This window comes from Schistocerca americana, chromosome 5 (assembly GCF_021461395.2).
Source record: "Schistocerca americana isolate TAMUIC-IGC-003095 chromosome 5, iqSchAmer2.1, whole genome shotgun sequence".
Classification (NCBI taxonomy): domain Eukaryota; kingdom Metazoa; phylum Arthropoda; class Insecta; order Orthoptera; family Acrididae; genus Schistocerca; species Schistocerca americana.
The window spans coordinates 644,868,204-644,940,292 of NC_060123.1; the positions used below are offsets into that span (position 1 = coordinate 644,868,204).

The 72,089-nt window shown below is 41.5% G+C and overlaps 1 protein-coding gene across 1 annotated transcript; it reads right to left on the reverse strand.

The window, feature by feature from the left end:
* Positions 1-8,528: 8,528 nt before the first annotated feature.
* Positions 8,529-40,353, reverse strand: LOC124616607 (piggyBac transposable element-derived protein 4-like). The gene is made up of 2 exons (XM_047144929.1): positions 39,041-40,353; positions 8,529-8,565 (listed from the first exon to the last, which is right to left on the reverse strand). Exons 1-2 carry the CDS (start codon positions 40,351-40,353, stop codon positions 8,529-8,531), a joined length of 1,350 nt encoding a protein of 449 aa, XP_047000885.1.
* Between the last annotated feature and the right edge of the window lie 31,736 nt (positions 40,354-72,089).

Sequence of the window (72,089 nt, forward strand, 5' to 3'; positions counted from 1 at the left end):
AATTTAAATATTGTTTTTTATCATTTTAAAAATAAAACTGTTCAAAGAAGATTTTGTTTCATTCTAAAATTTTGTTAGTTGCTAATGCTGATGGGTACTAGCAGATATGTAATTGCTCTCAGGGGGTGATGGTCCCAGAAACCAGTGCACTAAATAGACGCTCTGTTGCAAAAACAGTGCTGCAGAGCAGTATAAACGTTAGTAACCTCACTCATCCGGTGTCGTATTCAGAGTGTTGCTTACTGGCCGCTTAGTGCGCTGCTATCTGTGTGGGTCACGAAAACGAGACGGAGTCTGTTCCGGCAATGCGATTGTGGGCCTTTAGTATGAATATTTGGGTGTCTTGTTGGCCGTTCCTACTGAGTCTAAATTAATTACACGTTTTCTTGATAGTGCCCTGTACGTAGCCTACACTGAAGTTACGATTACGTTGTGTTCAAAGAGCGAGATTTAAATGTCAGTGAGTTGTTTAAAAGGCCCATTTACAGAAGTATATACCTAGCTCACCTGCATTGGTTTGGAGCATTTATCAGTGATTATTTCAATCACACCATGCAAGGGTAAATTACAGTCGATTAAGTAATATCATTAAATGTCATTTAATTTAATATCATCCGAAGGAGTTAATCGTGTTCGCCACCAAGTTTATTTCGACCACGACTGATTCACTACAACCGTTAAGTGGCCGACCGTTGTATCGTTTAGACGGACTGCCATTGTCTCTATAAAGACACAGTCGATAAGGTCAAGTTTGTTAATAGCTACAAGATTTGAAACACTCCCATTACGTATGGACTCTCGAACTAGACGCTCGACATATTTTCGGAAAACTTGTCCAAAAGTACTTTACAAGACTTCCTGTCTGTGAAACGACAACGAATTCGTAGGTTCTGCCTGGGTTGATGGTTGTTTCCCTAGAATCTCGTGGAATCCCTATGGAACGCCCTCATCAAGCTACTGCTACTGACAGGACGGATGTACCATCAGGTAGTACCTACACCCACTCATCACAGAGAGCCCAGTTGGTCAGTCCTCCCGAAAAGTCTCAGAATCATAGTAACAGGGCATTAGTGTGTCATCACACTTCGATTGTAATCCAGAAAGCTGGGGAACAGTTGCTATGTTCACAAGGCACTGGTAGATATTGCTGGGTCTCTAAAAAGCGTCAAAAAACATTGTAATGCAACACTTCGTGTTGAAACTACTAATTCAACCAAAATATCTCAGCTCCTGGGATGTAAGCCCTTAGGTGACTACCCAATGGAGCGTGAGTTGCATAATACTCTTAAGTTTAGTACGGGCATGGTTATCTGCTCCAATCTAATGGAGGTAAACAATGCAGAGTTACGTGACGAGTGGAAAAATATGGGCGTCACGGAAGTACACAACTATGGCAAATTAGAAAAATCGGCAACATTCAATCTAACGTTTAGTATTGCGGAACTAACCGTACAAATCCTTGCAGGCTATATCCGTCTTAGGGCTCGCCTGTTTGTTTCTAGCCCAATATAATGATGCAGATGTCATGGTTTGGAAATACCACTATGGGATGTAATTGGAGGGCTACGCGTGGCAATTGTGGAGGCTCAGCTCGGGAATCAGACAATTCTTCTACACTTTGAAAAGTGTAAACTGCTCTGGGGATCACCCACCGTGGTGCAGAAAGTTTGAGTTTGCAACGAAGAAAGGAAAATTGAAAGCTGTACAACCCCCGCTTTTTGCTACGTATTTTGCATCAGCCCTTACGTGTGGTGTCTCCACACAAACTCAGACAACAGATTCAAGTACGAACACATGCACTTTTCAGTGTACCTGTGGGGGGAAAGATCCACTTGAAACTGAAGTCGCTCGGAAGCCCTCAACAATGTGCATACCACCTAAGATACATTCCACTACCCAACCTCACAATCCAATAAAGCTGTCCCCCCAACCCAGGCAACCACCTCCTCCCATGAGTAAAGGAAAACATCTTTCAAAAAGTAGTTCCAAGTCCAAGAAACCGGTTGTTAAACCTTCTGATCGTCGAGCTATCTCCTTCTCTGATGGGACTATGCTCTTGAGGATATGGACGTCCAGTAAAAAGAACCAGAGAGCAGGGAACCGGTTAGCATTCTCCCTGAGCTCTGCGGTAAATAAGCGCCTCTGAGGGAGAAAGGAAAGAACAATCACAGCTAAACACTGGCTTCCCAGGGACGTCATCCATTCTGCATGTGGGAACTGGAATAAGGTTTGTCTGCAGCTAGAAACACTGCTCCAGGACCTGATGAGATTGCTGCAGGGGAATTATTGATGGAACAAATGAATCTCATTATCGCCTAGGTAGGGATAAGCCAAAAAATATGCTACTTCCCCAATTAATCAGTCAAGATGGCATGGTAGGCTGACAGCAGTTATCAACATGGAAGGCAGAGACTCCCGATGATTCAGTGATTTCTGATCGAATGTTGATCAAAAGGAAACCTCGCACTAGCAGGTTTTGCATCTGTTATTAAATTATGGTTAGCTTGACGGTGGATCTTTGAAGCGGTGAGTGATAGAAGTGGTCCGTACAAGTCGCTAGTCTCCTTCCTCTAGGTGGTCAACCAGTAACTTACATCTTCGTTCTACCATTCTCTATAGAAAGGTCACGTCTCTGTCTCTGTCTCTCACTCTCTCTCTCTCTCTCTCTCTCTCTCTCTCTCTCTCTCTCTCTCTCTCTGGGACCAATGAGGTACTCTTGGTTTTCACGGACCTGTGTCTCTAACTTGCAGTTTATTTACTTTAGCCATTACTGATGCATTTTATATTGCACAAAAATTTTCTGAGTGCTGAGACCGGCTGACCTCAGTGGCCGAGCGGTTCTAGGCGCTTCAGTGTGGAATCGCACGATCGCTCCGGTCGCAGGTTCGAATTCTGCCTCGGGCATGGATGTGTGCGATGTCCTTAGATTAGTTTGGTTTAAGTAGTTCTAAGTTCTAGGGGACTGATGATCTCAGAAGTTAAGTCCCTTAGTGTTCAGAGTCATTTGTACCAATTGCAGAGACAAAATGTTCAGTGCTGTCGCAAGTTCTCAGAGGCTCAGGACCGCGGATGGCTAACAATCTTGAGAAGCTTACCTGTAGCTTTGAGTATTTTCAGGAAAAGCTGCTAGTTTTCTAGATTTCCACCACACTGTTATCTTCCACATCACCCCCCCCCCCTTCCGGTTTTAAATGTTTGCCAATGCAGCTGTGCCCAAAACTTGTTAAAGCACCAGTGCATCAAAGACATTTTGGTTCTGTGTGACATTGGAATTATGTGCTCAGTTGAAACTGTTGACGATACGCACCCATCAATTTTGCTGGTGTACTAAATCCGTACTTTGCATCATTGTCCCAGATTAAACTCATTTATTTATCTTGAAAATTTCCTTTACAACTAATTCTTACTTATCTTACATGAAATCATATTCTCTATTCATACATACCGATCGTTTGTAGCATGCACTCATTCCATCATTTTAAAGAATAATTAATTTCCTTTTACTCTTCAGACAGTTTCATATTTACTCCATTCCCACTCTCACAAAACTTATAACATCCAATACCATGACAAACTTTAATACTTCACAATAGTATATAAGAAAAATATTCACATCACGAGATGAAACTGGGAGTACAAAGTGCATAAAACTGCAAAAATAAATCTTCATTAAACACATCACAGAATTAAGTGGGCGTAAAAGGTATTTGTAAACTGTATAATTTGTATCGAGTAGTAATGAACGAAAACTACTGTTCATTCACACTCAAGGTAATACCATCATTCTATATGACAAATTCGATTGACATTGGGTATGGGTTGGCGTAAAGGTCTAAAGATGTAATATACATATTTTTCGAATTTTGCTTGTTAGTGCATTCACAACTCAGTTCTCCAGGAAACAGAACTGTACAATTATATTACTGTACAATTAACAAAGCAGTACAAACATTACCATGCCTGAAAAATCATCATACCATAGAAAAATTTACGTCAATTTGAGGCACAATTAATGCGTCACATCAGAAGCAGAGTATCGCTGTCTGGGTAAAAGCGGGTAGCGTTAGGGTAGGTAATCATTTTTCAGTGGAAGTCTGTTCATTTTAAAGTAGCAAATCTGATCAGTTTGACATACTGCAACGTGTTTGCGATACATGATCATCCACAGCATTGTGTTTTTCCTTACTCTGTTGCACATACACACATACTAATCAAATTTCTTTTACTCAATACGTAGGTGACCTAGATATGGCTAGAGAAATTCAAGTCTTTGATCTGATTACAACTGAGTGCACTGAAAATTTTACTTGCAGATATTAAATGATTTGACTAGTGTCTTTTGACGATGAATTACGTAGTGTCTTTTAGATAGTGAAGGGTTGCTGTCCAGCAGGATTTGATATTATGGGACATAGACAGTGATTATGCAAGGGAAGTGGTCAGAATTCTTTTCTTACACAGTTACAGTCTGAGTTCCTTCGTGTGACATTAGTGGTCTATTTTCCTTGCAACACGAAATACAGTCTCCCATGGTGTGTGAAACGTACAGTAAATAGTCAGCTGCGTACTTTAAGTGTTTTCTGGCTATGTAGACATAAATATATTATTCATAAAATTTCCAAACGTGACTGTGTTATGTGAGCTGCTCCGTTTTTTGGGTTATGGGTCTCGGCGAAACCGAAATGCGCTTCAGTCTCAAAGGGTGCAGGCTGAACACAGGATGAATGTAGATCTAGGTACCATCGATATAACTGTTGTCAGTTACGTAGCTGCGGTCGGAACGTACGAAAGCTCCAAGCAATGTTAGAGAAAACTGATGCTCAAATGGCTGTAGGCGCTGACAGCTGGCTAAAACCGGAGGTAAGTTCATCCCAAATATTTGTGAAGAACCTAACGGTGTTCAGAAAGGATAGGCTAAACACAGCTAGCAGAGGCGTGGTTGTAGCTGTTGGAAGTAGTTTATCTTGTAGGGAAATTGAAGTAAATAGTTCCCGTGAGTTCGTAAGGGTAGAGGTCATCCTTGCCAACCTGAATAAAATACACTCCTGGAAATGGAAAAAAGAACACATTGACACCGGTGTGTCAGACCCACCATACTTGCTCCGGACACTGCGAGAGGGCTGTACAAGCAATGATCACACGCATGGCACAGCGGACACACCAGGAACCGCGGTGTTGGCCGTCGAATGGCGCTAGCTGCGCAGCAATTGTGCACCGCCGCCGTCAGTGTCAGCCAGTTTGCCGTGGCATACGGAGCTCCATCGCAGTCTTTAACACTGGTAGCATGCCGCGACAGCGTGGACGTGAACCGTATGTGCAGTTGACGGACTTTGAGCGAGGGCGTATAGTGGGCATGCGGGAGGCCGGGTGGACGTACCGCCGAATTGCTCAACACGTGGGGCGTGAGGTCTCCACAGTACATCGATGTTGTCGCCAGTGGTCGGCGGAAGGTGCACGTGCCCGTCGACCTGGGACCGGACCGCAGCGACGCACGGATGCACGCCAAGACCGTAGGATCCTACGCAGTGCCGTAGGGGACCGCACCGCCACTTCCCAGCAAATTAGGGACACTGTTGCTCCTGGGGTATCGGCGAGGACCATTCGCAACCGTCTCCATGAAGCTGGGCTACGGTCCCGCACACCGTTAGGCCGTCTTCCGCTCACGCCCCAACATCGTGCAGCCCGCCTCCAGTGGTGTCGCGACAGGCGTGAATGGAGGGACGAATGGAGACGTGTCGTCTTCAGCGATGAGAGTCGCTTCTGCCTTGGTGCCAATGATGGTCGTATGCGTGTTTGGCGCCGTGCAGGTGAGCGCCACAATCAGGACTGCATACGACCGAGGCACACAGGGCCAACACCCGGCATCATGGTGTGGGGAGCGATCTCCTACACTGGCCGTACACCACTGGTGATCGTCGAGGGGACACTGAATAGTGCACGGTACATCCAAACCGTCATCGAACCCATCGTTCTACCATTCCTAGACCGGCAAGGGAACTTGCTGTTCCAACAGGACAATGCACGTCCGCATGTATCCCGTGCCACCCAACGTGCTCTAGAAGGTGTAAGTCAACTACCCTGGCCAGCAAAATCTCCGGATCTGTCCCCCATTGAGCATGTTTGGGACTGGATGAAGCGTCGTCTCACGCGGTCTGCACGTCCAGCACGAACGCTGGTCCAACTGAGGCGCCAGGTGGAAATGGCATGGCAAGCCGTTCCACAGGACTACATCCAGCATCTCTACGATCGTCTCCATGGGAGAATAGCAGCCTGCATTGCTGCGAAAGGTGGATATACACTGTACTAGTGCCGACATTGTGCATGCTCTGTTGCCTGTGTCTATGTGCCTGTGGTTCTGTCAGTGTGATCATGTGATGTATCTGACCCCAGGAATGTGTCAATAAAGTTTCCCCTTCCTGGGACAATGAATTCACGGTGTTCCTATTTCAATTTCCAGGAGTGTAATTACTGGATCCTTATACAGACCTCCCAACTCAGATTATGGAATTTCAGTAAGGTTCAAAGAAATCTTGAGTGTAATTTCAAATACGTACTCGACTCTACAATCATAATTGATGATGACTTGAATTTACCCTCGATATGTTAGGAAAATAAACGTTTAAATCCAGAGATCCGCATAAAGGAATCTACAGAAATTGTGCTAAACTCATTCTCTGAAAGTTATTTCGAGAAATTAGTCCATAAGCCCACTCGAATAGTAAACGGTTGTGAAAACACATTTGACCTCTTAGTAACAAATCAGCTAATAATTAACATCCAGAAGGATACAGGTACTAGTGAGCGCGGGATTTACTTGGAGAGACTAAACATTGTAATTCCCAAATCCTCCAAAAATAAACGAAACATACATCTATTGAAAAAACCAGATAAAAGTTCGCTTGACGCCTTCCTCAGAGACATTCTCTGCTCCTTCCAGATTAACAATGTAAGTGTAGACCAGATATGGCTTGAATTCAAAGAAATAGCATCGATAGCAGTTGATACATTTATACTAAGTAAAGAAACGACGGAGCTGATCCCTCCCATGGTATACAAAACAGTTTGGGACACAGTTGCAGTAACAACGAAAAAGCATGCAAACTTTAAACGAGCGCAAATTCCCCAAGATAGGCGATCTTTTACAGAAACTCGAAATTTAGCGCGAACTTTAATGCGAGATGCTTATAGTTTCCACAACGAAACCTTGTGTTCAAACCTGGCAGCAAACCCAAAGATGTAAAGTACACTGGCGGCTAGACACAATCAATGCTTTCTCAGGGCAATAGCAATGGATATACTATCGATGGCAGTGCTCCTAAAGCAGAGATACTAAAGAAAACCTTTCGAAATTCCCTAGCCAAGGAAAACAATACGGCTGGCCCCTGTGGCCGAACAGTTCTAGGCGTTTAAGTCCGGAACCGGACTGCTGCTACGGCTGCAGGTTCGAATCCTGCCTTGGGCATGGATGTGTATGATGTCCATACTTTAGTCAGGCTTAAGTAGTTCTGAATCAGGTGACTGACGACCTCCGATGTTACGTCCCATAGGGCTTAGAGCCATTTTAACCATTTATTGGAAAACAATACGTACAAATAACTGTCAGCACATACTCTTCCACCTCTGGGCAGGAAGTCAATGAGCAGAATGCACTTCCCGTCTCAGAACACCCTGCACATCACTTTCGTGGCCTACACAGTCGGTCTGAATTTCGTTTTCATCGCAGGTCCCCCGTGATGCCAGCGCGTTGACTGCTGCCTGGTTTCCGGGATCAAGTGAGGAATCCGCGTCTTACCGCCCGTGATGATCCTCTGGAGGAACTCGTTGCCGTCTTCGTGATAACCCTGCAGAAATGTCAGTGCCGCTCTGGAGCAGCGAATTGTCTGCTCGGGAGTCAGGTTTTTTGGCAGCCACCTGACACACACTTTCTCGAACAGTTGGTACTTAGTGACAATTTGTTCTCCCGTATGCGCTGCTGCATCAGCTCAACCAGGTGATCATTGATGAGGGATGGTCGTCCACTTCACTCTTCATCTTGGACACTTTGACGACCTTCGTAGAAAAGCCTGTAGACCTGACAAAGCATGGTGATGGATTTAGACGAACGCTGTGCTTTGTGCATTGAGGAGCCTTATCACTGACCGAAACTCGCAGGCGGCGGTAGAATGAGCAGGAGACGCCATTCCGGCGCACTGCTGCTGCCGTACTGGAACCTGTCTGGCCGACATTTGATTGTCACGTCATAGATCTGTTGCGCATGCGAAATTTTCCCGTTCCAAAACGTCTACTTTAAAGGAAACATCGGGAAAATCACTTTCTGGATATGCCCTGTATTATGATTTAGCAGTGATCTACCAATCTTTTAAAGTTATCTCTCAAATACCCTCACTTGCCATACATTACTTCACCTCAAAACTATTGTGACGACGCATAGCTTTTAATTTTACCCCCACTTTTGTTCATTCTAGTCGTCATTTTTCATCTCGGTTCTAAAATTCGTCATTCAGCCTTCTACCATTTCAGTTCCTCCTTTACTCATTGTGGGTTTCCTTCAGATTGGAGATCAGCCTGCAACAAGATCACAAGCGTAATTTGGCTCTCAGCACATACAAAATTTATTCCACACCTGTTCATTTTAACTTTTACATCTTTACATTTCCTATTCGTTTTGCTTATAGCTCTTTATGTATTCATTTTACCTTTTGTACCCTATCGCACTGTTATTTGCCTGTCTCCATATTCAGTGGCAAACCCAACATCTGTGAACACACCTTCTTCTAAGAGGGCCGTCCTCGTTTATTTCCTCCACTGTTTGAACTCTATATTACATCGACATCCTCTTTGTTCATTTTTTTCTGAGATTAACAATTCCTGCAGATACAGTAAATCTGTATACATCATACTCTCATTAACTCATAAAAAACTCGTTTCAGCGTGCTGAACTCACATACATCCATACAAAATCATTCTCAAATGGCAGCGTCTCCCTATGTCTGCTAAAACTCACTTTACAGCGTCTATATGCATCTGATGAAACCTAACTAGGCAACTTCCCTTTGAGTCTGCAAAAACCTTACTCACTGAGCACCCTGGCTTCTTGCTCAGCACATTATTACATATTGTGTGCCTACAAAAATTAACCTTCAATATGCATTTCTCCATCAGGGCACCTATGGCCAACGATCTGTCTGATGTTACTCTTTTTGTCCTGTTCCTTCCAATACCTACGAGCACGTTCCCCAGAAGGTTTTCGAACATTACATTCATGTAGAGACCCTTGAAATTTCGATATTGCAGGGCCTGTGATATTCCGAATTGAGACGCAATGCTCCCGGTTGACGACATATTGGGGTTCGGGGCTGGCCGTGGCCCATACGCAGATGGTAAGGCGACCGCTCGCTATAAGCGGGAAATCCGGTTTCGAGTTTCGGTCCGAAAAAAACCTTCATTGTCGTCATTCCATTATTCAGTTGATGGTTGTCTGTAATTGCAACTGCGAATGTATTTAATGTGTCCCGTTGAAACTGGCTTTCCTTAATCTCGTTGACATCCTCCTGTGTTAGTCCTGTGGATACCAGTGACAGAGCGTCTGCTACCATGTTTTCCTTCATGGGAATGTGCTCTGTATAAAATCTAAACCCCTTGCAAACATGTCCTCCAGCACAAGAGTTGTCCATGTGTCTGTTATGCTGTCATCAAGAACTCTGAAGCTTGTGGTCCGTATAGACCACTGTAATTTTTCCTGTCAGAAAGTACCTAAATTTATGAAAACCCACACAATGGCGAGAACTTCCAGCTTAGTCACGAGCAGTTATGCTGTGAGTTAGCCAGGACATGATTTCCAAATGAGATGATTCCAACCGCAGATCCCATTCTGCTTCTTGAAACAGATGTATGGTGAGACCTACTCTAGATTCATCTGTTGACATACAAATCTCTCATTTTAGGATTGGACAATATCGGTGATTTCATTAGTGCTGCCTCTGAACGTACAAAATTCCTCTTTCAACTTCAGTCCACGTCCACCAATTACTCTTTCCTATCAATCATCAAAGTTGTGGTGTGATTAGTTCGTGTGCTTGTTTTACAGAAAACTTTGAGTCCTAGAAAAGCTTTTATTTATTTCGTCTCAGGTACCCAATACTTTTCTGTGGCCTCTATGTTCTTCAGATCAGACCGGATTCTGTCTGTGGGTATTACGTATCCCAGGTAGCCGCCAACTTACGTCCAAATTTTGACTTTTATAAGTTTTGGGGTAAGTCCATGAACGCCAAAAGCTTACAGTAATTTCTGTGAAATTTCATCATGTTCTTCCTACATTTTTCCTGGAATCAGTATATAAACATGCATAGTAATCTTGCCTTTCAGCGTCTCTGAGATTTCAGCTCATAGTTCTGTGATGTATGCTGACGATCAGACGTTCAGGTAAAATGAAGGTTCCTTAAACTGGAAACAACGTCCGCAGCACAAGAAAACTGTGTAGATGATAAAGTTGTGTTTGCCAACAGCTAATCCACAGATCAGTTGATGTCAAAACACATACTCCATGGAAGTGCAGCAAGACTTCTTTTATTGTCTCTGGTCTGTCCTTTGCTGGCTCTGTTACGATATTTAGTTACCGGTAATTAAGCAAAACCCTCATAGATCCGTCTTTTCTCTTCATACACCATAGAGGTTTGTGTACCAGCTAACAGTTTGTTTTATTACCCCTTCTTCGTACATTTTCTTCACTTTGTTGTGGATATTTTGCTTTTATTTTACTCGCAGTTGGCAAGGCTTGACAAAAAACTTGGGAAGTTTCTTCACCATCTGTTTATATAAGACGGTCCCTAATGGTCATGTCTAGTCCAGTTCATGTATCCTCGGATTCAATATCTCATACTCCACCCCTACCTCTTCATAAACAGCCTGAGTTTCGTCCTTGTGGGATTCCTCTAACCTGAGTGCCATGACTGCCTTCTATGATTTCGGATGGTTTATATGTCGCTTCATACCACATCTTTGGAAAATGGCACTGGATCTTGCCTTCTCGATTCTACATAGCTTTGCCTTCATGATTTCTAATTTCAGTTGTTCTTGTTTTCCCTTGCACCAGTGTTCTTCTAAGAATGTGGGGGTAAATTATTCCTATGTCCTACCTTGTCCTGCAATCTTGCGAATTTTCGTCGCCGCTTTCTCTGTGAAGCAATCACAGACAAATCTAATTTTCAAAACAGGTGGCCAAGATTTTGATAACATATCGCGGAATTGTTTGTTCCACAACTACGGGTGTTGACGGTTCACGATATCCGGAAACGGTGAAAATTTCTGAACTAACACAAACTGCTTCCTCAGCTCCTCTTCGTCCATGCCACAAGATACCGTATCGGCAGTCGCAGTGGAAATTATTCATGGCTCAGAGCGTCGTGGCTCTTCTCTGACTTGGCATAACCTTTCGGTTAGATATCTTCCCGGTTGCGTTATTCTTCGCTCTGAATCGCTACATTATCTTGTCGCTTGTCTTTTGTCAAAAACTTAATCTTCTCTATTTCTATCGGTAGTGCTCCAATGTCTCCTTGCTCTGGCGGTTTGTGGTTTCCTGCACATTCGCATCAAGTGCTCGCTGACCGTCTTTCTCGTTTGCGTTGCTGGCCTCTGCTGCCTGCCTGCTTGGTCGTTTGGTGCTCGCACACTAGTATGCACAGTTTTCTTAAATCGCCTACTATATGCTCTGGTTGAATGTGCGTGATAATATTTCGTGTGAGTAGGACCCTAATTTTAAAGTTATTGATAAAACACTAGTGGGCGCAACGGATAACAAGACACATACACACAACCAACGCACTCAGTAACGGAGCGATAACCGCTAGTATTTTTTAAGGCCCACGCCCGTATTCCTACTGGCTTATCAAAAGGGGAAAAGGGGATTGATAGTTGATTTGGCATTATGTACTAAGCTAACAAGGAAAACCTCCAAAAAGGGGAGGGGCGCAGACTCTGAAGAGACGCCCCGGACCGCACGGCTGCCCCGCGCGCATTTAACAAGAGGTTTCTGGCTCTTGAAAGTATCGAGTTGAGCTTTGGGGGACGAGGGGTAATTTTCTGAAATTTCTAACCCTTTTTCTTAAGGTGACAGAAATTTTATTACAAGTTTAGATGTTATGATTGAACGTAATCTCTAATCACTGGTCCATACTACTGTCAGTGCTGACAAGTATTGAAATAGCTAATTGGTGTCGTATTATCAGCCTATTATTGGTCACAGCATGGCAAGGCTGAGGGGAATTCATGGTCACACACCAGGGCACAAACCTTACATGCGTCGTGCCTTTCCATGCTTCGACACGCCGAAGTACACCGAGAAGCACTGCGCGAAAGGCGCTACTACGTAAATTAAAATCAGAAGGGCGACCACACAGAGCTGAGACGCTGACCACTGTGGTGGTGGTGGTGGTGGTGGTGATGGTGATGTGGGCTTGAAGTCAGCGTCAGTCTGTGCTGCCCCTTTCACGGCCAGCAATTCCCACGTTTTCTGCCTCGGGTGAAGTTTCGTGATCCACTGTTCCTCTAATTTCTCCCTCAGATATTTCATCGCTGTCTTGTCCCTGATCTTTATTTATCGTGTTGGTTTCATCCTGAGACACTACTTCGTACAGTTCATTGTTAACTATTCCCTGAAGTGCTAAACTTCTCAACCTCGCTCCCGCAAACCGTGGCGTACCCTAAGAAAGATATTAAATTCTAAACGTACCTGACTTTTAAAGCAAACCTGATCACTTTTACACTACATTTGTCAATCATCACGTACACTCAAAAATTTGTTACTCTACTAACATGCAGCATACATGTACGCAAAACCAGTAATAGCCACTCCTAAATTTCAACGACAATTCTCCCTCTCGACAACACAGACACTACAAACCGAACAATCTCATTGAAAAAGTACATAAATGGTTACGTACCAGTACCCAAAACTACTATACATTTTGTGAATTTAATTGTTCTTAAGATAGTGACACGTATCCTTTTGTTGTGCATCCTAACTGCTGCATCATAACGTCGCACATCAATGAATCCTAGGGAGGTGTGGGCACAATATACCTGGTGACGTTCTAAAATCTGCATGTTGACACTCCAGGTTAGTGAACTGGAATCCGCGGAGGCGTCGCAAAGAAGTGCAAGGGTACCCTCCAAAATGAAATGGCAAGGAAACTTACGGCTGTTAAATCAAGCGCTAATTACAGTTACACGATTTATTCCAATAAAATAATTGGTAGACAAATGACATCATGTTGCAAAGTTATTATTCCCACCCACTCATAAACAAAACAAATTGCAACCTGTGGCAACATTAATAACAATACCTTGGCATACCTGGTGACAAAATTGTTAGGGAGGAAATATCATAATAATGATGAATTGTAATCATGAAGTACCGAATGACTGTCAACATGTTAATTGCAAACAGATCCTACGACAGAACGGTGTGTCGCACCTGTGATCAGAGGTGAACGAAACTGTTCTTTGGCGTTAAAATACAAGTCTCGACACTGACGCTCGAAGCAACCAGATTACTACAAGATGACTCTAATGTCTTTGAAGAAAGACCTAAAACTGCCCACCAAACTCAGGTTTCGCACTAGTCGCCTAATATAAATACTTCAACTGCAGACACAATCACTAACAAACGTTTTAAGGAATCCATGAACATTCTGGTTTCTGCTAACAAAATATTGAATCTGAAAAAAGGTATTTATTGCGTGTTGCTGCTCGTGGACTTTCAATACGATCAGAATTTCTTTGGATTTTCTGATTTCGAGACAATCTCATTGCCGATGCAGTTTAATCATCTCGCACTAAAGTCTGCACTAAGTTTGGAGCTTAAGTAAAAATCGAAGATCTTTTATTAATTTATTCTGTGTAAGTCCCTCAGTTGCCTCAGATACTATTTCTTTGAATTTAAGCCGCATATCATCCAAGTTTACATTGTTGGTTGGTAAGGAATGGAGGCTTTCTCGCAGGAAGGCTTGAAGCCTGATTTTTTAACAGATAAATTTTTCGTTTACTTTTATTGTATTTGGATGTTATCCGTCTCGTTAGAACTACCTTGTGATCACAGATCCCAGTGTACCTCATGGTGCTCCCTATTTGCTGACGATTATTTGTTGCTAAGAGGTCAAGTATGTTTTGGCTCAGTCGGATAGAGCGTCTGCCATGTAAGCAGGACATCCCGGGCTCGAGTCCCCGTCGGGGCGCACATTCTCAACTGTCCCCGTTGACATTTATTAACCCCTGTACGGAGCTTATGGACTGGATTTCATTGCAATTTCATTTCCACTTCTAGTGCTCTCCTGAACCAACTGCGCAAAATAACTTTCTGATGATGTTTTATACCTACCACAGGCAGTTAATACGCATTTTCGCTAACAAATCGCAGCACATCCAAGTCACCATCAACATATGTCGTTTGGACGGGTTGCCTATTTGTGATGAGACTGAAGTTATCTTTGAACTTTTCAGTAAGTGTCTCATATTAGTCGAGAGTGATAAAAGGAACCAATTATTAATTTATTCCTGCTGTTACGTGTAACCTCTACCCATACTAACTCATAGGCATTACACACTTCAGCTTTTCTACGGGATAAACTACTGCTAAAAGCATAAAAAGCGTCGCCTATGACTGAATTTAATATACGATTTCTAAACAGAGTTAGGCCCAACTTTCGGCAGGCTACGTACTATTTGACCCTCATTACTTTCTGTTAGTTCGTGGAACTCTTGTTCTTCCCCAGCTCACCTTTGACAGTTCTTCCCCAACGTAGCTTTGACAGTTTACAATTGCTGTGTTGATTGTTGCTCTGTCAGATGGTTCAATTTGCTCTGAACACTATGGGACTTAACATCGGATGTCATCAGTACCATAGAACTTAGAATTACTGAAACCTAACTAACCTAAGGACATCACACACATCCATGCCCGTGGCAGGATTCGAACCTGCGACCCCAGTGGTCGCGCGGTTCCAGACTGTAGCCCCTGGAAACGCTCGGCCGTCCTGGCCAGCCATACGTCATTAATATGACTTGCTTGAATTGTTATCTAGCGATCCGAGAAAACAAGTTTCCTAAGCACCCAATATTCGACGAGTAGGCAGGATACAACATTGGTTTTTCAAATGTTTGTGAAATCTTATGGGACTGCTAAGGTCATCAGTCCCTAAGCTTACACACTACTTAAACTAAATTATCCTAAAGACAAACACACACACACCCATGCCCAAGGGAGGATTCGAACCTCCGCCGGTACCAGCTGCACAGTCCACAACGTTGGTGATGAGGTAGTCAACGGATTCCATAGCGACAACCCAGGGCCTAACTGCAAGAGAATTCCTTGTGTGTTTTGCTGGCGCCTTAATTCTCCTTTGTCTTTCTCGTTCGTGGGGGTGTGTTTACTTGCTTCGTCAGTACGCCTTATAGTGTTTTTGCTAATTAGTGTCTTCAGGTTGGCGTCGTGGACATTTTGTTTGCTTTTGTACTTTTGCCTTGTCTGTTTATTGCATTTCTCTCTCAACTAATCCACTCCCTGCACAAGCGCCTTAGCTGCTAGCGGTAGATGCAGCCCTGCGTATGCAGATGTTTCAGTTTCAGAACCAACAAGTATCAACCCTGCTAAACACGGTGCAGCACCTACTGGTGAGTGCTGCGTACCCAGTGGAACAGAAAACTACATCTACAGCAGCTCCAAGTGCTTTACCGCCTTTTCGCCAGTTTCGTGAACAAGAGGAGGTATGGCTCAAGTGGTTGCAACAGTTTGAAGTCCATGTAAATGCTCACATCGTAGCAGGTACTGTGAAAGTCCATTATTTTTTGTCCACAGTAGGAAGTGCAGTGGTCCGCCTCCTTCAGAAACTCTTCCCTAACGCCACTCCGAGTGCACTGTCGTATGTACAGGTTGCAAACTCGCTAACCAACTATTATGACCAACAAGTGAATGTGATAGTAACCAGGTACCAATTCTTTCATTGCAAGAAACGCTCGGAACAAACACATCGCGAGCGGGTAACAGATTTGCAAGGAATGATGAGGAAATGCAAATTCAAATGTGCTTGTGGTGCTTTATGCGTGATGCGATCTTGTACATTGCAACAGATTTCAGACTAACAGAACAAATTTTGAAACAGTCTGAGAGATCATTTCAGCACATAGTGCAGATACTAGATTAGTACAACTCAGGGGCCGTGATGACTGATGTTTGAGCAGCCAGTAATTTGTCAAGTTGAGTCGCCCCTTGCTCGCGACCGGCCCACTAGGCAGTGGCAGCTAGCGCTCGCCGTGCCGCATCAACAGTTCTGCACACAGCGTAAACACGTTTCTACACAGGCGAAAAGAATTAAGTCATGCCATTGGTGCCATTCACGGCACAAACGCCAAGACTGCCCATCCTGACAAGCACAGTGTTATGTTTGTGGCAAGGAAGGTCACGTACAATCCGTATGTTTGCAACAGAACAAACATAAGAATTCTGCCCACTCACGAAAATGAAGACAGAAGGTCAATGTAATGAATGCCGTGTATTCAGTCTGTTGCAAGCATTAGCAAAACCAGCAAGCGAACAGTTTCTTCAGTGGTACGACAGTCCAACAAGCTTTCTGCTCATTTTCATATTACTGGAAAACATGCGAATTTTCAGTTGGATCTTGTGCCTCTGTTACATTGGTGAATCATAACACGTTTGAACCGTTCGGCTCCCCACGCCTATCTGAAACTAGTATGCACCTAAAGACACTTTCGCTCTCAGAAAATGTACTTTGCCTGTCATATATCGCTCGGATATGCAAACTGTGACTTTCGCTGTGCTTCAATCACACGATTGTACCTTGATTCGTTTGATTTGTTCGGCTTTAAAATTCAGGACAACGTGCTATGAGTGTCTACATTCAGCGCAAAAGACAGTATAGCTAACTTGCTGAAAGAATTCCCTGAACTCTTTTCTGAAATTTTAGGCAAGGCTAACAATTTTGTTACACATATTACAATCAAAGGCAATGCTCAGCTGAAATTTTGCCAGGCGAAAACTGTTTCTATTGCATTATGGGACAAAGTCAATGCTGAATTTAAAGAATTGCAAGATAACGGGGCTACTGCGCCCATACTGATTTTGCTGCCTAAACCTTCAGTTCACATTCGCATCCACGTTGACTTTAGGTATACCGTCAACTCACATACTGTGAGTGATACTTATCTATTGTCACGCTGAGAGAATGTCATGGACAGATTAGACGCTGGTCGCTACTTTTGAAAAACTGATTCAGTTCTTACCGACAAATCACTGCTCCATTGCATCGCTTGCGTCGCAAGAATGTTCCCTTTGTTTGGCCAGATGAGTGCCAAGTAGGTTTTCAAAACCTTAAAGATGGATTGCTCGGTGATCGCTGCTTAGTTCACTTTGATCCAGACAGGCCAGTTGTATTGCAAGTTGTCGCTTTCTCTTACGGAGTCGGTGCAGAGCTTTCGCACAGAATTGGTGATAAAGACAGGCCTATTGCTTTCGCATCAAAATTGTAGTCCAATGCTCGGTGTAACTAGTCGCGAATGGAGAAAGCGGATTTGGCTATTTTGTATGGAGTCACCAAATTCCAACACTATTTGTATGGAACAAAATTCTACTTTGTAACGGATCACAAGACTTTGCAGTCCTTGTTTCAACCAATGAAGCGGGTTCCCGTACGAACCGACCAACTATTGCACAGATGGGTTTAGTTGTCAATACCGGTACGAGATTGTGTATCGTCCGACAGCTCAAGATGATGATGCGGACGGACTTTCACGTCTTCCGAATGGGCCTCGTCTAGACTTTCACGCTTCTGGTGCATCTTGTTGTCACATTGATGCTCAGGATTCTGAATTGCTTCAATTATTTCCTCTGAACTATAGGAAAATTGCACAGACCACGGAAGATGATTCAGATTTGAACATTTTGCTAAAATACTTTCTTACATCTTCGCCTCGCTCTTTACAAAACATAAAGAACCCTGTTGTCCGCCTATACTTTCCGGTCTGCGTAGCCTCGCTATGCAGAAAGGTGTGATTCTTGTTCAAACTGACAACGGACAGCCACGTGTGTTGATCCCTAGAGAGCAGACAACGCCCGCATCTCGTGGTCGTGAAGTAGCGTTCTCGCTTCCCACGCCCGGGTTCCCAGGTTCGATTCCCGGCGGGATCAGGGATTTTCTCTGCCTCGTGATGGTTGGGTGTTGTGTGCTGTCCTTAGGTTAGTTAGGTTTAAGTAGTTCTAAGTTCTTGGGGACCGATGACCATAGATGTTAAATCCCATAGTGCTGAGAACCATTTGAACCATTTTTTTTTTTTTTTTTTTGAACAGACAGCGTCACAGTGCCACACATGTGCGGAAAATCAGTCCGCTCAAATGGGTCAAATGGCTCTGAGCAGTTTGGGACTTAACTTCGGAGGTCATCAGTTCCCTAGAACTTAGAACTACTTAAACCTAACTATCCTAAGGACATCACACACAACCATGCCCGAGGCAGGATTCGAACCACTCGGCCATCCCTACTGGCTCAGTCCACTCAACCATAAAAATTGCCTGTTTGTCCTCAGTCACAATCACCATGGCAACGAGTACACACACACGTTGCGGGACCTTTTTGGGACATTCGTTGGTTGAGTGTGGTAGACTCTTATAGCAAGATTGATTTTGCCGTGCCAATGAAATCGACAACGTCACGTAGCACAGTTCAGGCGTTGTTCCCTACTTTTGGCCTCGAAGGTTTACCTGAGGTCATAGTGTAGGACAACAGCTCTCATTTCACGTCAAATGAATGTGAAACATTCTGTGAGCGCAATGGCATACAGCACCTAACTGGTGCAGTGTTCCACCCACAGTCAAACGGCGAAACAGAACGTTTTGTCCACACCTTCAAGCAGCAGATGGCCAAACGTCGCACCGCACACACCAGGGATCAAGCATTACAACTGTTTCTCGTCCCCTATCGTTCGCACCCACGACATGGACCTTCGCCGGAGAAATCCCTTCACAACTGCCGCCTTTGGACAATGCTCCAGCTGTTGTACCCTCCTCAGCATCCGGCGCCGAAAGAAGGCCGCAACTATCGTTTCGCGCCGCTTGATATTGTGTTGTAAAAGGTTTTTAGCGGCAACAGACGGTGTGCGCGAGGTGAGATCGTTCGTCGACTTGGAGCATGCATGTACCTTACTTCAGGTCCCGATGGATTGAAGCGCCGACATCACAATCGAATTCGCCACTGTCATGTGCACGGCGATCCTTCTGTGGCTCTTCCCCCTGATTCACGGATCCCGAGGACAGCGCGGCCACAGCGTCCGCCGGAGGTGGTCATCACGACACCTCGGGACGACCCCACGGAGATGGAGCATTCGCCACCTCCGCCTCCTCTCGTCCTACCGATAGAGCTAGACCGATAGAATAGGCATTTTTATAGCAGCGACTTAGGAATTGTATTACTTCTCATGTATTACAATTTGTGTATACTGAAGGGATTTCTTGTTTGTCTGTCGCTCTTTGTTCGCGACACGTCTGTATCTCACAAATTTAAGTATTGTAATCTTTTCCTTTTGTAATAAACTTCGTTAATACGATTTGCTTAAATTATTGTCTAGCGATCCGAGAAAGCAGGTTTCCTATTCGACGAGTGGGCAGGATACAACAGATAGATTCATTCCTGAAACGCCTCTGTGCGCATTATAATCAGTGTAATCTTGTCTTGTCACTTACTATGGTAATAATACACAGGGGGGTAGAGTTATATTCCCTAAATCCTCATTTTGAAAATCGTTTGTTAAAAACGCAGCTTTCAAGCTATTCGTATTTACAGTAGCAAAGCTGTTGCAAAAGATTTCTGTGGCACAAGTTATCGATTGCTGGACGTATTACAGTCTTTGCTTGGTAAAATTGCGCTACGTGTGCTAAGTGATGCTTTGGACGTAGGGATTCCGTTTTTATCAGGTTTCAGTTTCTGAGACGGTTATCATCAGCATACGTGTCGACAGAGTGTATGTGCTGAAGTCAGTCAGGATGGACAAATGAGCGGGAAGCGGGGTGTCCAATGGTGTTAGGAGCAAACCTTCGAAAGAAAAGACTGTTTCCAGTCGCCTGTGGAGTTTTCATTTCTCCAAAACACTACGCCAAAGCAGTGCAGTAAACTCAAACTCGATACTGTAACAGCAGGCTGCTGAAGTAAAACTGAGTGGTGTCGCGCCCCCAAAGGGAGGAACCAGTGGACACGTGCGGTCGCGAACCCAACTGGCCGACGAGAGCGCGTTCTCCGGAGCGACGCGCTTTCACCAACCCGTCCGCCATGCCCCAAGTGACCGCTCCCCAGTCGTCCCATTGGTGGACAGAGGGTGCTTCAGTGGGCGTCCCCAGTCAGATGTGTTCAGACGTATCGTCCCCAGTCAGCGATACTACCGTGGGACGATGTTCACGTGGACTGAGCGTGGGTGTTACGCGAAACATCCCGTACTAAGGTAGCCCAGGCCCAGCCACTGCGTTACGAAAGAGGCAGTCCGTGTGTCATACGAAGGATAGCTAAAATGAAAAATTTAAAAATAAATTGGAAACCCGTGTCTCCTCTGATCATAACTGCTCACAACGCACCAGCTTTCAAGATAATGCAAGTTTCAGGCTAGAGCATCTAACAGATGAGCGAAATGCAATGAATGATAGTTCCATTGTATGGTCACTTTTATATACAAATGTATACCACAAAGCCGGTACTAATTTGTAGTTTACAACACGAAGCCCTTAAGCCCACACAGTCTGTATTAATTCACTGGCACAGCGGAAGCAGTTTTTAGTAGCCATTTTAAGTATTTCACCCAGACCTCGTACTGAAACTACACACGAATTGAATGGTTCTAATGTTTGCTCTTATATTCTGCTAGTCAACACTTCAACCCCCAACGGAATCCTAATCCCAGCACTAAATTGTGTGAAACCCCTCTCTCCTGATAAGCCAAATCCCAAATTTTGACTTTGATCCATGCAACTCTGTGTTTTCCCACTATGGGCCAGTTCCGTTCGCAAATTAAAAAATAAAATGTGAGGCAATTTGATAAAAGCAAATTAACCATATTCTTCAATGTCTGAAATCCTAAAATACGCTTTAAGATTCCAAAGTACCATATACTTGCCTCTTTACAATTCGCAGTTCCTCCCCACTCACTCAAGCATACTCAGGTTTACACACTCCCATGCACTTCATTACTCAGAATTGCAAAGAGCGTTCAATAAGTATCACAAGATTTCTTTTCCGGGTAATTCCGGTTGATAAAAATGCGGAATTTGTTGTGCGACATAGCAGAATATTCGCGCTTCAGCTCCTACATTTTCACGAAGTTCCTTCAGGTGGTGGCGTTATATGAAGATTTCAAACTGTCGAGAGCCGCGTGGTCTTGGGCGCCTTGTCGCGGTTCTCGAGTCAACCCCCCGGAGGTTAGAGTCCTCCCTCGAGCATAGGTGTGTGTTTTGTCTTTAGCGTAAGTTATTTTAATTTTGATTAAGTAGTGTGTAAGCTTAAGAACCGAAGACCTCAGCAGTTTGGCCCCATAGAACTTACCACAAATTCCCAATGCAAAATGTCACCTGTGACGGACATACATTCGAAGCAGAGAACTGTCAGTCAGTTTTCTTTCGTAGAAAATCAGAGTTGCAGATACCCATAGGCGGTTGCAGAACACCTACAAAGAACTAGTAATGAACAAAAAGCACTGAGACTCGTTGGGCGAGGCGTCTGTCACCATCGCAACACGCTCGCGCATGCCTGACCGATCTCCGGCGTGCCGGCCTGCCGCACACAGCTCTGACACCTGGACTGTTGTAACGTGAGGACACTGTCACTCGGGCTGATCCAAGGACCACACACAAAACACCTCGCTGCGCAACTGTAAGTCTCTGTCGGTAGTGCTGACGCTGTCGTCAGAAGACGACCATCTGTGAGGAATTACTTGCGCATTACAAGGCACATTGTGATAACTTTTTGTCGAACCTCGTCACAATGGATGAAACAAGTCTTAATCATTTCGATTTCGGGCGGCACACCATCTCACCCCCGAAGAAAAAGTTCAAAGCCGCCCCCTCATCCAGTGAAGCCATGGCGATACTCTTCTGGGACTCTCAAGGGGGTATTCTGTTTGATGTTCTCCCTCATGGACAACGATCAGCTCTGAAGTGTAGTGTGCTACCACTTGAAAAATTAACAATGGAATGCAGCCTCTTCTCCGCCACAAAGTTGCAAACGAACTTCTTTTCCCTGACAACGCGAGGTCCTACATGTGTTCGAGAGGAGCTCACAAGTCTTCATTACACTGTTCCTCCTCACCCATCTTACAGACTGGATCTCGCACCTTCCGACTTGCATCTGTTTGGCCCAATGAAGGATGCACTCCGCGGGACGCAGCACGTGGATGATGGGGAGGTTATTGGAGCAGCGAGACGCTGGGCTGCCACGCCCACCAGTAGAGTGGCACCATGCGGGGCATACGGGTCCTTCCAGTAATGTGGTGTACGGCCGTCGCATAGAAAGGTGATTGTGCTGAAAAACAGGCTGAATAACAGGGTTCTGCAGCCAAGAGAGTGGAGAATATGATGTATTTGAATCTTTAATAAATCCAACCTCCTTTCATCAAAAAATGTGCTGCATTACTTACTGAATGCTCCTCGTACATTGATTCTTAAGTCACATTCGTCCCACACTCAGAACCAGATTAAATATAATTGACATTATTTAAAACAGGTATTAATTTGAGTAAACGATATTTATTATGTAAAATTAGCTGTTTTCCAAAATAATGTTTTTCTGTGATATTTAATGTTGAGATCTACGATCCATTGTCCTCTCTGACTTCTATTCAATAAATATTAACTTCTGAGAAGTTGCTTATTAATGTAAGTGGTAAATTCTGTGTTTTATGTAATTTAGTACAACTCAAAAAGCAATTAAAAGAGAATAAGAAATTCATATTGTCATTATCAATCAGCATTAAAATATTTCCATGAGGTTTTATCTCATTTCGTCTACGAAAAGAACCATATTTAGTTTGTAATACTGAATATACACTCATCAGCCAGAACAGTTTGACCACCTACCTGCTATCGATTTAAATCCGTCCAGACGAAATCAGCGTCACCTGGGTAGAGTCATTGCTCGTCAGAAACACGGGTGTATCAGTATGTTGAATGAGCAAAGCGGGTGATTTGAGTTTCGCCGACGGCGTATTGTGATGCTCCAGAACCTCGGAACAAGCATTTCGGAAACTGCGCGAATTGGTAAAAGCACGACAAGTCGCCTTGAGTCAGGCGGCAACCCCTGTCGAACGTCGTAGGCTGGGCAGACTGGTAAAACAGGACAGGCGGAGAACTGTGGCGAAAGTAACGTCAGACTGGAATGCTGGGCACAGCACAAGTGTGTCTGAACACGCAGTGCACCCAACACTCCTAACAATGGGCCTCCGCAGCCGACTACCCGTGCAGGCGCCAAAGTGGACACCACGACTGAAATGGTCACGTGACCAAAGGCACTGGACGTTGACGCAGTGGCAGAGCGTTGCGTGGTCTGATGCCGATGGTAGGCACGAATCGGTCGACTTTCATTGTAACAGCTCCTTTACACCCGGGCTGTTGGAGTAGAAAAGCTGCCGACGGCTCCATCATGCTCTGGGGAACATTCGCAGGCCCATACATGGGTCCAGTGGAGTTCATGCAGGGCACTGCGACATTCCGATGTATCGTACACTGGTTGAAGACATCTTATACCCCTTCATGACGATCATGTTTCCTACGGCAGTGGTATTTTTCAGCAAGATAATGCGCCTTGTCGTAAGGCCAGGATTGTGATGGAGTAGTTTGAAAAACACAGTGGTGAGTTTCAATCGACATGCGACCTCCCCCCCCCCCCCCCCCACCTTCCAACATGTCAGATCTGAACCCAATCAAACACACTGGTTTTCGACAGAACGTGAAGTAAGAGCTCATCGCCCTCCCCCGGAATTTACGGGAATTAGACTATTTGTGTGTGCGGATGTGGTGCCAACTCCCTCCAAGACCCTATCGCTTCAGTGGCATTACGCGTCACCGCTGTTATCCGTGCCAAAGGTGGACATGCCGGCTATTAGGTAGGTCCTCATAACATAGGTGTTAGTGTCTACGATGAACCTTAACTCGTATTCAGAATAAAATTTTGTTATTCGGGGAAACAGATCTTGTTCTATGCTCGCAGTACTCAGCTATATCACAAATATGTCCCAGTAAGGATTGGAAAAGTAATGAAAAAACCAGCACCTCGGCTAACAGCAGAAACAACACAGCTCATGGAACTCAGACGCTGCACATCGGACATAAGAGCGGCGCCCCACGCGCGAAAGTCGAGTTGCTTACAAACAGAAGCGGAACAGAGTCAGTCAGGCTGTGAGAAATGCAAATCTCGGCCATGCCCATACATTAAGCGTCAAAAGAAACAGACCAGCTGTCCTGTGTGGACATGGTACAGGCAAAGGTGAAGCTACAGTTGACCCCATTGTCCCATATGAAGAACTGAATCGGTTCCTCAAATTACCTACAACCACACCTGAATGACAAACGAAACGGAGACTCGTTGATTATTGCATGGTGCCGGGCGACCGCTACGGTCGCGGGTTCGAATCCTGCCTCGGGCATGGATGTATGTGATGTCCTTAGGTTAGTTAGATTTAGGTAGTTCTAAGTTCTAGGGGACTGATGACCTCAGAAGTTAAGTCCCATAGTGCTCAGTGCAATTTAAACCATTTCATGGTGGTAAACGACTTTAGTCACAAAAAATCTATCCAGAGGATGGTATTTGCAATACCCTAAAATTCATCATAAGGATCAGTCAGATGTGCATCTACTGAGCACGAAAATGCCAACTTGCCCAGGCTACGTGATGTCACACCACGAGAGCTGGGCACCCACTGCTCGCCACCCACAGGCGAAAATTCACACTTCCGGTACAAAAGCACGCACTCTGGATAACACAGTAGCAAATCACTTTCATATCTCGATTCACATAACCAGCTGTCCTCATTCTTTTGACCAATGCCACTTCAGAAATTAATTTGCTCGAAAATGTAAACTATTATGTTCTAAAAAGGCAAAAGAAATCACATTAACATCATCTTTCCTCCTTGTCATAATCAGCAGTCGTCGATACGAAGCTTTTCTTTTTGGTCATGGGGAGACCATACTCTCGTACCGTTAGTAGTAAGCTTATAATCAATGTGAACAAGGTAATTTCATGGTATTTCTTAAACAGACGCACTATAATAGCATCCCGCGTGAAAATGATTTGCTCAAAATAACTTCTTCCCATTTCATTACGTAAAACATAGACAGTAGCGTTGCACTTTCGGAATCCGAACGCGTTGCTACGGCTGTTCGATGGGTCGTAAAACTACGGGAGCATCTCCATATAACAGGGACGAAGAATTCCTACACGGCGGCTCACTATGTCACTTCAAGGACTGACTGGCTTAATAGTCGCAAAACTCGGCTGGAAGACGTAGCCAGTTACACCATACGCCCTTATACCACCATATACGGAGTCACCGGCTAAATTGAGACGTTTCTCGGAGTATCTTGGGGTTCTTGCACCCATGTGTCTGATGAGCACTCAACGACGAGGGCAACATACTGGATCCTACAAATTAAGAAGTCTTCGAGTCGCTCACATATCCGTCAACCTATTTCATATGCTTCTACCTTCTTTAACCGCCTGGTAAACGCTTACCGGAAATCTAGGAATATCAAATGTGCCAGCTGCCCTTCATCCACAGTCCGCAGTATATCATGTGAGAAAAGGGGAACCAAAATTTCGGACTAGTGATTCTTTCTAAAAACGTGCTGATTCGCGGACATAAGTTTCTCGGTCTCAAGAAAATTTGTTGCAGTTGAATTGAGAATATGTTGAAAGATACCGCAGCAAACCGATCTTCTGTCTCATTTTGCGGACCCGTTCTTTTGCGCTACTTACAAACAGGAGTCGCCTGTGCTTTCTTCCAGTTGCTTGGTGCTTTGGCTGGGGGAGACACTCGCGATAATTCCAAGCTAAGCAAGGGAATAATGCCGGAGAGTTTTCTTTGAAAAATCCAACTGCAATTTCATGCAGACCTGGTGCCTCACATGCTTTCAACCATTCCAGTCGTTTCTCTACGCCACGGTTGCTTATTACTACGTCGTCTATATGGGTGCCTGTTCAATGCTCAAACGGCGGTATGTTTGAACGATTCTCCGGCGTGAACGGTTTCTTGAACGTTAAATTTAAAACTTCGTCTCTCGTGTCGTATCTCCACCGGCCTCACCAGGCTGGTCGAGAAGTGACTGGATGGAAGATTTTCTCTGGTTCTCTACCAGACCTTTTGCTAAGGTGTAACGGTGGTAGTAGTTGTATGCTTTGCGTGTAGATCTTTTCACAGACGTACGAATCTCTAGCCATCTTTACTTGCCGTTAATTTTGCGTATACTTGTGAACCGAGAGTGAAACAGAAATTGCTTTCTCAGCAGTTTACGAATCTCGTTATTTAAACATTGTAAGTCACTTCTGTCCTTAATCAAGATCACGGCTTAGCAGTCTGTTTAAAATTTCCGATAATTCCACTGCGCCCATCACACTGGAATTGGATGATGACGATTCACTGTCTGAGTGAGATGATAACACCTGCTTATCTGCTCCTCCTAGCAAACCACTCTCCTAGCCGTCTTGACTGATTTATTGGCTTTTGAAACCATAGTCTCTGAAACGACACAAAAACCCCCGTCTGCATGCTGGCGGTAGTAATTATGTCCGGCCTGTTTGTAGCTACAAAGTCTGAGATATTTCCATTGCATGTGGGCTCCCGAACTAGTTGCGCAAGACAGTTTCCAGAAAACGCATTCAAAATTCTTCTGTTGATCTCGGCACCTAGCGGATAAAACCTTTGCGCAAAATCAGTGGAAGGGCAAACAACCATAAGAACACCGATCTTACTCCTAGACCACGTGCACAATGCCTGTATTTGATATTGTCTTGAAGGATTCGTTTCGTCGCGGGAACCGGATCCTTGGTAGTTCTCTGGAAGGCTTAACGTCAGTGGGAAGTATCGTGTGAAAGAGTTAAACTTTTTGCTGACTTCTTTTATATATCATACATACACGATGACATGGCAGAAACTGACATAACAATCGGTAAAAATATTATTTAATTCCGCCCAAATTGATTTTATTTTCAACTGGTGACTGGTTTCGACTGCAGTTGTTTATCTGAGGTAAACCTGAACTGTGTAAAATAATGTTCCACACGGACATCCTGATCTGAACATGGATATGTAATCGAAAGCGCTCCCCATAGACAAGTAGAAGCAACATGGAATCTTTTAAGATCGACTTTATACCTATCAGTCCCTTACGTTCTATTCTAGACGACAGAACCTGTCATAGCATTGGGGCAACCAGGCATGCAACTGGTGTCCAGGATCTGTGAGTCTACCATCTTCAAAATTATTGTGCAGTTCACAGTTAAGTACCTGACAGAGGTTTCATCGAACCACCTACAATCAATTTCCCTACCCCCTCTTTTGATGCATTGTGGATGTGGGACAGCGACTGGTCAATTATTTACCTAGGAAAAATACGCGTTTCGAGTAGTTATTTCATTTGACAACTAATTTCGACATCTCAATAAAGCCATCTTCAGGACCCATACGCACTTCATGTGTTGTCAGGTCTTCGAAGGAAACACTGGAATGACGAATTCAGTGTATCCAGATACCGATAGTACGCTAGTATTGATGAATCTGATTGTACATGAAGGACATATGGGCCCTCAAGGGGGTATTACTGAGACCGGAACCAGTTGTCTAAATAAAAAACTTCTCAACACGTACGGATGTGTGGCGACTTCTCTTCGTAAAAATTTCTGTGCTGTTTACTATCGAACAGCACACGGGAAAAGTGAACATCTAAATCTCCCTGTCCCAGCTCTGATTCCTCGTATTTTATTACCTTCAATGTGAAGGTCCAAGCAATACAGTAAACCTGAAGTGAAGCATAGGAATCAAAAACTGGTATCACAGGAAAGGCCCAAAACAAAGATAGTAACAAGAGTCAGTCCTCTTATACATAACTCGGCATTGTGCCTTTTGTATTTAATTCCGATGCGATTTCTGTGTTTCATCGTCAATGTGAAGGTCCTAGGGTCGCAGTAACCCTGAAGGGAAGCATCGGAATCTAAAACTCGTCTCACAGGAAAAGCTCAAAACATAGACACCAAGAAGAGTCAGTCTTCTTGAACTTATGTCGGCATTGTGCCTTTTGCATTTAGTTCCCATGCAATTTCTGTGTTTCATCGTCAATGTGAAGGTCCAAGGGACACAGTGAACCAGAAGTGAAGCATTGGAATCAAAAATTGGTCTCACAGGTAAGGCTCAAAACATAGACAGTAAGAAGAGTCAGTCTTCTTGTACTTAAGTCGGCCTGTGCCATTTGTATTTAATTTCGATGCAATTTCTGTGTTTCATCGTCAATGTGAGGGCCAAGTCATACAGTAAACCTGAAGTGATGCATCGAAATCAAAAATCTGGTCTCACAGGAATGGCTCGAAACTTAGACAGTAAGAAGAGTCCGTCTTCTTGTACTTAAGTCGGCATTGTGCCATTTATATTTAATACCGATGCAATTTCTGTGTTTCATCGTCAACGTGATGGTCCAAAGGATACAATAAACCCAAAGTGCAGCATCGGAATCAAAAATTGGTCTCACAGGAAAGGCTCAAAACATAGACAGTAAGAAGAGTCAGTCTTCTTGTCCTTAAGTCGGCATTGTGAATTTTGTATTTAATTCCGATGCAATTCTTGTGTTTCATCGCAAATGAGAAGGTCCGAGGGATACATTTAACCTGAAGTGAAGCATCGAAATCTAAAACTGGTCTCACAGGAAAGGATCAAAACAAAGACACTAAGAATACTCAGTCTCCTTGTACTTAAGTCTGCATTCTGCCCTTTGTATTTCATTCCGATACAATTTCTGTGTTTCATCGTGAATGTGAAGGTCCAAGGGATACAATAAACCAACAGTTGTGGATCGGAAACTAAAACTGGTCTCACAGGAAACAGTTAAAACATAGTCAGTAAGAAGAGTCAATGTTGTAGTACTTAAGTTTTCATTGTGTCTTTTGTATTTAATTCCGTTGGAATATCGGTGTTTCATCGTCAATGTGAAGGTCCAAGTGATACAGTAAACATTAAGTGAAGCATCGGTTTCTAAAACTGGTCTCACAGGAAACGCTCAAAACATAGACAGTAAGGAAAGTCGGTATTCTTGTAGTTAAGTCGGCATTGTGCCTTTTGTATTTAATTCTGATGCAATTTCTGTGTTTCATCGACAATGAGAAGGTACAAGGGATACACTAAACCCGAAGTGAAGCATCTGAATCTATAACTGGTCTCACAGGAAAGGCTCAAAACATAACCTGTAAGAAGAGTCAGTCTTCTTGTACTTAAGTCGGCCATTGCCATTTGTATTTAATTTCGATGCAATTTCTGTGTTTCATCGTCAATGTGAAGGCCAAGTCATACAGTAAACCTGAAGTGATGCATCGAAATCTAAATCTGGTCTCACTGGAATGGCTCAAAACTTAGACAGTAAGAGGAGTTCGTCTTCTTGTACGTAAGTCGGCATTGTGCCTTTTGTATTTAATTCCGATGCAAATTCTGTTTTTCATCGTCTATGTGAAGGTTCAAGGGATACAGTAAACCTGAAGTGCAGCATCGGAATGAAAAATTGGTCTCACAGGAAAGGCTCAAAACGTAGACAGTAAGATGAGTCAGTCTTCTTGTGCTTAAGTCGGCATCGTGAATTTTGTATTTAATTCCGTCGCAATTTCTGTGTTTCATCGTCAATGTGAAGGTCCAAGGGATACATTAAACCTGAAGTGAAGCATCGGAAAATAAAACTGGTCTCACAGAAAAGGCTCAAAACATAGACAGTAAGAAAAGTCAGTCTTCTTGTTCTTAAGTCGGCATTGTGCCTTCTGTATTTAATTCCGATGCAATTTCTGTGTTTCATCGTCAATGTGAAGGTCCAAGGGACACAGTAAATATGAAGTGAAGCATCGGAATCATAAATTGGTCGCACAGGAAAGGCTCAAATCACATACAGTAAGAAGAGTCAGTCTTCTTGTACCTAAGACGGCATTGTGCGTTTTGTATTTAATTCCGACGCAATTTCTGTGTTTCATCGTCAATGTGAAGGTCCAAGGGATACAGTAAACCTGAAGTGAAGCATCGGAATCTAAAACTGGTCTCACAAGAAGGGCTCTAAGCATAGACAATAAGAAAAGTCAGTCTTCTTGTACTTAAGTCGGCATTGTGCATTTTGTATATAATTCCGATGCAATTTCTGTGTTTTATCGGCAATGTGTAAGTCCGAGGGATACAGTAATCCTGAAGTAAGCATCGGAATCTAAAACTGGTCTCACAGGAAGGGCTCAAAGCATAGACAATAAGAAGAGTCAGTCTTCTTGTACTTAAGTCGGCATTGTGCATTTTGTATATAATTCCGATGCAATTTCTGTGTTTTATCGTCAATGTGAAGGTCCAAGGGATACAGTAAACCTGAAGTGAAGCATCGGAATCTAACACTGTTCTCAAAGGAATGGCTCAAAACATAGACGATAGGAAGTGTCAGTCTTCTTGTACTTAAGTCGGCATTGTGCTCTTTGTATTTAATTCCGATGTAATAACTTTGTTTCATCGTCAATGTGAAAGTCCAAGGGATACAGTATACCTGAAGTGAAACATCAGAATCTAAAACTGGTCTTACAGGAAAGGCTCGAACATAGACAGTAAGAAGAGTCAGTGTTCTTGTACTTACGTCGGCATTGTACGTTTTGTATTTAATTCCGATGCAATTTCTGTGTTTCATCGTCAATGTGAAGGTCCAAGGGATACAGTAAATCTGAAGTGAAACTTCGGAATCTGTAACTAGTCCCATAGGAAGGACTCAAACCACAGACAGAAAGAAAAGTCACGCTTCTAGTACTTAAGCAGGTATTGTACCTTTTGTATTTAATTCCGAAGCAATTTCTGTGTTTCCTCGTCTACGTGAAGGTCCAAGGGATACAGAATACCTGAAGTGAAGCATCGGAATCTAAAACTGGTCTCATAGGAAGGGCACAAACCATTGACAGTAAGAAGAGTCACTCTTCTAGTACGTAAACAGGTATTGTGCCCTTTGTATTTAATTCCGATGCAATTTCTGTGTTCCATCGTCAATGTAACGGGTCCAAGGGATATAGTGAACCTGAAGTGAAGCATCGGAATCTAAAACAGGTCTCACAGGAAGGACTCAAAACGTAGACAGTAAGAAGAGTCAGTGTTCTTGTACTTAAGTCGGCATTGTGCGTTTTGTATTTAATTCCGATGCAATTTCTGTGTCTCATCGTCAATGTGAAGGTCCAAGGGATACAGTAAGCCGGCAGTGAAGCAACAGAATCCAAAACTGGTCTCACAGGAAGTGCTCAAAGCATAGAAAATAAGAAGAATCAGACTTCTTGTACTTAAGTCGGCATTGTGCCTTTTGTATTTAATTCCAATGTAGTTTCTCTGTTTCATCGTCAATGGGATGGTCCAAGGCATACAGTAAACATGAAGTGAAGCATCGGAATCTAAAACTTGTCTCACAGGATAGGCTCAAAACATAGACAGTAGTATAAGTCAGTCTTCTTGTACTTGAATCGGCATGTGCACTTTGTATTTAATTCCGATGCAATTTCTGTGTTTCATCGTAAATGTGAAGATTCAAGGGAAACAGTAAACTTGAAGGGAAGCTTCGGAATCTTAAACTGGTCTCACTGGAAATTCTCAAAACGCAGACAGTAAGAAGAGTCAGTCTTCTTGTACTTAAGTCGGCATGTGCCTTTTGTATTTAATTCCGATTCAATTTCTGTGTTTCATCGTCAATGTGATTTCAAAATAATACAGTAAACCTGAAATGAAGCATCGGAATCCAAAACTGGTCTAGCAGGCAGGGCTCAAAACATAGACAGTAAGAAGAGGCAGTCTTCTTGTACTTAAGTCGGCAATGTGGCCTTTGTATTTAGTTCCGATGCAATTTCTATGTTTCATCGTTAATGTGAAGGTCCAACGGATACAGTAAACCTGAAATGAAGCATCGAAATCTAAAACAGGTCTCACAGGAGAGGCTCAAACATAGACAGTAAGAAGAGTCAGTCTCATTGTACTTAAGTCGGCATTTTGCCTTTTGTATTTAATTCCGATGCAATTTCTGTGTTTCATCGTCAATGCGAAGGTCCAAGGGATACAGTAAACCTGAGGTGAAGCATCGATATCTAAAACAGGTCTCACAGGAGGGGCTCAGACCATAGACAGTAAGAAAAGTTACTCTTCTTGTACTTAAGTCGGTATTGTGACTTTTGTATTTAAATCCGATGCAATTTCTGTGTGTCATCGTCAATGTGAAGGTCCATGGGATACAGTAAACCTGTAGTGAAGCATCGGAATCTAAAACTGGTCTCACAGGAAGGGCTCAAAACATAGTCAGTAAGAAGAGTCAGTGTTCTTGTGTTTGAGTCGGCATTGTATGTTTTGTGTTTAATTCCGATGCAATATCTGTATTTCTTCGTGAATGCGAAGGTCCAAGGGATAGAGTAAAACTGAAGTGAAGCATCGGATTCTAAAACTGGTCCCACAGAAAGGGCTCAAAGCATAGACAATAAGAAGAGTCAGTCTTCTTGTACTTATGTCGGCATAGTGCCTTTTGTATTTAATTCCGATGCTATATCTGTATTTCATCGTCAATATGGAGGTCCAAGGGATACAGTAAACCTGAAGTGAAGTATCGAAAAAAAACTGGTCTCACAGGAAGGGCTCAAAGCATAGACAATAAGAAGAGTCAGTCTTCTTGTACTTAAGTCGGCATTGTGCATTTTGTTTTTAATTCCGCTGCAATTTCTGTATTTCGTGGTCAATGCGAAGGTCCAAGGAATACAGTAAACCGAAGTAAAGCATCGGAATCTAAAGCTGGTCTCACGGGAACGGCTCAAAACATAGATAGTAAGTAGAGTCGGTGTTCTTGTACTTAAGTCGGCATTGTGCCTTTTGTATTTAATTCCGGTGCAATTTGTATGTTTTATCGTCAATGTGTAGGTCCGAGGGATACAGTAATCCTGAAGTAAGCATCGGAATCTAAAACTGGTCTCACAGGAAGGGCTCAAAGCATAGACAATAAGAAGAGTCAGTCTTCTTGTACTTAAGTCGGCATTGTGTCTTTTGTATATAATTCCAATGCAATTTCTGTGTTTCATCCTCAATGTGAAAGGCCAAGGGATACAGTAAATCTGAAGTGAAGCATCGGATTCTAAAACTGGTCCCACAGGAGAAGCTCCAAACATAGACAGTAGGGAGAGTCAGTCTTCTTGTACTTAAGTCGGCAATGTGCTCTTTGTATTTAATTCCGATGCAATTTCTGTGTTTCATCGTCCATGTGAAAGTCCAATGGATACAGCAAACCTGAAGTGAAGCATCGGTATCTAAAAGTGGCCTCACAGGAAAGGCTCAAAACATAGACTGTAGGAAGAGTCTTTCTTCTTGTACTTAAGTCGGGATTGTGCAATTTGTATTTCATTTCGATACTATTTCTGTGTTTCATAGTCAATGTGAAGGTCCAATGGATTCTGTAAACCTGAAGTGTAGCATCGTAATCTCTAAACTGGTCTCATACGAAGTCTCAAATCATAGACATTAACAAGGGTCAGTCTTCATGTACGTAAGTCAACATTGTGGCTTTTGTATTTATTTCCGATGTAATTTCTGTGTTTCATCGCCAATGTGAGGGTCCAATGGATTCTGTAATCCTGAAATGTAGCATCGGAATCTCTAAACTGGTCTCATACGAAAGGCTCAAATCATAGACATTAACAAGAGTCAGTCTTCACGTACGTAAGACATTATTGTCTCTTATGTATTTAATTTCGATGTATTTTCTGTGTTTCATCGTCAATGTGAAGGTCCAAGGGATACGGTATACCCGAAGTGAGGCATCGGAATCTAAAACTGGTCTCACAGGAAGGGCTCAAGGCATAGACAATAAGAAGAGTGAGTCTTCTTGTACTTAAGTTGGCATTGTGCATTTTGTTTTTAAGTCTGATGAAATTTCTGTGTTTCATCGTCCATGTGAGGGTCCAAGGGTTACAGTAAACATGAAGTGAAGCATCGGAAACCAAAATTGGGCACACGGGAAAGGATCAAATCATAGACAGTATGTAGAGTCAGTCTTCTTGTACTTAAGTCGGCATTTAGCCTTTTGTATTTAATTCCAATGCAATATATGTGTTTCATCATCAATGTGAAGGGCCAAGGGATACAGTTAAACTGAAGTGAAGCATCGGAATCTAATGCTGGTCTCACAGGAAAGGCTGAAAGCATTGACATTAGGAAGAGTGAGTCTTCTTGTACATAAGTTGGCATTGTGCCCTTTGAATATAATTCCGATGCAATTTGTATGTTTCATCGTCCATGTGAAGGTCCAAGGGATACAGTAATCCTGAAGTTAAGTATCGGAGTCTAAAAGTGGTTTCACAGGAAAAACTCAAAACATAGACAGTACAAGAGACACTCTTCTTGTACTTACGTCAGAATTGTGCCTTTTGTAATTAATTCCGATGCAATTTCTCTGTATCATCGTCAATCTGAAGGTCCGAGGGATACAGTAAGTCTGAAGTGAAGCATCGGACTCTAAAGCTGGTCGCACAGGAAGGGCTCAAAACATAGATTGTAAGAAGATTCAGTCTACTTGTACTTATGTCGGTATTGTGCCTTTGTAATTAATTCCGATGCAATTTCTTTGTATCTTCGTCAATGTGAAGGTGCAAGGGATACAGTAAACCTGAAGTGAAGCATCGGAATCTAAAACTGGTCTCACAGGAAAGGCTCCGAACACAGATTGTAAGAAGAGTTAGTTGTGTTGTACCTAAGTAGGCATTGTGCATTTTTGTATTTAATTCCGATGCATTTTCATTCATCGTCAAGGTGTAGGAACAAGGGATATAGTAAACCTGAAGTGAAGCATCGGAATATAAAACTGGTTTCACAGGAAAGGCCAAAAATATAGACAGTGAGAAGCGTCAGTCTTCATTTACTTGAGTCGGCATTGTGCGTTTTGTACTACATTCCGATGCATTTTCTGTGTTTCATCGTCAATGTGAACGTCCGAGGGATGCAGTAAACCGGACGTGAAGCATCAGAATTTAAAACTGGTCTCACAGGAAAGGCTCAAATCATAGACAGTAAGAAGAGTCAGTCTTCTTGTACTTAAGTCAGCATTGTGCCATTTGTATTTAATTCCGATGCAAGTTTTGCGTGTCGTAGTCAATGTGAAGGTCCAAGGGATGCAGTAAACCTGAAGGGAAGCATCGGAATCAAAAACTGGTCTCACAGGTAGGGCTCAAAACATAGACAATAAGAAGATTCTGTCTTCTTGTACTTATGAGGGCATTGGTAATTTGGTATTTAATTCCGATACAATATCTGTGTTTCATCGTCAATGTGAAGCACCAAGTTATACAGTAAACCCGAAGTGAAGCATCGGATTCTAAAACCGATCTCACATGAAATGCTCAAAACATAGATAGTAAGAAGAGTCAGTCTTCTTGTACTTATGTCGTCGTTGTGCGTATTGTATTTAATTTTGATTCAATTTCTGAGTTTCTTCCTCAATGCGAAAGTCCAAGGGGTATATTATACCTGAAGTGAAGCATCGGAATGTAAAATTGGTCACACAGGAAAGGCTCAAAACATAGACTGCAAGAAGAGTCAGTCTTCTTGTACTTAAGTAGGCATTCTGGCTTTTGTATTTAATTCCAATGCAATATATGTGTTTCATCGTCAATGGGAAGGTCCAAGGGATACAGTAAATCTGAAGTGATGAATCGGATTCCAATACTGATCTCGCAGGAAGGGCTCAAAGCATAGACAGTAAGAAGAGTCAGTCTTCAAGTACTTAAATGGGCATTGTGCCTTTTGTATTTAATTCCAATGCAATATATGTGTTTCATCGTCAATGTGAAGGTCCAAGGGATACAGTAAACCTGAAGTGAAGCATCTGAATGTAAAACTGGCCTCACAGGAAAGCCCCAGAACATAGACAAGAAGTAGAGGCAGTCTTCTTGTAGTTAAGTCGGCATTGACACATTTGTATTTAATTCCGATACATTTTCTGTGTTTCAACGTCAATGAGAAGGTCCAAGGGATACAGTAATCCTGAAGCGAAGCATCGGAATCTAAAACTGGTCTCACAGGAAAGGCCCAGAACATAGACAGTAAGTAGAGTCAGTCCTCTTGTACTTATGTCGGTATAGTGCCTTTTGTATATAATTCCGATGCAATTTCTGTGTTTCATCGTCAATGTGAAGGTCCAAGGGATACTGTAAACCTGAAGTGAAGCATCGGAATCTAAAACTGGTCTCACAGGAAGGTATCAAACATAGACAATAAGAAGAGTCAGTCTTCGTGTGCTTAAGTCGGCATTGTGCATTTTGTATTTAATTCCGTTGCAATTTCTGTGTTTCATCGTCAATGTGAAAGTCCAAGGGATACAGTAAATCTGAGGTGAAGCATCGGAATCCAAAAGAGGTCTCACGGGAAAGGCTCAAAACATAGACAGTAAGTAGAGTCAGTCCTCATTTACTTATGTCGGCATAGTGCATTTTGTATTTAATTCCGGTGCACTATCTGTATTTCATCGTCATTGTGAAGGTCCAAGGCATACAGTAAACCCGAAGTGAAGCATCGGAATCTAAACCTGGTCGCACACGAAAGGCTCAATCATAGAAAGTAAGTAGAGTCAGTTCTTATATACATAAGTCGGCATTCTGCCCATTGTATATAATTCTGATGCAATTTCTGTGCTTCCTCCTCAATGTGAAGGTCCAAGTGGTACAGTAAATCTGAACTGAAGCATCGGAATCAAAAATTGGTCACACTGCAAAGGCTCAAAGCATAGCCAGTAAGAAGAGTCAGCCTTCTTGTACTTCAGTCGGCATCATGCCTTTTGTAATTAATTCCGATGCAATTTCTGAGTTTCATCATCAAGGTGAAGCTCCAAGCGATACAGTAAACCTGAAGTGAAGCATCGGAATCTTAAACTGGTCTCACAGGAAAGGCCCAAATCATAGTATGTTGATTCAGTCTTCTTGTACTAAAGTCGGCATTATGCCTCTTGTATTTAATTCCAATGCAATATACGTGTTTTATCTTCAATTTGAAGGTCCAAGGGATACAGTAAACCTGAAGTAAAGCATCGGAATCTAAAACAGGTCTCACAGGAAAGGATCAGAACGTAGATAGTAAGAAGAGTCAGTCTTCCTGTACTTAAGTTTGCATTAAGCCCTTTAAATTTAATTTTGATGCAATTTCTGTGTTTCATCGTGCATGTGAAGGCAAAGGGATACAGTAAACCTGAAGTGATGCATCGAAATCGAAATCTGGTCTCACAGGAAAGGCCCAAAACAGAGACAGTAAGAAGAGTCAATCTTCTTGTACATAAGTCGGCATTGTGCCTTTTGTATTTAATTCCGAAGTCATATCTGTGTTTCATCGTAAATGTGAAGCTCCAAGGGATACAGTAAACCTGAAGTGAAACATCGGAATTAAAAAGTGGTCTCACAGGAGAGGCTCAAAATATAGACAGTAAAAAGATTCAGTGTTCTTGCACTTAAGTCGGAATTGTGCCTTTTTTACTTAATTCCGATGCAACTTCTGACTTTCGTTGTCAATGAGAAGGTCCAAGCATTACAGTAAATCTTACCTGAAGCATCGGATTCTATAACTTGTCTCACAGGAAGAGCTCAAACATAGACTGTATGAAGAGTCGGTCTACTTGTACTTAAGTCGACATTGTGCCTTTTGTATTTAATTCCGATGCAATTTCTGTGTTTCATCGTCAACGTGAAGATCCAAGGGAAACAGTAAACCTGAATTGAAGCATTGGAATCTAAAACTGGTGTCTCTGGAAAGACTCAAAACATAGCCAGTAAGAACAGTCAGGCCTCCTGTACTTAACCCTTAAATGCATGATTTTTTATTTCAAGCTGTAAAAATTACCATGTTTAGTTTATAGTGCCTACATTTCGGAAAAAATATTGAAAATTTTTTAAAATTAAATTAACAAGGCACTATTGTTTAAAATCGCTTTGTAGCTGATCAGCTACATTTTGAGTTAACACCTTACGAGCCACAATAGATGTCCTTATTTTGCTCCCTCAATTTTGACCAAATCTCTCGTCATTTAATTGTTGATTATGATTAAATACTTTGTATAGGAAGGGAAAAATCCTAAAATAATAAATAGGACATTAATGTTGTAAATATTGAGCATTTGTTGTATATTTTATACACTTTTATATATGAACAATAAGGTATCTAGTTCCAACAGGTTTGTACCCAAGCATGTGATAATCACTTTACATGAAAAGTTTGAAAACAGTTCTTTTGTTTGTGCAAACACAATGCAACTGCACATTTATTACACTGAACCCAGGAAAATCCCTTGCATCCTGGCATTTTGCACCTCTGTCTCACTTGCAAGTACGAGGGCAGGTGACCTACTTGATCCAGCCTTACATCTTGTGGAGGTACATGTGCTGTGGGCCCCTTTGTCTTCTTAGCTTGTATTTGGTTTTCGAGTTCATTACTTGGCCTTCCACGTTTTGCTGAAGTTTGACCTGAGCGACACAAACAGTGAGCAATTTCCATTCGAAATTCGGAGAGTTTCATAGTTCTCCTAATCCCTTTGGTTTCTGCTACTCTCCTATACAACAGCCAGGAATTGACTACTCCCATGTCCAGGAGATGGTAAAACAATCTTATATACCATTTTCGACTTTTCACAAGAATTTTATGTCGACCCATTATGCTGTCAAGAAGGTCAACACGTCCCATATGTTTATTGTAGAGCTTAATTATTTGTGGACAAGGTATTGTTATTCTTGACTTTGTTTTTTTGTCATACCTCCCTGCTTCATGAATAGGCTGCTGTCCAGCAAGTGTAGAAAGCAACATCACACTCTTGTTATCTTTCCACACTACATTTGATATGTCTACACCATCCACTGTTGCGACGCGCTCTACTGATGCACCTCGTGCCATTTTCTTCAGCTCAGCTTCTGAAGGGAGCTTGCAGTCTGGCACTCTGTTTCTTCTGACTGTCCCAAGTGAGTAAATTCCTTGTTTATGTAACCATACAAGCGGTGGCAGATTTGTGTAATAATTGTCACAGTACAGTTTGTGGTTCATATTTCTTGGTAGTATCCTACTAAGTCGAACTACAACATTTGCACTTGCTCCCAAGTCTTCCTCCCCAGTCACTCTTTTTTCTGGTTCATTTTCATCTCCAGTGAAAATCTCAAAATCGTAGGCATAACCAGATATGCCACTAATAACAAATAATTTGTATCCATATTTATGAGGCTTGTTTGGCATGTATTGTTTCAAATAACTTCTAGCCTTTGTTGAACATATCTGTTCATCAACAGAAACACACTCCTCAACATGTATTGTTTGAAACCGAGATCTCATCAATTCTATTATGGGTCTTATCTTGAAGAGTCTATCATGACCTTTTTCACCCCTGGGTATCATTGCACTGTTGTCATTGAAGTGAAGAAACTTACGTATTTGCTCATACTGATTCACTGTCATTGTTGTCTTGATCAGATGAGTACCAGTAACTTCTCCCCAGTAATCCCTCGTATTAGGTACATGAACTATTGACATTACGAGACAGATGCCTATAAATTTTTTTATGTCATCACAGGATAAATCTATTGGTCTATCAGGATTACACTGCACACTGTATCTATGAGACTCTTCGACAATTAGATCAAACAGTTTAGATGGAAATATATGTTTGAAGAATTGGTATGGAGTATTTAAGTTTATTACTTCTTCTGGTAACGAAGTATTGCCATGAAATTTTGACTGCAGTTCGGGAATAATCAACTGTTTATCTTTCCAAACCACACTCCTGCTGTTTTTGGTAACATTTTTGCTGCTGCATGGCAGTTTCAGAGCATTATCAGACAACTGTGACGTCGATTCCTTCATTATAACATCAGATTGTCTTGTTCCAGAAACATCTTCAGTCCTAATTACTGGTACTTGACTTTCTTCGTCACTACTGTCACTATCACAATCAACAGATTCTGGAGCAACATATGTCTCATCTTGAATGGAATCGTCAGAGAAACACTCAAGATCGTCATCACTGCTTAGTGGAATCTCTAACCATTCCATAAGCATTTCTTCTTGACTCTTTCGAGACATTTTTACGTCAGCGCCTGAAATGCAATAAATGAAAAATGTAGGTGATAAGCTACGTACACAAAAACAGGCCTCATTTCAAATCTATCGCAAAGACACTCGAATTAACTGTTTACACCATATCTACTTACGTTTTCAAAATGAAAAAGTAATTTTCAAACCCAGAAATCAGTGCACAAACACCAAAAACACAACTCAACTTTCCGCCAAAACACACACTTGGCAGTATGTCCACACAGCTCACTGTCGAACTGCTTCAGCTCGTCCTGCCATCTATGATCGCTATGAAGAACTACTAGAAACTGCAGCGGAGTGTATACACTCAGCTACATAACGAATTTGATCGAAAATGTTTCTCCATATGGAATAAATCGAAGAAATGAGGTCTGTAGCTTATCAGCTACAGTATGAATTAAAGGGTTAAGTCGGCATTGTTCCTTTTGTATGTAATTCCGATGCAATATCTGTGTTTCATCGTCAATGTGAAGGTCCAAGGGATACAGTAAACCTGAAGTGAAGTATCGGAATCTAAAACTGGTCTCACAGGAAGGCTCAAAACATCGGCAGTTATAAGAGTCAGTCTTCCTGTATAGAAGTCGGCATTGTGTCTTTTGTATTTAATTCCGATGTAATTTCTGTGTTTCATCGTTAATGTGAAGGTCAAAGGGATACAGTAATCCTGAAGTGAAGCATCGGAATCTGAGACTGGTCTCACAGGAAAAGGCTAAATCTTAGACAGAAAGTAGAGTCAGTCGTCTTCAACTTATGTCGGCATTGTGCCCATTGTATTTAATTCTGATGCAATTTCTGTGTTCCTTCCTCAATGTGAAGGTCCAAGTGGTCAGGTAAATCTGAAGTGAAGCATCGCAATCAAAAATAGGTCATACTGGAAAGGCTCAAAACATAGACAGTAAGAAGAGTCAGTCATCTTGTACTTAAATCGGCGTTACGCATAGTGTATTTAATTCCGATGCAATTTCTGTATTTCATCGTCAATATGTTGATCCAAAGGATACAGCAAACCTCAAGTGAAGCATCGGAATCTAAAAGTGGTCTCACAGGAACGGGTCCAAACGTAGACAGTATGTAGAGTCAGTCTTCATTTACTTAATTCGGCATTGTGCCTTTTGTATTTAATTCTAACGCAATGTAAGTGTTTCATCGTCAATGTGAAGGTCCAAGGAATACAGTAAACCTGAAGTGAAGTATCGGAATCTAAAACTGGTCTCACAGGAAAGGCTAGAAACATTGACAGTAGGAAGAGTGAGTCTTCTTGTACTTAAGTTGGCATCGTGCACGTTGAATGTAATTCCGATGCAATTTCTGTGTTTCATCGTCCATGTGAACGTCCAGGGGATACAGTAAAATTGTAGTTAAGCATCGGAATCCGAAAGTGGTCTCACAGGAAAGACTCAAACCATAGACAGTACAAAGAGTCAATCTTCTTGTACTTACGTCTGAATTGTGCCTTTTGTAATTAATTCCAATGCAATTTCAATGTTTCATCGTCAATGTGAAGGTCCGAGGGATACAGTAAATTTGAAGTGAAGCATCGGATTCTAAAGCTGGTCTCACAGGTAGGGCTGAAAACATAGATAGTAAGAGGATTCAGTCCACTTGTACTTATGTCGGCATTGTGCATTTGGTGTTTAATTCCGATTCTATTTCTTAGATTCATCGTCAATGTGTAGGTCCAAGGGATACGGTAAACCTGAATAGAAGCATCGGAATCTAATACTGGTCTCACAGGAAAGGCTCCATCTTAGACAGTAAGTACAGTCAGTCATCTTGTTCCGAAGTCGGCATTATGCCTTTTGTATTTAATTCAAATGCAATATATGTGTTTCATCGTCAATGTGAAGGTCCAAGGGATACAGTAAACCTGAAGTAAAGCATCGGAATCTAAAGCTGGTCTCACAGGAAAGGCTCAAAACATAGACAGTAGGAAGAGTCAGTCTTCTTGTGCTTAAATTGGCATTGTGAGCTTCGAATTTAATTCCAATGCAATTTCTGTGTTTCATCGTCAATGAGAAGGTCCATGGGATACAGTAAACCTGAAGTGAAGCAGCAGAATCTAAAACTGGTCTCACAGGAAAGGCTCAATACATAGAGAGTAGGAAGAGTCAGTCTTCATGTACTTAAGTCAGCTTTGTGCCATTTGTATTTAATTCCGATGCATTTTCTGTGTTTCATCGTCAACGTGAAGGACCAAGGGAAACAGTAATCCTGAAGAGAAACAACGGAATCTAAAACTGGTGTCACAGGAAAGAGTCAAAACATAGACAGTAAGAACAGTCAGTCTACCTGAGTTTAAGTCGGCATTGTGCCTTTTGTATTTAATTCCGATGTAATTTCTTAGTTTCACCGTCACTGTCAAGGTCCAATTGATACAGTAAACCTGAAGTTAAGCATCGGAATCTAAAACTGGTCTCACAGGAAAGGCTCAAAGCATAGACAGTAGGAAGAGTCAGTCTACTTGTACAGAAGTCGGCATTGTGTCTTTTGTATTTAACTCCGATGTAATTTCTGTGTTTCATCGTCAATGTGAAGGTCAAAGGGATACAGTAATCCTGAAGTGAAGCATCGGAATCTAAAACTGGTCTCACAGGAAACGCTCAGAACATATACAGTAGGAAGAGTTACTTTTCTTGTACTTATGGCGGCATTGTGCATTTTGTATTTATTTCCAATGAAATTTCTGTGTTTCATTGTCATGGAGAAGGACCAAGGTATGTAGCAAACCTGATGTGAAGCATCAGAAAATAAAACTGGATTCCCAGGAAAGGCACAAAATATAGACAGTAATAATAGTCAGTCTTCTAGTACTTAAGTCGGCATTGTGACATTTGTATTTAATTCCGATACATTTTCAGTGTTTCATCGTCCATGTGAAGGTCCAAGGGATACAGTAAACCTGAAGTGAAGCATCAGAATCTAAAACTGGTGTCACAGGTAGGGCTCCAAACATAGACTGTAAGGAGAGTCAGTCTTCTTGTACTTAAGTCATCATTGTGCCTTTTGTATTCAATTCCGATGCAATTTCTGTGTTTCATCGTCAATGTGAGGGTCCAAGGGATACAGTAAACCAGAAGTGAGGCATCGCAATCTAAAACTGGTCTCACAGGAATGGCTCAAACATAGACAGTAAGAAGAGTCGGGCTTCTTGTATATAAGTCGGCATTGTGCCTTTTGTATTGTACTCTAATGCAATTCCTTAGTTTCATCGTCAATGTGAAGGTCGAATGGGATACAGTAATTCTGAAGTGAAGCATCGGAATCTAAAACTGGTCTCACAGGAAAGGCCCAATCTTAGACAGTAAGTAGAGTCAGTCGTCATCTACTTAAGTCGGCATTGTGCCCATTGTATTTAATTCAGATGCAATTTCTGTGTTTCTTCCTCAATGTGAAGGTCCAAGTGGTACAGTAAATCTGTAGTGAAGCACCAAAATCTAAAATTGGTCACACTGGAAATGCTCAAAGCAGAGACAATAAGCAGAGTCAGTCTTCATGTACTTAAGCCGGCATTAAGGCTTTTGAATTTAATTCCGATGCAATTTCTGTGTTTCATCGTCAATGTGAAGCTCCAAGGGATACAGTAAACCTGAAGTGAAGCATCGGAATCTGAAACTGGTCTTACAGGAAAGGCTCGAGAAATAGACAATAGGAAGAGTCAGTCTTCTTGTGCTTAAGTTGGCATTGTGCCCATTGAATTTAATTCCAATGCAATTTCTGTGTTTCATCGTCCATGTGAGGGTCTTAGGGATACAATAAACCTGAAGTGAAACATCGGAATTTAAAAGTGGTCTCACAGGAGAGGCTCAAAACGTAGACAGTTAAAACAGTGTCTTCTTGTACTTAAGTCGGAATTGTGCCTTTTGTACTTAATTCCGATGCAATTTCTGTCTTTCGTCGTCAATGTGAAGGTCCAAGCATTACTGTAAATCTGAACTGAAGCATCGGAATCTAAAACTGGTCTCACAGGAAGGGCTCAAATCATAGATTGTAAGAAGAGTCGGTCTACTTGTACTTAAGTCGGCATTGTGCCTTTTGTATTTAATTCCGATGCAATTTCTGTGTTTCATCGTCAACGTGAAGGACCAAGGGAAACAGTAATCCTGAAGTGAAGCATCGGAATCTAAAACTGCTCTCACAGGAAAGACTCAAACATAAACAGTAAGAACAGTCAGTCTACCTGTACTTAAGTCGGCATTATGCCTTTTGTATTTAATTCCGATGCAATTTCTTAGTTTTACCGTCACTGTGAAGGTCCAATTGATACAGTTAACCTGAAGTTAAGCATCGGAATCTAAAACTGGTCTCACAGGAAAGGCTCAAAACATAGACAGTAAGAAGAGCCAGTCTTCTTGTACAGAAGTCGGCATTGTGTCTTTTGTATTTAAGTCCGATGTAGTTTCTGTGTTCCATCGTCAATGTGAAGGTCAAAGGGATACAGTAATCCTGAAGTGAAGCATTAGGATGAAAAACTGGTCTCACAGGAATGGCTCAGATCATAGACAGTAAGAGGAGTCAGTCTTCTTGTACATAAGTCAGCATTGTGCCACTTGTATTTAATTCCGACGCAATTTCAGTGTTTCATCGTCAATGTGAAGCTCCAAGGGATACAGTAAACCTGAAGTGAAGCATCGGAATCTAAAACTGGTCCCACAGGAAAGACTCAAAGCATAGACAATATGTAGATTCGGTCTTCTTGTACTTAAGTCGCCATTGTGCCTTTTGTATTTAATTCCAAAGCAATATATGTGTTTCATCGTCAATGTGAATGTCCAAGGGATACAGTAAACCTGAAGAGAAGTATCGGAATCTAAAACTAGTCTCACAGGAAAGGCTGAGAGCATAGACAGTATGTAGAGTCAGTCTTCTAGTACTTTAGTTTACATTGTGCCTTTTGTATTTAATTCCGATGCATTTTCTGTGTTTCATCGTCAATGTGAACGTCCATGGGATACAGTAAACCTGAAATGAAGCATCGGAATCCAAAACTGGTCTCACAGGAAAAGCTCAATCTTAGACAGTAAGTAGAGTAAGTCGTCCTCTACTTAAGTCGGCATTGTGCCCATTGTATTTAATTCTACTGCAATTTCTGTGTTTCTTCCTCAATGTGAAGGTCCAAGTGGTAAGGTAAATCTGAAGTTAAGAATCGGAAGCAAAAATTGGTCACACTGGAAAGGCTCAAATCATAGTCAGTATGTAGAGTCAGTCTTGTTGTACTTAAGTCGGCATTGAGCCTTTTGTATTTTATTTCAATGCAATTTATGTGTTTCATGGTCAATGTGAAGGGCCAAGGGATACAGTAAACCTGAAGTGAAGCATCGGAATCTAATACTGGTCTCACAGGAAAAGCTGAAAACATTGACATTAGGAAGGGTGAGTCTTCTTGTACATGAGTTGGCTTCGTGCCCTTTGAATTTAATTCCGTTGCAATTTCTATGTTTCATCGTCCATGTGAAGGTCCATGGAATACAGTAAACCTGAAGTCAAGCATCGGAATCTAAATGTGGTCTCACAGTAAAGACTCAAAACATAGACCGTACAAGAATTAATCTTCTTGTACGTACGTTGGTATTGTGCCTTTTGTAATTAATTCAGATGCAATTTCTGCGTATCATCGTCAATGTGAAGGTCCGAGGGATACAGTGAGTCTGTAGTGAAGCATCGAATTCTAAAGCTGGTCTCACAGGAAGGGCTCAAAGCATAGATTGGAAGAAGATTCAGTCTACTTGTACATAAGTCGTCATTGTGCCTTTTGTAGTTAATTCCGATGCAATTTCTTTGTTTCATCGTCAATGTGAAGGTCCAAGGGATACAGTAAACCTGAAGTGAAGCATCGGAATCTAAAACTGGTCTCACAGGAAAGGCTCAGAACACAGACAGTAAGTAGAGTTAGTTTTCTTGTACTTCAATTGGCGTTGTGCATTTTTGTATTTAATTCCGATGCATTTTCATTCATCGTCAATTGATGGACGAAGGGATATAGTAAACCTGAAGTGAAGGATCGGAAAATAAAACTGGTTTCACAGGAAAGGCCCAAAATATAGTCAGTAAGAAGCGCCAGTCTTCATTTACTTGAGTCGGCATTGTGCCTTTGTATTTAATTCCGATGCATTTTCTGTGTTTCATCGTCAATGTGAACGTCCGAGGGATGCAGTAAACCGGAAGTGAAGCATCGGAATCTAAAACAGGTCCCACAGGAAAGGCTCAAAGCATAGACAGTAAGAAGAGTCATTCTACTTGTACTTAAAATAGCATTGTGCCTTTTGTATTTAATTCCGATGCCATTTCTGCGTTTCATCGTCAATGTGAAGGTCCAAGGAATACAGTAAACCTGAAGTGAAGAATCAGAATCTATAACTGGTCTCAAAGGAAAGGCTCAAAACATAGACAGTAAGAAGAGTCAGTCCTTCTGTACTCAAGTCGGACATGAGCATTTTGTATTTACTTCCGATGCAATTTCTTAGTTTCATCTTCAATGTGAATGTACAAGGGATAGAGTAAACCTGAAGTGAAGAATCTGAATCTAAAACTGGTCTCACGGGTAAGGCACATAACATAGACAGTAATTTGAGTTAGTTTTCTTGTACTTAAGTTGGCATTCTGCCTTTTGTATTTTACTCCGATGCAATTCCTTTCATTGTGAAAGTGAAGGACCTGGGGATATAGTAAACCTGAAGTGAATCATCGGAAAATAAAACTGGTTTCACAGGCAAGGCCTTACATATAGATAGTAAGAAGCGTCAGTCTTCTTGTACTTAGGTCGGCATAGTGCCTTTTGTATCTAATTCCGACGCAATACCTGTGTTTCATCGTCAAGGTCAAGGTCCAAGCGTTACAGTAAACCTGAAGTGAAGAATCGGATAATAAAATTGGATCCACAGGAAAGGGCCAAAGTATAGACAGTAAGAATAGTCAGTTTTCGTGTACTTAAGACGGCATTGTGCCTTTTATATTTAATTCCGAAGCATTTTCTGTGTTTCATCGTGAATGTGAAGGTCCTAAGGATACAGTAAACATGAAGTGAAGCATCGGAATCTAAAACTGGTCTCACAGGAAAACCTTAAAGTATAGCCTGTAAGAAGAGTCAGTCTTGTTGTACGTAAGTCAGCTTTGTGCCCTTTGTATTTATTTTCGATGCAATTTCTGTGTCCCATCGTAAATGTGAAGGTCTAAGGGATTCAGTAAAATTGAAGTGATGCATTGGAATCTAAATCAGGTCTCACACGAAAGGCTCAAAACGTAGACAGTAAGAAGAGTCAGTCATCTTGCACTTCAGTGGTCATTGTGCGTATTGTAATTTATTCCGATACAATTTCATTGTCTCATCATCAATGTGAAGCTCCAAGGGATACAGTAATCCTGAAGTGACGCATCGGAATCTAAAACTGGTCTCACAGGAAGGGCTCCAAGCATAGACAGTATGTAGAGTCAGTCTTTTTGTACTTAAGTCGGCATTGTGCCTTTTGTATTTAGTTCCAATGCAATATATGTGTTTCATCGTCAATGTGAAGGTCCAAGGGATACAGTAAACATGAAGTTAAGCATCGGAATCTAAAAGTGGTCTCACAGGAAAGACTCAAAACGTAGCCAGTACAAAAAGTCAATCTTCTTGTACTTACGTCAGAAATGTGCCTTTTGTATTTAATTCCGATGCAATTTCTGTGTTTCACGTCAATGTGAAGCTCCAAGGGAAACGGTAAATCTGAAGTGTAGCATCGGATTCTAAAACTGGTCTCACAGGAAGGGCTCAAAACATAGACAGTAAGAAGTGTCATTGTACTTGTACTTAATCTGGCATTGTGCCTTTTGTATTTAATTCTGATGCAAGTTCTGTGTTTCATCGTCAATGTAAGGGTCCAAGGGATTCAGTAAACCTGAAGTGAAGCATCGCAAACTAAAAATGGTCTCACAGGAATGACTCAAAACATAGACAGTAGGAAGAGACATTTTTCTTGTACATAAGTCGGCACTGTGTCTTTTGTATTTAATTCCGATGCAATTTCAGTGTTCCTTTGTCAATGTGAAAGTCCAAGGGATACAGTAAACCTGAAGTGAAGCATTGGAATTTAAAACTGGTCTCACACGAGAGGCTCAAAACATAGACAGTAAGAAGAGTCACTCTTCTTGTACTTAACACGGCATTGTGCGTTTTGTGTTTAATGGCGTGGCAATTGCTGTGTTTCATCGTCAATGTGAAGGTCCAAGGGATACAGTAAACCTAAAGTGAAGCATCGGTTCTAAAACTGGTCTCACAGAAAAGGCTCAGATCATAGACAGTAAGAGGAGTCAGTCTTCTTCTACATAAGTCAGCATTGTGCATTTTGTATTTAATTCCGCCGCAATTTCAGAGTTTCATCGTCAATGTGAAGGTCCAAGGGCTACAGTAAAAATGAAAATTAGCGTTGGAATCTAAAACTGTTCGCACAGGAATGGCTGAAATCATAGACAATATGAAGTGTCAGTCTTCTTGTACTTAAGACAGCATTGTGCATATTGTATTTAATTGCGTTGCAATTTCTGTGCTTCATCGTCAATGTGATGGTCCAAGGGATACATTAAACCTGAAGTGAAGCATCGGATTCTAAAACTGGTCTCACAGGAAAGGCTCAAAACAGACAGTAAGAAGAGTCAGGCTTGATGTACTTAAGTCGGCATTGTGCCTTTTGTATTTAATTCCGAAGCAATATCTTGGTTTCATCGTCAATGTGAAGGTCCAACGGATACAGTAAACCTGAAGTGAGGCGAGGGAACCTAAAACTTTTCTCACACGAATGGCTCAGATCGTAGACAGTAAGAAAGGTCACTCTTCTTGTACTTAAGTCGGCATTGTGCGTTTTGCATTTCATTCCGACGCATTTTCCGTGTTTCATCGTCAATGTGAACGGCCAAGGGATACAGTAAACCTGAAGTGATGCGTCGGAATCTAAAACTGGTCTCTCAGGAAAGGCTCAATCTTAGACAGTAAGTAGAGTCAGTCGTCTTCTACTTAAGTCGGCATTATGCCTTTTGTATTCAATTCCGATGCAATTTCTGTGTTTCATCGTCAATGTGAAGCTAAAAGGGATACAGTAAACCTGAAGTGAAGCGTCGGAATCTAAAACTGGTCTCTCAGGAAAGGCTCAAACATAGACAGTATGTAGAGTCAGTCTTCTTGTACTTAAGTCGGCATTGTGCCTTTTGTATTTAATTCCAATGCCATGTATGTGTTTCATCATCAATGTGAAGCCCAAGGGATACAGTAAACCTGAAGTGAAGCATCGAAATCTAAAACTGGTCTCACAGGAAAGGCTCAAAACATAGACAGCAAGAAGAGTGACTCTTCTTGTACTAAAGTTGTCATTGTGCCCTTTGAATTAAATTCCAATGCAATTTCTGTGTTTACTCGTCCTTGTGAAGCTCTAAGTGATACAGTAAACATGAAATTAAACATCGGAATCAAAAATTGGTCTCACAGGAAAGACTCATAACGTAGACAGTACAAAGAGTCAATCTTCTTGTACTTACATCGGAATTCTGCCTTTTGTATTTAATTCCGATGCAATTTCCGTGTTTCATCGTCAATGTGATGGTCCAAGGGATACAGTAAATCTGAAGTGAAGCATCGGATTCTAAAACTGGTCTCACAGGAAGGGCTCAAAACATAGACAGTAGGAAGAGTCATTCTACTTGTACTTAAACTAGCATTGTGCCTTTTGTATTTAATTCCGATGCCATTTCTGCGTTTCATCGACAATGTGAAGGTCCAAGGGATACAGTAAACCTGAAATGAAGCAATAGAATCTATAACTGGTCTCACAGGAAACGCTCAAAACATAGACAGTAAGAAGAGTCAGTCTTTGTGTACTTAAGTCGGCCATGTGCATTTTGTATTTAATTCCGATCCAATTTCTTGGTTTCATCGTCATTGTGAATGTCCAAGGGATACAGTACTCCTGAAGTGATCCATCGGAATCTAAAACTGGTCTCACAGGAAAGACTCTAAGCATAGCCAGTATGTAGAGACCGTCCTCTTGTACTTAAGTTGGCATTCTGCCTATTGTATCTAATTCCGATGCAATTTCTGTGTTTAACGTCAATGTGATGGTCCAAGGGATACAGTAAACATGAAGTGAAACATCGGAATCCAAAACTGTGGTCACAGGTAAGGCCTGTAACACAGACAGTAAAAAGAGTCAGTCTTCTTGTACTTAAGTCGGCATTGTGCCTTTTGTATTTAATTCCGAGGAAATTTCTGTGTTCCATCGTCAAATCCAAGGTCCTAGAAATACAGTGAACATGAAGTGAAGCATCAGAATCGAAGACTGGGCTCACAGGAAAACCTTAAAGTATAGACTGTAAGAAGAGTCAGTCTTCTTGTACGTAAGTCAGCTTTGTGCCTTTTGTTTTTAATTTCGATGCAATTTCTGTGTCCCATCGTAAATGTGAAGGTCTAACGGATTCAGTAAACCTGAAGTGATGCATCGGAATCTAAATCAGGTCTCACACGAAAGGCTCAATACGTAGAAACTAAGAAGAGTCAGTCTTCTTGTACTTCAGTGGTTATTGTGCGTTTTATGACTCAAAACATAGACAGTAGGAAGAGACAGTCTTCTTGTACATAAGTCGGCATTGTGCATTTTGTATATAATTCCGATACAATTTCTGTGTTTCATCGTCAATGTGAAGGTCCAAGGGATACAGTAAACCTGAAGTGAAGCATCGGAATCTAAAACTGGGGTCACAGCAAAGGCCCAAAACGTAGACAGTAAGAAGAGTCAGTCTTCTTGTACTGAAGTCGGCATTCTGCCGTTTGTATTTAATTCCAATTCATTTTCTGTGTTTCGTCTTCAATGTGAAGGTCAAAGGGATACAGTAAACCTTAAGTGAAGCATCGGAATCTAAAACTGGGCTCACAGGAAAGGCCCAAAATATAGACAGTAGAAAGAGTCCGTTTTCTTGTACTTAAGTAGGCATTGAGACGTTTGTATTTAATTCCGATGCAATTTCAGTGTTTCATCGTCAATGTGAAGGTCCAACGGATACAGTAAACCGGAAGTGAAGAATCAGAATCAAAAACTGGTCTCACAGGAAAGGCTCAAATCATAGACAGTAAGAAGAATCAGTCTTAATGTACATAAGTCAGCATTGCTCCTTTTGTAATTAATTCTGACGCAATTTCTGTGTTTCATCGTCAATGTGAAGGTACAAGGGCTACAGTAAAAATGAAAAGAAGCGTTGGAATCTAAATCTATTCTTACAGGAATGGCTGTAATCACAGACAATATGAAGAGTCAGTCTTCTTGTACTTAAGACGGAATTGTGCGTTTGGTATTTAATTGCGTTGCAATTTCTGTGCTGCATGGTCAATGTGAAGTTCCAAGGGAAACATTAAAACTGAAGTGATGTATCGGATTCTAAAACTTTTCTCACAGGAAAGGCTCAAAACAGACAGTAAGAGGAGTCAGGCGTCCTCTACTTAAGTCGTCATTGTGCCTTTTTTATTTAATTCCGATGCAATATCTTTGTATCATCGTCAATGTGAAGGTCCAAGGGATACAGCAAATCTGAAGTGAAGCAAGGAAACCTAAAAGTGGGCTCACACGAAAGGCTCAGAACATAGACAGTAAGATGAGTCACTCTTCTTGTACTTAAGTCGGCATTGTGCGTTTAGCATTTAATTCCGATGCAATTTCACTGTTTCATCGTCAATGTGAAGCTCCAAGGGATACAGTAATCCTGAAGTGACGCATCGGAATCTAAAACTGGTCTCACAGGAAATTCTCAAAGCATAGACAGTATGTAGAGTCAGTCTTCTTGTACTTAAGTCGGCATTGTGCCTTTTGTATCTAGTTCCAATGCAATATATGTGTTTCATCGTCAATGTGAAGGTCCAAGGGATACAGTAACCCCGAAGTGAAGCATCGGAATTCTCTAACTGGTCTCACAGGAAAGGCTCAAGTCATAGACAGCAGGTAGAGTCAGTCTTTTTGTACTTAAGTTGGCATTGTGACCTTTGAATTGAATTCCGATGCAATTTCTGTGTTTCATCGTCCATGTGAAGGTCCAAGGGATACAGTAAACATGCAGTTAAGCATCGGAATCTAAACGTGGTCTCACAGGAAAGACTCAATACGTAGACAGTACAAAGAGTCAATCTTCTTGTACTTACGTCGGAATTGTGCCTTTTGTACTTATTTCCGATGCAATTTCTGTGTTTCATCGTCAATGTGAAGGTCCAAGGGATACGGTAAATCTGAAGTGAAGCATCGGATTCTAAAACTGGTCACACAGGAAGGGCTCAAAACATAGACAGTAAAAAGTGTCATTGTACTTGTACTTAATCTGGCATTGTGCCTTTTGTATTTAATTCAGATGCAATTTCTGTGTTTCATCGTCAATGTAAGGGTCCAAGGGATTCAGTAAACCTGAAGTGAAGCATCGGAATTTAAAACTGGTCTCACACGAAAGGCTCAAATCATACACAGTAAGAAGAGTCAGGCTTCCTGTACATAAGCCGGCACTGTGCCTTTTGTATTTTATTCCGATGCAATTTCTGTGTTTCATCGTCAATGTGAAGGTCCAAGGGATGCAGTAAACCTGAAGTGAATCATCGGAATCTAAAACTGTGCTCACAGGTAAGGCCCGAAACATCGACAGTAAGAAGAGTCAAACTTGTTGTATTTAAGTCGGCATTGTGCCTTTTGTATTTAATTCCGAAGCAATTTCTATGTTCCATCGTCAATGTGAAGGTCCTAGCGATACAGTAAACCGGAAGTGAAGCATCGGATTCTGAAACTGGCCTCACAGGAAAGCCTTAAAGTATACACAGTAAGAAGAGTCAGTCTTTTTGTACGTAAGTAAGCATTGTGCCTTTTGCATTTAATTTCGATGCATTTTCTGTGTTCCATCGTAAATGTGACGGTCCAAAGGATTCAGTAAACCTGAAGTGATGCATCGGAATTTAAAACTGGTCTCACAGGAAAGGCTCAAAACGTAGACAGTAAGAAGAGTCTGTCTTCTTGTAAATAAGTCGGCATTGTGCCTCTTTTATTTAATTCCGACGCAATTTCTGTGCTTCATCATCAATGTGAAGGTCCGAGGGATACAGAAGACCTGAAGTGAAGCAGTGGAATCTAAAACTGGCCTCACAGGAATAGCTGAAATCATAGCCAGTATGAAGGGTCAGTCTTCTTGCGCATAAGTCGGAATTGTGCCTTTTGTTTTTAATTCTGATACAATTACCGTGTTTCATCGTCAATGTGAAGGTTTAAGTGATACAGTAAACCTGAAGTAAAGCATCGAAATCTAAAACTGGTCTCATAGGAAAGGCTCAAAACATAGGCAGTAAGAAGAGTCAGTCATCATGTACGTAAGTCGGCATTAAGCTTTATTATTTATTTCCGATTATATTTCTGTGTTTAATCGTCAATGTGAAGGTCCATGGGATACAGTGAACCCAAAGTGAAGCATCGGAGTCTAAAACTGGTCTCACAGGAATGGCTAAAAACATATGCAGTAAGAAGAGCCACTCTTCTTGTACGTAGGTCGGCATTGTGCATATGTACCTAATGCCGATGCGATTTCTGTGTTTCATCGACAATGTGAAGGTCTAAGGGATACAGGAAACCTGAAGTGAAGCATCGGAATCTAAAACTGGTCTCACAGGAAAGGCTAAAAACGTAGACAGTAAGAAGAGTCACTCCTCTTGTATTTATGTCGGTGTTGTGCCTTTTGTGTTGTTTCCGATGCAATTTTGGTGTTTCATCGTCAATGTGAAAGTCCAAGAGATACAGTAAACCTGAAGTGAAGCATCGGAAACTAATACTGGTCTTACAGGAATGCCTTAAAAGATAGACAGTAAGAAGAGTCAGTCATCTTGTACGTAAGTCAGCATTGTGCTCTTTGTATTTAATTTCGATGCAATCTCTGTGTTCCATCGTCAATGTTAAGGTCCAAGGGATACAGTAAACCTGTAGGGAAACACCGAAATTTAAAACTGGTCTCATACGAAAGGCTCAAAGCATAGACAGTAAGAAGAGTCAGTCATCTTGTACTTAAGTTGGCATTGAGCCCTTTGTATTTATTTCCGATGCCATTTCTGTGTTTCATCGTCAATGTGAAAGTCCAAGGGCCACAGTAAACCTGAAGTGAAGCATCGCAATCTAAAACTGGTCTCACAGGATTGGCTCAAGGCATAGACAGTAAGAAGAGTCAGTCTTCTTGTACATAAGTGGGCATTGTGCCTATTGTATTTAATTCCGATGTAATTTCTGTGTTTGATTGTCAATGTGAAGGGCCAAATGATACAGTAGACCTGAAGTGAAGCATCGGAATATAAAACTGGTCTCACAGGAAAAGCTGAATCATAGACAGAAAGTAGAGTCAGTCCACATGTACATAAGTTGGCATTGACCCATCGAGTTTATTTTCTGACGCAATTTCTGCGTTTCTTCCACAATGTAAAGGTCCAAGGGGTACAGTAAATATTATGTGAAGCATCCGAATCAAATATTGGTCACACAGGAAAGGCTCAAAGCATAGACAGTAAGATGAGTGAGTCTTCTTGTAGTTAAGTCGGCATTGTGCTTTTAGTATTTAATTCCGATGCAATTTCTGTGTTTCATCGTCAATGTGAAGCTCCAAGGGCTACAGTAAACCTGAAGTGAAGCATCGGAATCAAAAACTGTTCTCACAGGAAAGACTCGAAGCGTAGACAGTATGTAGAGTCAGTCTTTTTGTACTTATGTCGCCATTGTGCCTTTTGTATTTAATTCCGAAGCAATTTCTGTTTTCCATCGTCAATGTGAAGGTCCTAGGGATACAGTATACCAGAAGTGAAGCATCGGAATCTAAACTGGTCTCACAGAAAAACCCTTAAAGTATAGACAGTAAGAAGAGTCAGTCTTCTTGTACGTAAGTCAGCATTGTGCCTTTTGTATTTAATTTCGATGCAATTTCTGTGTTCCATCGTCAATGTGAAGGTCCAAGGGATACAGTAAACTTGAAGTGAAGCATTGGAATTTAATACTGGTCTCACACGAAAGGTTCAAATGAGTCAATCTTGTAGTACTCAAATCGGCATTGTGCCTTTTTTACTTAATTCCGTTGCAATTTCTTTGTTTCATCGTCAACATGAAGGTCCAATGGATACAGTAAACCTGAAGTAAAGCATCGGATTCTAAAAGTGGTTTCTCAGGAAAGACCGAAACCATAGACTGAAAGAAGAGTCAGTCTCCTTGTACTTAAGTTGACACTGTGCATTTTGTATTTAATTCCGAATAAATTTCTGTGTTTCATCGTCCATCTGAAGGTCCATGGGATACGATAAACCTGAAGTGAAGCGTCGGAATCAAAAACAGGTCTCACAGGAAAGGCTCAAAACATAGACAGTAAGAAGAGTCAGTCTTCTAGTACTTAAGTTAGCACTGATCCTTTTGTATTTAATTCCGATGCAATGTCTGTGTTACATCGTCGATGTCAAGCTCCAAGGGATACAGAAAACCTGAAGTGAAGCATCGGAATCTAAAACTGGACTCACTGGAGAGGCTCAAAACATAGAGAGTATAGAAGAGACAGTCTTCTTTTACTTAAGTCGGCATTATGCCTTTTGTATGTAATTCCGATACAATTTCTGTGTTTTATCGTCAATGGGATGGTATATGGGATACAGTAAATCTGAAGTAAAGCATCGGAATCTAAAGCTGGTGTCATAGGAAAGGCTCAGATCATAGACAGTATGAAGAGTCAGTCGTCTTGTACTTATGTCGGCGATATGCCTTTTGTATTTAAATCCGATGCAATCTCTGTTTTTCATTGTCAATGTGAAGTTCCAAGGGACACAGTAAACCTGAAGTGAAGCATTGGAGTCTAAAACTGGTCTCACAGGAATGGCTGAAATCATACACAGTATGAGGAGTAAGTCTTCTTGTACTTATGTCGGCATTGTGCTTTTTGTATCTATTTCCGATGCAATTTGTGTGTTTCATCGTCAATGTGAAGGTCCAATGTATACAGTAAACCTTAAGTGAAGCATCGGAATCTAAAACTCGTCTCACAGGAAGGGCTCAAAACATAGACAGGAAGGAGAGTCACTCTTCTTGAACTTAAGTCGGTTTTGTGAGTTTTGTATTTAATTCCGTAGCAATTTCTGTGTATCATCGTCAATGTGAAAGTCCAAGGGATACAGTAAACCTGAAGTGAAACATCGGAATCTAAATCTGGTCTTACAGGAAAGGCTCAAATCGTAGAGAGTAAGAGGAGTCAGCCTACTTGTACTTATGTCGGTATTGTGCTTTTGTGTTTATTTCCGACGCAATTTCTCTGTTTCATCGTCTATGTGAAGGGCCAAGGGATACAGTAAACCTGAAGTGAAGCATCGGAATCTATAACTGGTCTCACAGGGAAGGCCCAAAACATAGACCGTAAAAAGGGTCAGTCTTCTTGTTCTTAAGTCGGCAATGTCCATTTTGTATTTAATTCCGACGAAATTTCTCCGGTCATCGTCAATGTGAAGGTGCAACTGATACAATAAACCTGAAGTGAAGCATCGGAATGTAAAACTGGTCTCACACGAAAACCTTCAATCACAGACAGTAAGAAGAGTCAGTCTTGTTTCACGTAAGTCAGAATTGTGCCTTTTGTTCTTAATTCCGATGCTATTTCTTTGTTTCATCGTCAACGTAAAAGTCCAAGGGATACGGTAAACTTGAAGCGAAGCATCGGAATCTAAATGTGGTTTCACACGAAAGGCTCGAAACATAGAGAGTATGATGAGTCAGTCTTCTTGTACGTAAGTTAGCATTGAGTCTTTTGTATTTCATTCCGATGCAATTTCTGTGTTTAAACGTCAATGTGAAGGTCCAAGGTATACAGTAAACCTGAAGTGAAGCATCAGAATCTAAAAATGGTCTCATTGGAAAGGCTCAAAACATAGACAGTAAGAAGAGTCATTCTTCTTGTTCATAAGTCGGCATTGTGACTTTTGTATTCTTTTCCGACGCAATTACTGTGTTACATCGTCAATGTGAAGGGCCAAGGGATACAGTAAACGTGAAGTGAACCCTTGGAATCTAAAACTGGTCTCACAGGAACGGCTGAAATCATGGGCAGTATGAAGAGTCATCTTCTTATACTTAAGTCGGCATTGTGCCTTTTGTATTAAATTCCGATGCAATTTCTGTGTTACATCGTCAATGTCAACCTCCAAGCGATACAGTAAACTTGAAGTGAAGCATCGGAATGTAAAACTGGACTCACAGGTAAGGCTGAAAACATAGACTTTTGAGGAGTCTGTCTTCTTGTACTTATGTCGGCATTGTGCCTATTGTATTTAATTCCGATACAATTTCTGTGTTTTATCGTCAATGTGGAAGTAAAAGGGATACAGTAAATCTGAAGTGAAGCATCGGAATCTAAAATTGGTCTCACAGGAAAGGCTCAGAACATAGACTGTAAGAAGAGTCAGTCGTCTTGTACTCAAGTCGGCGATGTGCCTTTTGTATTTTATTCCGATGCAATCTCTGTGTTTGATTGTCAATGTGAAGGTCCAAGGGATACAGTAAACCTGAAGTGATGCATCGGAATCTAAATCTGGTCTCACAGGAAAGGCTCAAAACATAGGCAGTAAGATCAGTCACTCTTCTAGTACTTATGTCTGCATTGTGCCTTTTGTATTTAATTGCGATGCAATTTATGTGTTTCGTTGTCAATGTGAAGGTTCAAGGGATACAGTAAATCTGCAGTTGTGCATCGGAATCTAAAATTTGTCTCACAGGAAAGGCTCATATCATAGACATTAAGAGGGGTCAGTCTTCTTGTACTTAAGTCGGCATTGTGCCTTTTGTATTTAATTCCGATGCAATTCCTGTTTTTCATCGTCAATGTGAAAGTCCAAGGGATACATTGACCTGAAGTGAAGCATCGGAATCTATATCTGGTCTCACAGGAAAGGCTCAAATCACAAACAGTAAGAAGAGCCACTCTTCTAGTACGTAGGTCGGCATTGTGCCTTTTGTATTTAATTCCGATGCAATTTCTGCGTTTGATCGTCAATGTGAAGGTCCAAGGGATACAGTAACGCTGAAGTGATGCATCGGAATCTAAAACTGGTCTCACTGGAAACGCTCAAATCATTGACAGTAAGAAGAGTGACTCTCCTTGTAACGAATTCAGCATTGTGCCTCTTGTGTTTAATTCCGATACAATTTCTGTGTATCAACGTCAATGTGAAGGTCCAAATCATACAGTAAACCTGAAGTGAAGCATTGGATTCTGAAACAGGTCTCACAGGAGAGGCTCAAACATATGGAGTAAGAAGAGTCTGACTTCTTGTACTTAAGTTGGTATTGTGCACTTTGTATTTAATTCCGATACAATTTCTATGTTTCATCGTCAATGTGAAGGTCCAAATGTTACAGTAAACCCGAAGTGAAGCACCGGATTCTAAAATATGTCTCACAGGAAAGGCTCAAACATATAGAGTAATAAGAAGAGTCCGACTGCATGTAATTAAGTCACGATTGTGCCTTTTGTATATTATTCCGATGCAATTTCTGTGTTTCATCGTCAATGTGAAGGTCCAAGTGATACAGTAAACCAGAAGTGAAGCATCGGAATATAAAAGTGGTCTCACTGGAAAGGCTCAAAACATAGACAGCAAGAAGAGTAATTCTTCTTCTACTTAAGTCGGCATTGTGCCATTTGTATTTAATTCCAGTGCAATTCCTGTGATTCATCTTCAATTAGATGGTCCAAGGGATACAGTAAAGCTGAACCGAAGCATCGGAATCGAAAACTTGTCTCACAGGAATGGCTCAAATCATAGACAGTAAGAAGATTCAGTCTTCTTGTACTTCAGTCGGCATTGTGCCTTTTGTATTTTATTCCGAAGTAATTTCTGTATTTCATCGTCAACATGAGGGTCCAAGTGATACAGTCAACCTGATGTGAAGCATCGGACTCTAAAACTGGTCTCATAGGAAAGGCTCAAAACATAGACAGTATGAAGTGTCAGTTGTCTTGAACTTAAGTCGACATTGTGCTCCTTGTATTAAATTCCGATGCAATATCTGTGTTTAATCGTCAGTATGAAGTTCCAATGGATACAGTAAACCTGAAGTGAAGCATCGGAATCTAAAAGAGGCCTCACAGGAAAAGCTGAAAGCATAGACAGTAAGATGAATCACTCTTCTTGTACTTAAGTCGGCAGTGTGCCATTTGAATTTAACTCCGATTCAATATCTCTGTTTTATCGTCAATGTGAAGACCCAAGGGATACAGTAAACCTGAAGTAAGGCATCATAATCTAAAACTGGCCTAACAGGAAAGGCTCAAAGCATAGACTGTAGGAAGAGTCAGTCTTCTTGTACTTAAGTCGGCATTGTGCTTTTTGAATTTAATTCCGATGCAATTTCTGTGTTTCATCGTCAATGTGAAGGTCCAAGGAATACAGTGAAGCTGAAGTAACGCATCGGAATCTAAAACTGGTCTCACAGGAAAGACTCAAATCATCGACAGTATGAAGAGTCACTCTTCTTGTACTTAAGTCGGCATTGTGCCTTTTGTATTTAATTCCGATGCAATTTCTGTGCTTCATCGTCAATAAGAAGGTCCAAGGCATACAGTAAACCTGCAGTTGTGCATCTGAATCCTAAACTGGTGACACAGCAAACAGTCTTAACATATACACTAATATGAGTCAGTCTTCTCGTACTTAAGTCGGAATTGTGCCTTTTGTATTTAATATCGATGCAATTTCTGTGTTTCCACGTCAATGTGAAGGTCCAATGGATACAGTAAACCTGAAGTGAAGCTTCGGATCTAAAAGAGGTCTCACAGGAAAGGCTCAAAGGATAGACAGTAAGATGAGTCACTCTTCTTGTACTTAAGTCGGCATTGTGCCTTTTGTATATTATTCCGACGCAATTTCTGAGTTTCATCGTCAATGTGACGGTCCAAGGGTTACAGTAAACCTGAAGTGAAGCATCGGAATCTAAAACTCGTCTCAAAGGAAAGGCTCAAAACGTACACAGTAAGAAGAGTTAATCTTCTTGTACTTAAGTAAGCATTTAGCGTTTTGTATTTAATTCCAATGCAATTTCTGTGTTTCATCGTTAATGTGAAAGTCCATCGATACAGTAATCCTGAAGTGACGTTTCAGAATCTAAAACTGGTCTCAGAAGGAAGACTCAAAACATAGACATTAAGAAGAGTCAGTCGCCTTGTACTTAAGTCGGCATTTTGCATTTTGTATTTAATTCCGATGCAATTTCTGTGATTCATCGTCAATGAGGACGTCCAAGGGATACAGTAAACCTGAAGTGAAGCATCGGAATTTAAAACTCGTCTCAAAGGAAAGGCTCAAAACATACACAGTAAGAAGAGTTAATCTTCTTGTACTTAAGTCAGCATTTAGCGTTTTGTATTTAATTCCGATGCAATATCTGTGTTTTATCGTCAATGTGAAGGTCAAAGGGGTACAGTAAACCTGAAGTGAAGCACCGGAATCTAAAACTGGACTCACAGGGAAGGCTCAAAACATAGACACTTAGTAGAGTCAGTCTTCCTGTACTTATGTCGTCATTGTGCCATTTGTATTTTATTCCGATGCAATTTCTGTGTTTCATCGTCAATGAGAAGGACAAAGGGATACAGAAAACCTGAATTGAAGCATCGGAACCTAAAACCGGTCTCACAACAAAGGCTCAAAACTTGGTCAGTAAGAAGAGATAGTCTTCTTATACTGAAGTCATCATTGTGCCTTTTGTATTTAATTCCGATGCAATTTCTGTGCTTCATCGTCAATGTGAAGGTCCAATTCATACAGAAACCCTGCAGTTGTGCATCTGAATCCTAAACTGGTGACACAGGAAACGGTTTTGCCATAGACACTATGATGAGTCAGTCTTCTTGTACTTAAGTCGGAATTGTGCCTTTTGTATTTAATGTCGATGCAATTTCTGTGTTTCCTCGTAAATGTGATGGTACAAGGGATACGGTAAACCTGAAGTGAAGCATCGGAATCTAAAACTGTTTTCACAGGAAAGGCTCAGAACATAGACAGGAAGAAGAGTCAGTCTTCCTGTACGTAGGTCGGGATTGTGCCTTTTGTATATTATTACGTTGCAACTTCTGTGTGTCATCGTCAATGGAAAGGCCAAGGGTACAGTAAACCTGAAGTGAAGAATCGATATCTAAAACTGGTCACACAGGAAAGGCTCAAATCATAGACAGTAAGAACTATTAATCCTCTTGTACTTAAGTCGGCATTTTGCCGTTTGTATTTTATTCCGATGCAATTTCTGAGATGCGATGTCAATGTGAAGGTCCAAGGGATGCAGTAAACCTGAAGTGAAGTATCGGAATCTAAAACTGGTCTCACAGGAAAGGCTAAAACATAGACACTTAGAAGAGTCAGTCTTCTTGTACTTATGTCGGCATTGTGCCTTTTGTATTTAATTCCGATGCAATTTCTGTGTTTCATCGTCAGTGTGAAGGTCCAAGTGATACAGAAAACCTGATGTGAAGCATCGGAATCTAAAAGAGGTCACACAGGAAAGGCTGAAAGCATAGACAGTAAGATGAGTCAGACTTCTTGTACTTAAGTCGGCATTGAGTCTTTTGTATTTAATTGGGATGCACTTTCTGTGTTTCATCGTCAATGTGAAGGTCGAAGGTATACAGTATACCTGCAGTTGTGCATCTGAATCCCAAACTAGTGACACAGGAAAGGGTATAACATAGACACTAAGATGAGTCAGTCTTCCTGTACTTAAGTCGTCATTGTGCCAATTCTATTTAATTCCGACGCAATTTCTGTGTTTCCTCGTCAATGTGAAGGTCCAAGGGACACAGTAACCCTGAAGTGAAGCATCGTAATCTAAAGCTGGTCTCACAGGAAATGCTCAAAGCATAGACAGTAATAAGAGTCAGTCTTCTTGTACTTAAGGCGGCATTGTGCCTATTGTATTTTACTCCGATGCGATTTCTGTGTTTCATCGTCAATGTGGGGGTCAAAATGATACAGTAAACCTGAATTGAAGCATCGGAACCAAAAACTGGGGTCACAACAAAGGCTGAAAACTTGGACAGTAAGAAGAGAAAGTCTTCTTATACTGAAGTCGGCATTGTGCCTTTTGTATTTCATTCCGATGCAATTTCTGTGCTTCATCGTCAATAAGAAGGTCCAAGGCATACAGTAAACCTGCAGTTGTGCATCTGAATCCTAAACTGGTGACACAGCAAACAGTCTTAACATATACACTAAGATGAGTCAGTCTTCTCGTACTTAAGTCGGAATCGTGCCTTTTGTATTTAATTTCGATGCAATTTCTGTGTTTCCTCGTCAATGTGAAGGTCCAAGGGAGACGGTAAAACTGAAGTGAGGCCTCGGAATCTGAAACTGGTCTCACAGGAAAGGCACGAAACATAGGCAGTATTAAGAGTCAGTCTTCTTCTACTTAAGTCGGAGTTGTGCCTTCTGTATGTAATTCCGGTGCAATTTCTGTGTTTCATCGTTAATGTGAAGGTCCAAGGGATACCGTAAACCTGAAGTGAACCATCGGAATCTAAAACTGTTCTTACAGGAAAGGATCAGAACATTGACCGGAAGAAGAGTCAGTCTTCTTGTACGTAGGTCGGCATTGTGCCTTTTGTATTTTATTACGATGCAATTACTGTGTGTCATCGTCAATGGGAAGGTCCAAGGGATACCGTAATCCTGAAGTGAAGAATCGGTATCAAAACTGGTCACGTAGGAAAGGCTCAAAACATGGACAGTAAGAACAGTTAATCTTCTTGTACTTAAGTCGGCGTTTTGCCCTTTGTATTTTATTGCGATGCAAATTTCTGTCTTGCATTGTCAAAGTGAAGGTCCGAGGGATACAGTAAACCTGAAGTGAAGCATCGGAGTCTAAAACTGGTATCACAGGAGAGGCTCAAAACATAAACACTTAGTAGAGTCAGTCTTCCTGTACTTATGTCGGCATTGTGCCTTTTGTATTTAATTCCGATGCAATTTCTGTGTTTCATCGTCTATGTGAGGGTCCCAGGGCTACAGTAATCCTGAAGTGAAGCATCGGATTCTAAAACTTGTGTCACACCAAAGGCTCAAAACATAGACACTTAGAAGAGTCAGTCTTCTTGTACTTATGTCGGCATTGTGCCTTTTGTATTTAATTCCGATGCAATTTCTGTGTTTCATCGTCAATGTGAAGGTCGAAGGCATACAGTAAACCTGCAGTTGTGCATCTTAATCCTAAACTAGTGACACAGGAAGGGGTCATTACATAGACACTAAGATGAGTCAGTCTTCTTGTACTTAAGTCGACATTGTGCCACTCCCATTGAATTCCGATGCAATTTCTGTGCATCATCGTCAATGTGAAGGTCGAAGGCATACAGTAATCCTGCAGTTGTGCATCTGCGTCCTGAACTGGTGACTCAGGAAAGTTTCATAAAATAGCCACTAAGATGAGTCAGTCTTCTTGAACTTAAGTCGGAACTGTGCCTTTTGTATTTAATTTCGATGCAATTTCTGTGTTTCCTCGTCAATGTGAAGGTCCAAGGGAGACGGTAAAACTGAAGTGAGGCCTCGGAATCTGAAACTGGTCTCACAGGAAAGGCACGAAACATAGGCAGTATTAAGAGTCAGTCTTCTTCTACTTAAGTCGGAATTGTGCCTTCTGTATGTAATTCCGGTGCAATTTCTGTGTTTCATCGTTAATGTGAAGGTCCAAGGGATACCGTAAACCTGAAGTGAACCATCGGAATCTAAAACTGTTCTTACAGGAAAGGATCAGAACATTGACCGGAAGAAGAGTCAGTCTTCTTGTACGTAGGTCGGCATTGTGCCTTTTGTATTTTATTACGATGCAATTACTGTGTGACATCGTCAATGGGAAGGTCCAAGGGATACCGTAATCCTGAAGTGAAGAATCGGTATCAAAACTGGTCACGTAGGAAAGGCTCAAAACATGGACAGTAAGAACAGTTAATCTTCTTGTACTTAAGTCGGCGTTTTGCCCTTTGTATTTTATTGCGATGCAAATTTCTGTCTTGCATTGTCAAAGTGAAGGTCCGAGGGATACAGTAAACCTGAAGTGAAGCATCGGAGTCTAAAACTGGTATCACAGGAGAGGCTCAAAACATAAACACTTAGTAGAGTCAGTCATCCTGTACTTATGTCGGCATTGTGCCTTTTGTATTTAATTCCGATGCAATTTCTGTGTTTCATCGTCTATGTGAGGGTCCCAGGGCTACAGTAATCCTGAAGTGAAGCATCGGATTCTAAAACTTGTGTCACACCAAAGGCTCAAAACATAGACACTTAGAAGAGTCAGTCTTCTTGTACTTATGTCGGCATTGTGCCTTTTGTATTTAATTCCGATGCAATTTCTGTGTTTCCTCGTCAATGTGAAGGTCAAAGTGGTGCAGTAAACCTGTAGTGAAGCATCGGCACCTAAAACTGGTCTCACGGGAAAGGCTCAAAACATAGAGAGTAAGAAGAGTCTGATTTCTTGCATTTATGTCGGCATTGTGCCTTTCGTATTTAATGTCGATGCAATTTCTGTGTTTCATCGTCATCGTGAATGTCCAAGTGATACAGAAAACCTGAAGTGAAGCATCGGCACCTAAAACTGGTCTCACAGGTAAGGCTCAAAACATAGACAGTAAGAAGAGTAAGTCATCTTGTACTTGAGTCGTAATTGTGCCTCTTGTATTTAATTCCGATGCAATTTCTGTGTTTCATCGTCAATGTGAAGGTCCAAGTGATAGAGTAAGGCTGAAGTGAAGCATCGGAATCTAAAACTGTTCCCACAGGAAAGGCTCAGAACATAGTTAGGAAGAAGAGTCAGTCTTCCTGTACGTAGGGCGGCATTGTGCCTTTAGTATATTATTACGATGCAATTTCGGGTTGTCACCGTCAATGGGGAGGTCCAAGGGTGTAGTAAACCAGAAGTGAGGAATTGGCATGTAAAACTGGTCACACAGGAAGGGTTGAAAACATTGAGATTAAGAAGAGTGAGACTTCTTGTATTTATGACGGCATTGTGCCTTGCGTATTTAATGTCGATGCAATTTCTGTGTTTCATCGTCAATGTGAAGGTCCAAGTGATACAGTAAACCTGAAGTGAAGGATCGAAACCTAAAACTGGTCTCACAGGAAAGGCCCAAAACATAGACAGTAAGAACAGTAAGTCTTCTTGTACTTAAGTCGGCATTGAGCCTTTTGTATATTTTTCCGATGCAATATCTGTGTTTATTCGTCAATGTGAAGGTAGAAGGCATACAGTAAACCTGCAGTTGTGCATCTGAATCCTAAACTGGTGACACAGGAAAGGGTAATATCATTGACACTAAGTTGAGTCATTCTTGTACTTAAGTCGTCATTGTGCCAATTGTATTTTATTCCGATGCAATATCTGTGTTTCCTCGTCAATATGAAGGTCCAAGAAATACAGTAATACTGAAGTGATGCACCGGAATCTAAAACTGGTCTCACAGGAGAGGCTCAAAACATAGACTGGAAGAAGAGTCAGTCTTTTTGAACTTAAGATGGCATTGTGCCTTTTGTATTTAATTGCAATGCAATTTCTGTGTGTCATCGTCAATGGGAAGGTCCAAGGGATATGGTAAACCTGATGTGAGACATCGGAATCTAAAACTGGTCTTACAGGAAAATCTCAAATCATAGATAGTAAGTACAGTCAGCTTTCTTGTACCTAAGTCGGCATTTTGGCTTTTGTATTTAATTCCGATGCAATATCTGTGTTTTATCGTCAATGTGAACGTCCAAGGGATACAGTAAACTCGAAGGGAAGCATCGGAATCCAAAACTTGTCTCACAGGAAAGGCTCAAAACATAGACAGTAGGATGAGTCAGTCTACTTGTACTTGAGTCGGCATTGTGCTTTTTGTATTTAATTCCGACAATATCTCTGTGTTTCATCGTCATTGTGAAAGTCCAAGAGATACAGTAAACTTGAAGTGAAGCATCGGAATCTAAATATGGCCTCACAAGAAAAGCTCACATCATAGGCAGTAAGAAGAGTCACTCGTCTTTTACTTACGTCTGCATTGTGCCTTTTGTATTTACTTCCGATGCAATTTCTGTGCTTCATCGTCAGTGTAAGGTCCAAGGGATACAGTACACCTGAAGTGAAACATCGGAATCTAAAACTGGCCTTACAATGTAGGCTCAAATCATAGACAGTAAGAAGAATCAGTCTTCTTGTACTTAAGTCGGCATTGTGAATTTTGTATTTAATTCCGATGCAATTTCTGTGTTTCATCGTCAGTGTGAAGGTCCAAGTGATACAGTAAACATGAAATGAAGCATCGGAACCTAAAACTGGTCTCACAGGAAAGGCTCAAAACATAGACAGTAAGAAGAGTCAGTCTTCTTGTATTTAAGTCGGAATTGTGCATTTTGTATTTAATTCCGATGGAAGTTCTGTGTTTCATCGTCAATGTGATGGTCCAAGGGTTACAGTAAACCGGAAGTGAAGCATCGGAATCTAAAACTGGTGTCACAGGAAAAGCTCAAGACATAGGCAGTAGGTATAGGCAGTCTTCTTGTACTTAAGTCGACATTGTGAGTTTTGTACTTAATTCCGATGCTATTTCTGTGTTTCATTGTCAATGTGAAGGACCAAATGAGACACTAAACCTAAAGTGAAGTATCGGAATCTAAAACTGGTCTCACAGAAAAGGCTCAATTCATAGACAGTCGGAAGAGTCAGTCTTCTTGTACTTAAGTCGGCATTGTGAATTTTGTATTTAATTCCGATGCAATTTCTGTGATTCATCGTCAATGCGAAAGTCCATGGGATACAGTAAACCTGAAGTAAAGCATCGGAATCTAAAACTGGTCGAATAGGAAAGGCTAACAACATAGACAGTAGGATGAGTCAGCCTTCCTGTACTTAAGTCGGGATTGCGCCTATGGTATTTAATACCGATGCAATTTCTGTGTTTCATCGTCAATGTGAATGTCCAAGGGATACAGTACACCAGAGGTGAAGCTTCGGAATCTAAAACTGGTTTCTCAGGAAAGGCTCAAAACATTGACAGTATGAAGATAAACTTCTTGTACTGAAGTCAGCATTGTGCCTTTTGTATTTAATTCCGATGGAATTTCTGTGTTTCTTCGTCAATGTGATGGCCCAAGGGATACAGTAAACCTGACGTGAAGCATCGGAATCTAAAACAGGTCTCACAGGCAAGGCTGAAATATGTGGAGTAAGAAGAGTCTGTCTTCTTGTACTTAAGTCGGCATTGTATCTTTTGTATTTAATTCCGATGCAATTTGTGTGTTTCATCGTTAATGTGAGGGTCCAAGGAATACAGTAAACCTGATGCGAAGCATCGGAAACCAAAACTGGTCTAACAGGAAAGGCCCAAAACATAGACACTAAGAAGAGTCAGACTTCCTTTACTTAAGTCGGCATTGTGCCTTTTGTTTTTAAATCCGATGCAATCACTGTGTCTCTTCGTCAATGTGAAAGTCCAAGGGATAGAGAAAACCGGAAGTGAAGCATCGGAATCTAAAACTGGTCTCACAGGAAAGGCTGAAAACATAGACAGTAGGAGAGTCGGTCTTCTTGTACTTAAGTCGGCATTGTGCCTATGGTATTCAATTTCGATGCAATTTCTATTTCGTCGTCAATGTGAATGGCCAAGGGATTGAGTACACCTGAGGTGAAGCATCGGAATCTAAAACTGGTCTCACAGGAAAATTCTCAAAACATTGACAGTATGAAGAGTCACTCTTCATGTACTGAAGTCAGCATAGTGCCTGTTGTATTTAATTCCCATGCAATTTCTGTGTTTCATCGTCAATGGGCAGATCCAAGGGATACAGTAAACCTGAAGTGAAACATCGGAATCTAAATCTGGTCTCACGGGAAAGGCTCAAAATTTAGACAGTAAGAAGAGTCAATCTTCTTGTACATTGGTCAGCATTGTGCATTTTGTATTTAATGTCGATGCAATTTCTGAGTTTCATCGTCAATGGGAAGGTGCAAGGGACACAGTAAACCTGAAGTGAAGCACTGTAATCTAATACTGATCTCACAATTATGGTTCAAAACATAGACAGTAGGAAGAGTCAGTCTTTTTGTACTTAAGTCGGCATTGTGAATTTTGTATTTAATTCCGATGCATTTTCTGTGTTTCATCGTCAATGTGAAGGGCCAGTGGATACAGTAAACCTGAAGTGAAACATCGGAATCTAAAACTGGTGTCACAGGTAGAACTCAAGACATAGGCAGTACGTAGAGGCAGTCTTCTTGTACCTAAGTTGACATTGTGAGTTTTGTACTTAATTCCGATGCAATTTCTGTGTTTCATCGTCAATGTGAAGGACCAAGTGATACACTAAACCTAAAGTGAAGTATCGGAATCTAAAGGTGGTCTCGCAGTAAAGGCTCAAATCATAGAAAGTAGGAAGAGTCAGTCTTCTTGTACTTAAGTCGGCATTGTGAATTTTGTATTTAATACCGATGCAATTTCTGTGTTTCATCGTCAATGTGAATGTCCAAGGGATACAGTACACCAGAGGTGAAGCTTCGGAATCTAATACTGGTTTCTCAGGAATGGCTCAAAACATTGACAGTATGAAGATAAACTTCTTGCACTTAAGTCTGCATTGTGCTTTTGTATTTAATCCCGATGCAATTTCTGTTTTTTATCGTCAATGTGAAGGTCCAAGGGATACAGTAAACCGGAAGTGAAGCATCGGAATCTAAAACTGGTCTCATTGGAAAGGCTGAAAACATAGACAGTAGGAGAGTCGGTCTTCTTGTACTTAAGTCGGCATTGTGCCTATGGTATTTACTTCCGAAGCAATTTCTGTGTTTCATCGTCAATGTGAATGTCCAAGGGATACAGTAAACCTGACGTGAAGCATCGGAATCTAAAACAGGGTCTCACAGGAAAGGCTCAAACATGTAGAGTAAGAAGAGTCTGATTTCTTGGTCTTAAGTCGTCATTGTGCCTTTTGTATTTAGCTCTGATGCAATTTCGGTGTTTCATCGTCACTGTGAAGGTACAAGGAGTACAGTAAACCGGAAGTGAAGCATCGGAATCTAAAACTGGTCTCATAGGAAAGGCTCACAACATAGACAGTAGGAAGAGTCAGCCTTCTTGTACTGTAGTCAGGATTGTGCATTTTGTATTTAATTCCGATGGAGTTCAGTGTTTCATCGCCAATGTGATGGTCCAAGGGATGCTATTAACCTGACGTGAAGCATCGGAATCTAAAACAGGTGTCACACGAAAGGCTCAAACATGTAGAGTAGGAAGAGTCTGTCTTCTTGTACTTAAGTCGGCATTGTGCGTTTTGCAATTAATTCCGATGCAATTTCTGTGTTTCATCATCAATGTGAAGGTCCAAGGGATACAGTAAACCTGAAGTGAAGCATCGGAGTCTATAACTGGTCTAACAGGAAAGGCTCAAAACATAGTCAGTAAGAAGAGTCAGACTTCTTGTACTTCAGTCAGCATAGTGCCTTTTGTATTCAATTCCAATACAATTACTGTGTTTCATCGGCAATGTTAAGATCCAAGGGATACATTTCACCTGAAGTGAATCATCGGAATCTAAAACTGGTCTCACAGTTAAGGCTCAAAACATAGACAGTGGGAAGAGTCAGTCTTCTTGTACTTAAGTAGGCATTGTGAATTTTGTATTTTATTCCGATGCAATTTCTGTGTTTCATCGTCAATGTGAACGTCCAAGGGATACAGTAAACTTCCGGTTGTGCATCGGAATCTAAAATTGGTCTCACTGGAAAGCTCAAAACATGGTCAGTAAGAAGAGTCAGTCTTCTTGTACATTTAACCGCAAGTGAAGCATCGGAATCTAAAACTGGTCTCAGAGGAACAGCTCAAAACAAAGACAGTTAGAACAGTCAGTCTTCTTGTACTTAATTTGGCATTGTGCCTATGGTATTTAATTCCGATGCAAATTCTGTTTTTCATCGTCAATGTAAATGACCAAGAGATACTGTACAGCTGAGGTGTAGCATCGTAATCTAAAACTGGTCCCACAGGAAAATTCTCAAAACATTGACAGTAAGAAGAGTCACTCTTCTTGTACTGAAGTCAGCATAGTGCCATTTGTATTTAATTCCGATGCAATTTCTGTGTTTCATCGTCAATGTGAAGGTCCAAGTGATACAGTAAAGCTGAAGGGAAACATCGGACTCTAAAACTGGTCTCACAGGAAAGGCTCAAATCATAGATAGTAAGAAGAATCAGTCCTCTAGTACTTGAGTCGGGATTATGCCTTTTGTATTTAATTCCAATGCAATTTCTGTGTTTCATCGTCAATGTGAAGGTCCAAGGGATACAGTAAACCTAAGGGGAAGCTACAGACTCTAAAACTGGTCTCACAGGAAAGGCTCAAAACATAGACGGTATGAAGAGTCAGTCGTCTTGTACTTAAGTCGGCATTGTGCCGTTTGTATTTCATTCCGATTCAATTTCTGTGTTTTATCGTCAGTGTGAAGGTCCAAGTGATACAGTAAACCTGAAGTGAAGCATCGGAATCTAATACTGGTCTCACAATAAAGGCTCAAATCATAGACAGTTGGAAGAGTCTGTCTTCTTGTACTTCAGTCGGCATTGTGAATTTTGTATTTGATTCCCACGCAATTTATGTGTATCATAGTCAATGTGAAGGTCCAAGGGATACAGTAAACCTAACGTGAAGCATTGGAATCTAAAACAGGAGTCAGACGAAAGGCTCAAACATTTAGAGTAAAAATAGTCAGTCTTCTTGTACTTAAGTCGGCATTGTGAATTTTGTATTTAATTGCGATGCAATTTCAGTGTTTCATCGTCAATGCGAATGTCCAAGGGATAAAGTAAACCAGAAGTGAAGCATCGCAATCCAAGACTGGTCTAACCGGAAAGGCTCACATCATACGCAGTAAGAAGAGTCACTCTTCTTGTACTTAAGCCTGCATTATGCCTTTGGCATTTAATTCCTTGCTATATCTGTGTTTCATCGTCAAAGTGAACGTCCAAGGGATACAGTAAACTTCAAGTTGCGCATCGGAATCTAAAATTGGTCTCACAGGAAAGGCTCAAAACATGGTCAGTAAGAAGAGTCGGTCTTCTTGCACTTAAGTACCCATAGTGCCTTTTGTATTTAATTCCAATGCTATTTCTGTGTTTCATCGGCAATGAAAGATCCAAGAGATAAGTTTAACCTCAAGTGGAGCATCGGAATCAAAAACTGGAGACACAGGAAAGACCCATTCATTGACAGTAAGACGAGTCAGTCTTCAAGTACTTAAGTCGGCATTGTGCCTTTTATATTTAATTCCGATGCATTTTCTGTGTTTTATCGTCAATGTGAAGGACCAAGGAATACAGTATACCTGAAGTGAAGCATTGGACACTAAAAGTGGTCCCACAGGAAAGGCTCAAGCTTAGACAGAAGGATGAGCCACTCTTCATGTACTTAAGTCGGAATTTGCCTTTTGTATTTAATTCCGATGCAATTTCTGTGTTTTATCGTCAATGTGAAGGTCCAAGGGATACAGTAATCCTGAAGTGAAACATCGGTATCTAAAACAGGTCTCACGGGAAAGGCTCAAAACATAGACAGTAAGAAGAGTCAGTCTTCTTTTACGTAGGTAGCCATTGTGCCTTTTGTATTTAATGCCGATGCTATTTCAGTGTTTCATCGTCAATGCGAAGGTACAAGGGACACAGTAAATCCGAAGTGAAGCAGCGGA

What these genes read in the sequence shown, in the direction of transcription:
- LOC124616607 (XM_047144929.1), bottom strand. Translation starts at nt 40,353, where the DNA reads ATGTCTCGAAAGAGTCAAGAAGAAATGCTTATGGAATGGTTAGAGATT. An exon ending in CCTATTCATGAAGCAGGGAG is followed by an intron (nt 8,566 to 39,040) that starts GTATGACAAAAA and finishes ATCTTGTTGCAG; the next exon opens with GCTGATCTCCAATCTGAAGG.